Source organism: Peromyscus californicus, unplaced genomic scaffold (assembly GCF_007827085.1).
Source record: "Peromyscus californicus insignis strain IS unplaced genomic scaffold, ASM782708v3 Scaffold_3__1_contigs__length_106647218, whole genome shotgun sequence".
Classification (NCBI taxonomy): Eukaryota; Metazoa; Chordata; class Mammalia; order Rodentia; family Cricetidae; genus Peromyscus; species Peromyscus californicus.
In genome coordinates this window covers 52,301,602-52,370,784 of record NW_026294551.1, presented here as the reverse complement: position 1 = coordinate 52,370,784, position 69,183 = coordinate 52,301,602, and the positions used below count along the sequence as shown (strand labels likewise).

General features: G+C 47.1%; 4 protein-coding genes, 1 long non-coding RNA gene and 1 pseudogene across 8 annotated transcripts; 3 read left to right on the top strand and 3 right to left on the bottom strand.

The window, feature by feature from the left end:
* Positions 1–21,057: 21,057 nt before the first annotated feature.
* Positions 21,058–21,640, bottom strand: LOC128122576 (NADH dehydrogenase [ubiquinone] 1 beta subcomplex subunit 8, mitochondrial-like; annotated as a pseudogene).
* A 4,416-nt stretch (positions 21,641–26,056) lies between these two features.
* Arrb2 (arrestin beta 2) lies at positions 26,057–34,506 on the top strand. Its single transcript, XM_052757816.1, has 15 exons — positions 26,057–26,245; positions 29,465–29,495; positions 30,108–30,168; positions 30,283–30,327; positions 30,538–30,734; positions 30,845–30,904; positions 31,260–31,327; positions 31,466–31,604; positions 31,798–31,882; positions 32,166–32,238; positions 32,508–32,645; positions 33,278–33,361; positions 33,456–33,535; positions 33,657–33,711; positions 34,001–34,506. The coding sequence occupies exons 1-15, from the start codon at positions 26,223–26,225 to the stop codon at positions 34,092–34,094; spliced, it is 1,233 nt and encodes a 410-aa protein (XP_052613776.1). The 5' UTR covers positions 26,057–26,222; the 3' UTR covers positions 34,095–34,506.
* Positions 34,507–42,883: 8,377 nt separating this feature from the next.
* Positions 42,884–51,959, bottom strand: LOC128122026 (uncharacterized). 4 transcript variants are annotated; one of them, XR_008222310.1, is made up of 3 exons: positions 51,517–51,959; positions 48,073–49,434; positions 42,884–43,438 (listed from the first exon to the last, which is right to left on the bottom strand). It is a non-coding gene; the product is annotated as an uncharacterized LOC128122026 (long non-coding RNA). The 4 variants fall into 4 exon arrangements; XR_008222311.1 differs by lacking the exon at positions 42,884–43,438 and having other exon boundaries at positions 47,740–49,434; positions 51,517–51,584; positions 51,684–51,959; XR_008222309.1 differs by lacking the exon at positions 42,884–43,438 and having other exon boundaries at positions 47,740–49,434.
* A 113-nt stretch (positions 51,960–52,072) lies between these two features.
* Med11 (mediator complex subunit 11) lies at positions 52,073–53,884 on the top strand. The gene is made up of 3 exons (XM_052757231.1): positions 52,073–52,253; positions 52,441–52,571; positions 53,443–53,884. Exons 1-3 carry the CDS (start codon positions 52,169–52,171, stop codon positions 53,578–53,580), a joined length of 354 nt encoding a protein of 117 aa, XP_052613191.1. The 5' UTR covers positions 52,073–52,168; the 3' UTR covers positions 53,581–53,884.
* Positions 53,885–54,660: 776 nt separating this feature from the next.
* Positions 54,661–60,496, bottom strand: Cxcl16 (C-X-C motif chemokine ligand 16). Its single transcript, XM_052757230.1, has 5 exons — positions 60,053–60,496; positions 59,677–59,815; positions 59,383–59,465; positions 56,319–56,759; positions 54,661–56,068 (listed from the first exon to the last, which is right to left on the bottom strand). The coding sequence occupies exons 1-5, from the start codon at positions 60,120–60,122 to the stop codon at positions 56,022–56,024; spliced, it is 780 nt and encodes a 259-aa protein (XP_052613190.1). The 5' UTR covers positions 60,123–60,496; the 3' UTR covers positions 54,661–56,021.
* Positions 60,495–66,854, top strand: Zmynd15 (zinc finger MYND-type containing 15). Its single transcript, XM_052757229.1, has 13 exons — positions 60,495–61,852; positions 62,499–62,718; positions 62,814–62,969; positions 63,171–63,331; positions 64,101–64,253; positions 64,705–64,785; positions 64,948–65,064; positions 65,150–65,238; positions 65,327–65,425; positions 65,575–65,728; positions 65,813–65,871; positions 66,075–66,235; positions 66,602–66,854. Exons 1-13 carry the CDS (start codon positions 61,276–61,278, stop codon positions 66,771–66,773), a joined length of 2,199 nt encoding a protein of 732 aa, XP_052613189.1. The 5' UTR covers positions 60,495–61,275; the 3' UTR covers positions 66,774–66,854.
* The last annotated feature ends 2,329 nt before the right edge of the window (positions 66,855–69,183 follow it).

Below are 69,183 nucleotides of genomic sequence, written 5' to 3'. Positions count from 1 at the left end.
TTGCCCTTGGCTTTTTACACTCACATCCGTTAATTTCATTGGCTGTGCCATGATTTAATCATTGCATCCTTGAATACTTAGCTGCTGCCCCAAGTTTCTCTAATACACTAGCCAACACCTTAATAACTGCACTTAAGTAATGGTTAGATTCAGATTCAATATCCATATATGTTCTCAGTTCCCTATCCAATTCTCAAGTCCCGAGATTCTGCTTGCTAAATACATTAGCTTGGGCTGAGGGTGTAACTCAGTGGTAGAGTGTTTACTTAATATGAGGGAGTCCCTCTGTTCAATCCCGAGCACCAGTTAAAACAACAAAAAGCATATATGTACACACACACACACACACACACACACACACACACACACACACCCCTCACACACTCCAGACGGGGTTATTTTTTTTTCCACTTCCGATTTCTAACACCACCCTTGTCTGTGTCATCACCCTCTCTCCTGACCGCTTAGAACCTTTTCAAAGGCCTCTCCATTATCTTCCCTCCCTCTGTAATAAGCACTCCACACAGTAACCGAATTTGGCTTTTCTAACACGAATCAGTTACTTGTTTTGTTGTTGCCTTTTGACAGGCTGGCATCAAGATAGTGGCAATCTTCCTGCCTCAGGCTCACAAGTTCAAGTGCTGGCATTATAGGCATGAGCCATCACAGCTTACTACAAATCGGTTCTTGTCATTCCCTGCTTAGAGCCCTTCAGTGGGTCCTAAATATCGTTAAGAAGAAGAAAATTCTCTTTTCTTACACATACTAGAATCTATATGATCTGACCTCAACATACACAAGTATCATTTCTCCCTTCTTCCTCTGGTCTTTTGTGACTATTTTTGGGGTAGGGAGATGCTTGTTTTTGTTGTCTTCCCTAGTCTTGAGCTAAACTAGCCTTTTTTTTCATCCTCCAGCAATGTCTATTCCCATTTCAGGGCTTTTGCACAGACTTCCAATTCTGCTGACTATAGGGGCCCACAGAGGCTCCCTAGTAAGGCCTTACTCAAGGTGAACTGGCCCTACCTCTCTTTTTTAAAAATAGTATATATTAAATTTATAACACAATAAGTTTCATTACCACTTACAGATTATATTTTAGAGGTGCTTTGAGACAAGGTCTCTTCAAGTAGGCTGGCCTCAAACTTGTAGCAATTGATGAACTAGCTTGACTCCATTTTAAGATTAGAAGCCATCTTATTATAAGGTCAAAAGAAGTTCATTCCTGTTTTCTGTAAAATGTGGGTTTAACCATGTCTTGACCCATATTCTGGAATTTGACTTGTTCCACACCCTAATACTCCACCCTGATAAGATGTTCTGCCAAGTACTTATGTCACCAAAAAACCTTGAAAACCCCTAGCCTTGCAGTTTAGGAGTTAAAATAGGCCCTACCTTCTCCTGTGTCTGATGCTATTTTCTCAAACCCCACTTTAGGGAGGTAGCCTGACAGAAAATAAAGCTTGCTTAATTCAACTAAAAGAATTTGGCGGGTTTCAACCTCCTGAATGCTTAAGGGAAGTTCCTTGTCTGTGTATCCTGCATAATGGGTGTTAACAGCTTAGATGCAAGATTGTAAAACATCTGTAGCGAACTTCTGCCCTCTGGGGTTCTCCCATTGTGCTGTAAGCCTGTGTTTAAGACCTCCTCCCTCCTTCAATAAACAGCATTCAGCATTTAAAAAAAAAAAAAGACTTAAAAAAAAAAAAGAAAATTTGGGTAGGGCTGAAGAGATGGCTCAGAGGTTAAGAGCACTGCTTGCTCTTTCAAAGGTCCTGAGTTCAATTCCCAGCAACCACATGGTGGCCATCTGTAATGAGATCTGGTGCCCTCTTCTGGCCTGCAGGGATATGTGCAGACAGAACACTGTTTACATTATAAATAAATAAATCTTTAAAAAAAAAATTGGGTAATGGTCTTTACTCTCACTTGGTGGGATTACCACAATCTTCCTGCTTCTGCTTCTTGAAGACTGGTATTAAAGGCATATATCGTCATCACCACACCTAGTTCTCCATTGTGCTCCCCCCATCCCCACAAGTCCTCAAGCAGGGTCTCACTATAAATCTTAGTCTAGACTCGAACCAGCATCCTTCATCCTCAGCTTCCAAGTTGTGGGATTACAAGCATTTACCACCACACCCAGGTCTCATGATCACATTTCCATAGACGTAAATAATGTACTGTGGTTATATTACATCTCCTATCCTCTCATCCTGTCCATTGCTTCCCCTTCCCTACGCATTGGTCCCCTTTCTCTTCTCAATTACTACACTGACTTTCATGTTTTTAAAAAGAAAAAAAAATTAGATTCTACATATTCAAGAACATGTGATCCTTATGTTCTGAATCTGGCTTATTTCACATACCATGAGTGATCTCCAGTCTTCATATTCCTACATGTGATATGATTTTGTTCTTCATCCGGGCCGAATATACTTCATTCTGAATATGTGCTTAATTTTCTTTATCAATTCTTACTTGATGAGCACCTAGATGCCACGGCTTAGCTATTGTGAGCAGCGCCATGGTGAACACGGGTTCCAGGCACCCCTTTACTTCTTCTGCTTTTGCTTCATCGGTGTGTGCTCAGGAGTGCTATCGCTGAACCCCTTAATAGTCCTGCTATTACCTTCTGAAAACCCTTTGTATGGATTTCAGTAATGGCTGGACTAATTTACACTCCTTACCAGCAGTGTGTCAGAGTACACTTATATATCCTTCCCCTCCTCCTCATTAGCATGTGTTGTTTTCTTTTTTTTTTTTTTTTGGTTTTTCGAGACAGGGTTTCTCTGTGTAGCTTTGCGCCTTTCCTGGGACTCACTTGGTAGCCCAGGCTGGCCTCGAACTCACAGAGATCCGCCTGGCTCTGCCTCCCGAGTGCTGGGATTAAAGGCGTGCGCCACCACCGCCCGGCTTGTTTTCTTGATAACTATTTTGATTGGGATGAAATACATCTTCACTGTAGTAGGGTTTTGATATTTTGGCTTTGGTGGTGGTGGTAGTGTGTGTGTGTGTGTGTGTGTGTGTGTGAGAGAGAGAGAGAGAGAGAGAGAGAGAGAGAGAGAGAGAGAGAGAGAGAAAGAGAGAGAGAAATTCACATAGCTCAAGCTAGCCTTGAACTTCCTATAGCTGAGGATGACCTTGGTCCTTCTGTCTCTATCTCCTCAGTGATGAAATTACAGGCACTCAGGACACCATTTCTAACTTTCAATCTGTGTTACCTTAGCAGCTCAAGAGGTTGAACATTTATTCGTATGTTTATTTGCCATTGAGAACTGTCTGTTCAGCTTTGTGTTTTTTTTCTTTTTTTTTTTTTTTTGTAAGTTTTTGATTTTTTTATTTTTTTCTATTTATTTATTTATTTTTGGTTTTTTCAAGACAAGGTTTTGCTGTGTAGCTTTGCGCCTTTTCTGGAACTCACTCTGTAGGCCAGGTTGGCCTCAAACTCACAGAGATCCACCTGCCTCTGCTGGGTTCTTTTTTTTAAAACACTCTTCTCTCATACAACACATCTTGACCACACCCTCCCCTCCTTCAACTCCTCCCAGCTCTCCCAACACCTCCCCTCTCCCTCAGAACCACTCCTCCTCCTGTTCCCTACAGAAAAGAACAGTGCTTCCAGAGATATCTACCAAAGACAGCATCACAAGACACAATAAGACTGGACACAAACCCTCATGTCAAGCCTGGGCAAAGCAACCCAGTAGGAGGAAAAGGGTCGCAAGAGCAAGCAAAAGAGTCAGAGACCAGCATGAAATTTGCAGGCAAATGGATGGACCTAGAAAATATCATCCTGAGTGAGGTAACCCAAACGCAGAAGGACAAACATGATATGTACTTACTCACTCGTAAGTGGATACTAGATATAAAGCAAAGAACAATCAGACTGTAACCCACAGAACCAGGGAGGCTACATAACAGGGGGGACCCTAGGATGACGGTGGCTTATAAGAAGTTTTGGTATTACTCAATCACTGGGCAAGCCTCAGTGAAACATTTCACTATTAGGATAATAATTTGTACTGTATCAAGCTGATAATAGAAAAAAATAAATAAAAATTAGAAAAAAGAGTCAGAGACCCCCCCACTCCCACTGCTAGGAGTCCCACAAAAACACCAAGCTAACAACCTTAACATTTTGCAGAGGACCTCGTGTAGACCATGCAGGCTCTGTGAACGCTGTTCCGGTCTCTGTGAGCCCCTGTGAGCCCTGCGTTGTCGATTCTGTGGGAATCAACTAAGTGATTCTGTTCTCCTGGTGTCCTTGACCCCACAGTTCTTCCTCCCCCTCTTCCAAGGGGATCTCTGATTTGGTCTTCCTCTCCGACTAAGGTTTGGCTGTGAAAATACTTGTTTTGCTTCATTTATGTCTGTGTACCACATACATGAAATCAGAAGAGGGAGTTCGATCCATAGAAACTGGAGTTAGCAGGTGTTTGTGACTCATGTGGATGCTGGGAATTGAACTCAGGACCTCTGGAAGAGCAGTCAGTGCTCTTAACCACTGAGCCATCTCTCCAGCCCTCAGCTTGGGGTTCTTTTTTATTTTTAACAATTTACTTATTTATTACATATACAGTGTTCTGTCTGCATGTATGCTTTTATGCCAGAAGAGAGCACCAGATCTCATTATAGATGGTTGTGAACCATCATATGGTTGCTGGGAATTGAACTCAGGACCTCTGGAAGAACAGCCGGTGCTCTTAACCTCTGAGCCATCTCTCCAGCCTCCAGCTTGGGGTTCTTTACGTGTATATTCCTAATAGTAATCTCCTATCGAATGAATATCTGGCAAACATTCATGATCTGTTTTTTCCTTTCTGTGTAGAAGCTCCTCTCTTTCTCCCTCCTTTCCCTCCCTCCCTCTCTCTCTTCCTTCCTTCCTTCCTTTAAGACCTCCTTGCCGGCGGTGGTGGCACACACCTTTAATCCCAGCACTCAGGAGGCAGAGGCAGTCGGATCTCTGTGAGTTCAAGGCCAGCTTGGGCTACAGAGTGAGTTCCAGGAAAAGGTGCAAAGCTACACAGAGAAACCCTGTCTCGAAAAACCAAAAAAAAAAAAAAAAAAAAAAAAAAAAAGGAGACCTCCTCACTGTGTAGTCCTGGCTGGCCTGGAACTTGCTCTGTAGACTAGGCTAGCCTCTAACTCACAGAGATCCACCAGCCCCTGCCTCCCAAATGCTGTATTAAAGGTGTGTGTCACCATACCTGGCTGTGCAGAAGTATTGTAATTTGATAAAATCACTTTGTCGTGTATTTTTTGTCTTGTTGTTATGTGTGGTGCATGTTCATGTGTGTTCAGGTATAGTATCTACCAGCTCACAGAGGCCAGGGCAGGCATTCTCCTCACCTTACTCCATTCCAGCAGGGTTTCTCCTTGACCCTGGAATTAACGTCATTTCTCCCCTCCAACACATACCCAACACACAAGTCTGGTATCCAGTGAGACCCAGTGATTCTCCTGTCCCCACAACCCTAGTATGTGAAAGATGACACCCAGCTTGGATGGTGGAATTGAACTCAGATCCTTATGTTTGTCCAGCAAGTGCTCTTAGCTGTTGAACCATCACTCCAGACGTTTATTTAAAGATTTGTTTATTTTATGTGCATGAGTGTTTTGCCTGCATGTATGTCTATACATTACCTGCGTACCTGGTGCCCACAGAGGTCAGAAGATCAAATCCTGTGGAACTGTAATTACAGATGGGTTTAAGCCATCGTATGTGTACTGGGATCTGAACCTAGGTCCCTTAGAAGAACAACAAGTGCTCTTAACTGTTGGGCCATCTCTCCAGTTCCATTCCCTTTTTGAGACAGGAGTCTCATGTAGCACAGGTTGGCCTTGAACTCACTGTATAGCCAAGGAGCACGTTGAAGTCCTGATCTTCCTTCCTCACCCTCACAAGTGCTGGCTGGGTTTAAAGGCATGAATTCCCCCACCCCCATGCCTGGCACCGTTTGTCAGCTCTCATTTTTACTAACCTGTTGGAGTCATATTTGGAAAGTCCTTGCCTGTATTTAATAGTAACTTGAAGTATTTGCCTATATTTTTCTCTGGTAGTTTTTGTTTTTTGTTTTGTTTTGTTTTGGTTTTGGTTTTTTTGAGACAGAGTTTCTTTGCGTTACAGTCCTGGCTATCCTGGAACTTGCTCTGTAGACCAGGATGGCTTGGAACTCACTGAGATCTGCCTACTTCTGCCTCCCAAGTGCTGGGATTAAAGGCGTGCGCCACCTCTGCCCAGCAGTTTTGGTATATTTTGAATTGATTTTTGTTCAGGGTGAGAGATAGGGATCTAGTTTCGATTTTCTACATATAGTATATGTAGGTATCTACATATAGATATATGTATCTACTGAGAGGTCTAAATTTCTCCCATTTCAGTTTTTTAAAAGCAAACAAGTTTGGTTTTTTTTTTCTGACAAAGGGCCCTTAGTCAACATGGCCCCTGACAGTGGAGACGAGGAGGGAAGCAAGTATGAGGCCTGAGCCAGCCCCCACAGTATCACGAGACAGTCACCAAAAAAAAGGACAGTTCCTGTAACCCCCTGAAACAGGCTCAGACTTGCCCCAGTATGCCCAAAGATGGAAAAAAAAAAAAAACAACTAAAACCTCTGCCAATCAAAAATATATTAATGTGCCGGGCGGTGGTGGCGCACGCCTTTAATCCCAGCACTTGGGAGGCAGAGGCCGGCAGATCTCTGTGAGTTCGAGGCCAGCCTGGGCTACCAAGTGAGTTCCAGGAAAGGCGCAAAGCTACACAGAGAAACCCTGTCTCGAAAAACCAATATATATATATGTATGTATATTAATGCAACTGCTGCTAGTTTAACTGAGCATGTTTTAGATGACCTAACTGTTCCTGAAATTCCCCTAGCTATGCTTAAAGTGACATGCACGTCTTTGTTCCGGGGCGCCATTTGTACAAGTGGTGGACCTCGAATGCCAAAAGTTTCTGCAGAGTAAACGCTCTTTGTCTTCGCACACTATTTGAGTCTGGGGTCTCCCTTCAGCGAGTCTCAGACCCTCACACTAAACATAGATACCCAGTTCTCCCAGTACTGTTTGTGAAAAAGGCTCTGTCTCCAATGTATCAAGTGCACTTTCTTTTTTATTTTAATTACTTATTTTTTTATTTTTAACTCAGTGTGTGTGTGTGTGTGTGTGTGTGTGTGTGTGTGTGTGTGTGTGTGTGTGTGTCCTGGAGAGGGCAAAGAGAAGTGCCCTGGGAGGGCAGAGGCCCCTGAAACTGGAGTTATAGACGTTGTGAGGCATCCAACATGGGTGCTAAGAATTGAACTTGAGTCTTCTACCAAAGCAGTATGCGTTCTTAACCTCTGAGCTGTCTCTCCAGCATCCATGTGCATTTTCTGTAACTCACATCAAACATATTTACATCTGGTGGTGCGTGCCTGTGGTCTCTGCAGCTTGGGAGACTGAGGTGGGAGGGTCACTTTTGCCCACCACTTGAAGGCCAACCAGGGGAACATAGTGTGACTCTGTCTCCAGAAAGGAAGAAAAGAGGAAGTGGGGGAGGGGAGGAAGAGCTAACCAACTTTCTAATTGATTGACACTCTCTAGTGTTTAAAATACAAATTCACAAGGAACAGAACTTAAGAAATGTATTTGCATGTATGTATGTATGTTTGTATGTATGTTTGTATGTATGTATGTTTGTATGTATGTATGTTTGTATGTATGTATGTTTGTATGTATGTATGTTTGTATGTATGTATGTTTGTATGTATGTATGTTTGTATGTATGTATGTTTGTATGTATGTATGTTTGTATGTATGTATGTTTGTATGTATGTATGTTTGTATGTTTGGCTGCAAACGGGATTTATGAGAATGACTTACAGGCTGTGGTCCAGCCAGTCCAACAGTGGCTGTCTACCAATGGAAGGTCCAAGACTCCAGCAGCTGTTCATTCCAGGAGGCTGGATGTCTCAGCTGGTCTTCGGTATGTTGGAATTCCGGATAAGTAGGCTCTAATGCAAGTGAAGGAATGACTTGCTAACAAGAGCGAGAACAAGCAGGCAAAGATCCAAAGCGTCCTTCTTCCATGTCCTTTATATAGGCTGCCAGCAGAGGGTGTGGCCCGGATTAAAGGTGGTTCTTCCCACAACCAAAGATGGGGAGTGAAGGTGTATCTTCCTACCCCAAAAGAGCCAGATTGAAAGTGGGTCTTCCCACTTCAAATGATCAATTTAATTAAGAAAAAAATCCCTCACAGGTGTGCCCAGCCACTTGCGTTTTAATTAAATCCAGATGGAGTCAATTTGACAACCAAGCACAGGCACCACAGTGGTGTACGCCTTTAAAGCCAGCACTCTGGAGGGCTGAGGCAGGCGGATCTCTGAATTCAAAAGCACATAGTGAGACCTTGTCTAAAAAAACCCACAGAGTCGTCTAACTTGAGACCTAAGCCACAAGAGGGAGCCCATGTTCAACACTACCTGGATGGCCAGGAGCCAGAAGCTGGATGACCCAGTAACCTAGGATAGAACCAGACACAACTGACCAAAAAAAAAAAAAAAAAAAAAAAAAGGTCAATGGAATGATTCCTAATGACATTCTGCTGTACTCCGCACAATCATCATCAGAGAGGCTTCCTCTGGCGGCTGATGGGAGCAGATGTACAGACCCAAACATTAGGTAGAGTTTAGAGAACCCTGTGGAAGAGGGAGAAGGATTGTAAGAACCAGAGGGGCCGAGGGCACCACGAGAACACAGCCCACAGAATCAACTCAGCAGGGCCCATAGGGGCTCACAGAGACTGAAGCAGCAATCATAGCGCCTGCATGGGTCTGCCCTAGGTCCTCTGCATACATGCTATGTTGTTTAGCTTGGATTTTTAATGGGATGCCCAACATGGGTAGTGGGGGTGTCTCTGACTCATTTGCCTGCTCTTGGGACCCTTTTCCTCCTCCTGGGTTGCCTCGCCCAGCCTTGACATGAGGGTTTATGCCTAGTCTTATTGCATCTTGTTGTGCTATGTTCAGTGATATCACTGGGAGACCTGCTTTTTCCTGAAGGGAAATGGAGGAGTGGATCTGAGGGAGAGGGGAGGTGGGGAGATGAGGAGGGGAGAGGGAGGAGGCTGGGGGCAAAATGTATTGTATGAAAAATGAATAATTTTTTAAAAAGCCCACAAACACGATGAAAGGATTCTTACCTTCTTCACTGTCTGGGTTCCCATCTCTTAAGACTATGTCTGGTACATGAAAAGTGTTCTAGAGTCTGAAGAGATTGCACAGTGGTTAAGATCACTGGTTGCTGGCAGAGGACCCAGTTTTGTTTCCAAGCAGCAAGATGGCAGCTCACAACTGTCTGTGACTCCAGTTCCAGGGGATGCCCTCTTCTGGCTTCCACAATCACTGAGAGCAGGTGGTACACTTATATTCAGGCAAAACATTCATACGCATAAAATAAAAATAAATAAATCTTTTTTTAATTTTTATTTTATTTATTTATTTATTTTGGTTTTTTGAGACAGGGTTTCTCTGTAGCTTTGGAGCCTGTCCTGGAACTCACTCTGTAGACCAGGCTGACCTCGAACTCACAGAGATCCAACTGGCTCTGCCTCCCGAGTGCTGGGATTAAAGGTGTGCGCCACCACCACCAGGCTAAATCTTTATTTTTTAAAGTGTTCAATTAATATTAAATAGCTGGATGGCAGTGTTGGCACACACTTTTAATCCCAGCACTCGGGAGACAGAGGCAGGTAGATCTCTGTGCGTTTAAGGCCAGCCTGGTGAGTTCCAAGACAGCTAGGGCTATTACACAGGAAAACCCTGTCTCAAAAAAACAAAAACCAAAACCAAAAAAAAAAAAAATTATCAATCAGAATGATAACAATGATCATCTTTCAACCTTTCCCTCAGTAATTATTGACATAGAATAAGTCTCATGTGTTTAGTGGACAGCATTTACATTTCTTTCTCCTCAGAACGGTTTCACCATTAGGAAACCTCACTGTATTAGTTACTTTTCCATTGCTGTGATTAAAAACACCACGACCAATGCGACTTATAGAAGGAAGCATCCATTTGGGTTTGTGGTTCCAGAGGGCTGGAGTCCATCATGGTGGGGAGAAGACCTGAAGCAAGAACAGAGCTCACATGTACGACCCCCACACAGGAGCCAGAGAACACACCTGTCTTTTAAAACCCACAAATCCCACCCATTGACCCACTTCCTCCAAATAGGCCCCACCTCCCAATCCTTCCCAAACAGTTCTGACTGCTAGGGACAAAGTATTCAAACATATGAGCCTACAGGGGGCCATTTTCATTCAGACCACCACACTAGCCTCAGACTCACAACTCTCTGGCCTCTGTCTCCTGAGATCTGGGATTACGGGCATGTATGCCACTACACCTGGCTGCTGCTGCTTCTTCTTCTTCTTCTTCTTCTTCTTCTTCTTCTTCTTCTTCTTCTTCTCCTTCTTCTTTTTTGTTTTTTTGTTTTTTCGAGACAGAGTTTCTCTGTGTAGCTTTGCGACTTTCCTGGAACTCACTCGGTAGACCAGGCTGGCCTCGAACTCACAGAGATCCGCCTGGCTCTGCCTCCCAAGTGCTGGGATTAAAGGCATGCACCGCCACCACCCGGCAACACCTAGCTTATGTGTTATCTTCTCATGTTTAACCTATTTGGTTGTTTGTCTCTATTTGACTATTTCATCAGCACTCGGGAGGCAGAGCCAGGCGGATCTCTGTGAGTTTGAGGCCAGCCTGGTCTACAGAGTGAGTTCTAGGACAGGCTCCAAAGCTACAGAGAAACCCTGTCTCGAAAAACCAAAATAAACAAATAAATAAATAAATAAATAAATAAATAAATAAATAAATAAATAGTACATAATTGTACAGGCCCTGTGGTTTTACCTTGCTGGCCTCAGTCCTATCCAATGAACCCCAGGAACCACCCTATGACCTCATTTTACTGAAAAGAAGAAAAGACAGAGAGACCTTCAGAAACTCTATTAAGGGTCTGGTGAGGTGGCTCAGAGGTTAAGAGCACTGACTGCTCTTCTAGAGGTCTTGAGTTCAATTCCCAGCACCCACATGGTGGCTCACAACCATCTGTAATGAGATCTGGTGCCCCTTCTGGCCTGCAGACGTACATGCAGACAAAACACTGTATACATAATAAGTAAATACATCTTTATAGAAACTCGTTTAAGTTTCTCTTAAGTTACCAAAATTGTCTATTGGCTACTGTTAAGACATATAGGCATTGTCCTACTCAGGGCTGCTATTGCTAGGATTAAACACCATGACCAAAAGACAACTTGGAGAGGAAAGGGTTTCCTTGGCTTACACTTCCATGTAATAGCCCATCCTTGAAGGAAGTCAGTACAGGAACTCAGGCAGGGCTGGAACCTGGAGGCAAGAGGCGATAGAGGAGTGCGGCTTACTGCCTTGCTCTCTATGGCTTGTCAGCCTGCTTTCTTATTGAACCCAAGACCACCAACCCAGGGATGGCCTCACCCACAATGGCCCAGGCCTGCCCCCATTAATCACTAATTAAGAAAATGCGCCGGTTGGTCTGGAGAGATGGCTCAGAGGTTAAGAGCACTGGCTATTCTTCCAGAGGTCCTGAGTTCAATTCCCAGCAACTACATGGTGGCTCACAACCATCTGTAATGAGATCTGGTGCCCTCTTCTGGCATGCAGGTGTACATGCAGGCAGAACATTGTATACATAATAAATAAACAAATCTTAAAAAAAAAAGAAAATGCGCCGGGCAGTGGTGGCGCATGCCTTTAATCCCAACACTCGGGAGGCAGAGCCAGGCGGATTTCTGTGAGTTCAAGGCCAGCCTGGGCTACCAAGTGAGTTTCAGGAAAGGCGCAAAGCTACACAGAGAAACCCTACCTCGAAAAACCAAAAAAAAAAAAAAAAAGAAAAGAAAAGAAAAGAAAATGCCCCACAGCTGGATCTTTTTTTCTTTCTTTTCTTCAGGGCTGAGGACTGAACCCAGGGCCTTGCGCTTGCTAGGAAAGCACTCTACCACTGAGCTAAATCCCTAACCCCCACAGCTGGATCTTATGGAGGCCTTTTTCTCAGCTGAGATTCCCATCTTTCAGATGACTCTAGCTTGTGTCAAGTTGACATAAAAATACCCAAGACACTCTTCATCAGGAAACTCTTCCCAGAGGAAAAACAATGTCTGAAAAAATGAATATTAGGGCAGTGGCTGAAGAACAGAGAAACACGCGCCTTGATCGCAAATCAAATCCTCAACAGGGTATAGTGGCGCATGCCCTTAGTCCCAGCAGTTGGGAAACAGAGGCAGGTGGATCTCTGTGAGTTCGAGGCTAGCCTCGTCTACAGAGCAAGTTTCAGGACAGCCAGAGCTACATAGAGAAACCCTGTCTCAGAAATACAAAAATAAATAAACAAACAAACAAACAAATCCTCAACTCCAGGGAGCTGACAGGTTACAGACTCGGAATACAGATAATGAGGGAGAGAGCCATGCTAATAAAGATGAAGAATATTCATATTTTTTCCAGAAATGGGCAGAGATCTTCCAGGAACTCAGTGCCTCCTCCTTTTGCTGCTTTTAGAGTCTGGTCGAGGTGTCTGGTAGTTACCTTTGACCTTTGACAGTGTGAGAGACAGACGAGGTAAGTCTAGGTCATGTTAACCCTGACTTATAGTTTGGGACAAAACATTTCTCAAATGAACAGCATGATTACAGGAAAAGCTGAGTAGCCTCTCCCCAGCAGTTAAGACAACAAAGGAGACAGACATCCTTGAGGGCAAAGTGGTTCATCCCCCCCAGCTGCCTTTGCTTGCAGGTCCAAGTGAAGAGTTGGTGTATTCAGCACAAACAGCCTTGAGTTGTTGAAAAGTAACCTAGGCAACTATTATCATCTTAATCCACACATCAGAGGTGTTATCAAAAGCAATGTTAGTGGGAGACTAATGGTGTTTTGGCCCAGCTTTGTAACCTACAAAATTCCTGATTTTTAAATCAACTAAGAGTAAACAAAGCATATTTAGATTTTTCCTTGGTAAAAATATGGGACATTATTTTGTTACATGTTGTAAGGGTACACTACTGAATTGTCTTTCCTTTTTTGTTTGTCTGTTTGTTTGTTTTTTGTTTTTTCGAGACAGGGTTTCTCTGTGTAGCTTTGTGCCTTTCCTGAATCTCGCTCTGTAGACCAGGCTGGCCCCGAACTCACAAAGATCTGCCTGCCTCTGCCTCCCGAGTGCTGGGATTAAAGGTGTTCATCCTTTATTTTTATGCAGTCATTTTTTAAATATTTATTTTATTTTTAAAATTGAATATTTAATATTCAAATATTTTAACATTTATTTATTTTAATACTTATTTGTAAGTTTTCATCCTCCAAACTGTTCCCCTCTATGGAAAATTCAGTATGTGTACGTGGGGGTGGGGAGTTATGTGCATATGTGAGTGGTGATGCTGGTGGAGTTTCGAGGGATGTCAGATCTCCTGGAGCTGGGGTTACAAGCAGTTGCAAGCTGCCCGTAGGTGCCGGAACCCAAATTCCAGTCCTCTGCTAGAGGAGTACGTGCTCATCACCTGAGGCTATCCCAGCCTTAAATCAGCCATTTTGAAGTAGGGTGCTGTGAATAAGGAAATGGGCTCTCAGACGAGATTCTGGGGTTAATACCCCAGTTTTAATTCCTACTGATTGTGAAGTGAAGCTGGGGGTCTAGATTTTTTTTTTTCCTACACAAACGGTTTCTTCCTTTGTCTTTGTTCCTTCCTCAATAAGGGTTTGAGGTCTGTTACAATTCAGGTAGCCATCTCAGATCCAACCAGTTTTAGCTGGTTTAGTCACAAGGACCTTCTAGTCCATCTCCATCCTGTCCTTGGAGACAGGAAGAATTAGGGGATTAGACAATAATTCAGGCTATGTTCAGTCGGGCTATATCGCAGTTACAAATTGTCCCTCTCTTTGTTTTTACTCTTTATTCTTGAGAGGAGCTGAAGGGTGAAGGTCAATGTGCTCTATAACTTCCTCAAGCTCACTTTGAGCACCCATTAAGTGCCCGACGGAAGAATGACATTTTTGCCTACTTTAAGTTGGCCTGGTTACCACTTGGAAATATGTATGTCACCTGGTGTCTTTTCTTATATTCCCTGAGTGGCTGAAGTTTTTGTAACTTTATGGTCTCCAACCTTTTACTTACAAAAGAAGACAGTCAAGGCTGCTTGGCCCTAAGAGGGACAAGAGCAGGCTTGCTACAAAGGGACACAAAAAACAGAAACCAGGTGGTGCCTGGGATCTTAGTTACCTTTCTATTGCTGTGATAAGACACCATGACCGAGAGTTTATTGGAGGCTTACAGTTTCAGAGAGTACATAACCATCACGGTGGAGAGCATGGCAGCAGGCAGGCGAGCATGCCTTTGGAGCAGGAGCCGAGAGCTTACATCCTGAGACACAATCACGTGGCCAAGAGAGAGCTAGCAGGAAAGAGCATGAGCTTCTTAAACCTCAAAGTCCACCTCCAGTGACACACCTCCTCCAACAAGTTCCGACTCCTAATCCTTCCCAACCAGTTCCACCAACTGGGTGCCAAGTATTCAAATATCTGAGCCTATGGGGGCCATTCTCATTCAGATCAATACATCTGGCAACACTCTCTCAGCTATGGGCTGTACATGAGTGGCTGGACTTGGGTCTACATTTTTTTTTCTTCTATGATTTTACTGGTGTTTACATTAAAATAACAGGATGTGTTAGCTGTCTGTCATTGTGCCTGGGCAATCAAAATATATCTTAGATGAAAAGGTATCAGAGACTTAAGCCTAAAGTTTTTTTTTTTTTTTTTAAATACCATTATAAGCCAGATGTGACAGTGGATACATGTAACCCCAGCTCTCAGACGGTTGAGGCAGGAGGCTGACAAGTTTGAGGCCAGCCTGAAACACAAGGCAAATTACATTATAAACTGTAAGAATGAAAAAAAAAATGTCAAGCCAGAAAGCATCTAATTAGATAAATCATGGGAGGGGCCCCTCTTTTCTTGTAAATGGCTCCATGGGCATGGGCCACCAGGAAAGACAACATATTTGGAATCAATGAAAATAAACATTGTATTATCTGTGTCTAAAGGAAAGCCTTACCGAGCATCAGTGACATCTGCCGTGCAGTTACTTGGTAGAAGTAACTTCACAGTACCTTTTTCTGCATTATTCCATGTTGTCTTTCATCCCTAAAACTGTTCCCATTTGAATAAAATTCAAGATGTAGACCTTAGTGATTCTGTTATCAGGCTCAAACTGGCTCAGTAAAAACTTCTGATTTGAGCCAGGTGGTGGTGGCTCACGCCTTTGATCCCAGCACTTGGGAGGCAGAGGCAGGAGGATCTCTCTGGAGTTTGAGACCAGCCTGGTCTACAGAGCTAGTTCCAGGACAGCCAGGGCTACACAGGGAAAGCCTGTCTCAGTATGGGGAAAACAACTTCTGATTTGGTCAGCATCTTTCATAATAGTTATTATCAGGCAGTCACTCACAGAAACACTTCCTTTATAACATCTCTCACTTACTCTTTGGTAATTCTGAAAACGTATATTTTTTAGAGCCTCTTTTGTCTCGTGAGAGCATCTGCAAATCACGATCATGTGTCCTGCGACTGAGTTCTGGGTGCCTCCGTGGAGAGGATGGACTTGTTCCCATTGTCAGTCTAATCTGGACCCACGTTGGAGGGGAAGTGACTGATCATTGGGAGTTGGGGTCAAAACCCTTTTAGGCACGTTTGAACAAGGACACGCTGGTTTAGCAAGAGTAGCCCACGGGTTCAGCTTAGCTGGAATCCATTGTTAAGGCTCACCTTCTCTGTTCCGTACTTCATGGGGAGCAACCTTAAGATGTGGGCCAGACTGAGCTCTTAGGGGTCGCACTGCTGCAGAACGTTCAGAGGCAACAGCTACAAGTTTCAAAAGCAAACTACAGAACAAAACAGAAGAGACAAAACAAGTCCAATTTGTATCTGAAAGATAACCAGAAGAAAAACCAATTTGTCGGGAAAATAAGTTTAGCTTTATCCAAAAGTTGTACTCATCTGGGCTGGAGTGGTGGCCCCAGTGGCTAACAGCCACTTCTTGCAGAGGACCTGGGTTCAGTTCCTAGCACCTACATGGCGGCTCATTACTGCCTCTCACTCCAGTTCTAGGGGATCCGACACCTCCTCTGACCTCCGCAGGCACTGTATGCACTTGATGGACTTACGCACATGCAGGTAACACACATACTTACAAAATAAAACAAGTATTTTTTAAAAGAAAGTCAAACAGGAAGCAAGTGAAAAGGCTTTTGTTTTTTAAAAAAAGTTATACTCATTAGACTCCTTTTCTGCAATCTGGTTGCAAATGCTTCAGAAAATATGCAAAACTGTGGACGACAGAAGGCTTTTCAACAGCTGTGAGTTAGGAGGAAGAGGCAAAAGGGTCAGAAGTTCAAAATCATCTTTGACTACACCCTGAGTTTGAGAACATTAACTATGTGATATTGAATCTAAAAACAAGCAAACAAAAAAAAAATCACTTTCCATGAAATTTAGCCCTCACAAACCTTCATGCCAACTTGCACCACTACAAAAGCTGGCCAGCAGAGAGGAAGCGTCCAGTTGCAGAATGATGCCTCTACGTCCTGCATCCAAAGTGTGTGGTGTGTTCAGCAATAGTCTTACCATCTAGTTCTGATAGAAAATCAAGAGCAGGGCTGGAGAGATGGCTCAGAGGTTAAGAGCACTGGCTGATCTTCCAGAGGTCCTGAGTTCAATTCCCCGCAACCACATGGTGGCTCACAACCATCTATAATGAGATCTGGTGCCCTCTTCTGGCATGTAGGCAGAATACTGTATACATAATAAATAAATAAATAAATCTTAAAAAAAAAAAAAAAAAGAAAGAAAAAAGAAAATCAAGAGCAAGGACAATAACCTACATTGTTTAGGGAGTGGGGACTCTGGGGATTTCCTAGCCAGTCATCGGGAGGTATGCCATACTGGTACTAGGAATTTCATTTAATAACTTATGACTTCTGAGATCAGCATTATCCACTATTCAGAGTTCCTCCATTCAAGCTCTTTTTTAGATTTTTGTTTTGTTTTTTAAAGATTTATTTATTTATTATGTATACAGTGTTCTGCCTGCATGGATTCCTGCATGCCAGAAGAGGGCACCAGATCTCATCACAGATGGTTGTGAGCCACCATGTGGTTGCTGGAAAATGAACTCGGGACCTCTGGAAGAGCAGCCAGTGCTCTTAACCTCAGCTCCATCTCTCCAGCCCCTACTAATACATTTTTATTAACCTATGAAGTAGTAGATTTCCATGTGACTTCCTCATACCTGCTTAGCCCTGGTTAACCTTCTGCTCTTCTCTGGTCCTCACTTAAGTCTTTCCATTCCCAATATTCCGTCCCTCTCTCACATCACTTGTTTCACTGTTTCCACCCTTCCTTAAGGCACCTCCATCCATTTTTTGCGGTGGGGTGGGGGGAGGGGTGGTTCGAGACAGGGTTTCTCTGTGTAGTTTTGGTGCCTGTCCTGGATCTCACTCTGTAGACCAGGCTGGCCCCGAACTCACAGAGATCCGCCTGCCTCTGCCTCCCCAGTGCTGGGATTAAAGGCGTGTGCCACCACCTTTAAACCCGGCAAGTTTTTTTTTTTTTTAAGACTGAAAGTAAACAAAACTTAGAAGACTCAGAAAGTGCCTGAAACTTATAAATTTCACATGATCCCTCCCTAAGAATATATGAACAATAAGGATTGCTGGGAAGAGGAGGCTCTCTAACTTGCCTAGCTGCCTGAAAGCCATGTAGAGAGTTCTAGGGAGAATGGCTTTCCTGGGTCAACACCCCATGCTGAGGTGGGCTTTCCCATAATGCAGCTGCCATTGCATCAGTCCTGTTCTTGGAAGTAACCCCAATAAACTCACCAGTTCACTGAGCAAGCCTGGGTGGAATTGTTACTTTGGTCTGTTGGTGGTGACCTCTCTGCAGTGAGTAGATATTTATTCATATCGGCCCAGAAGTAACACAATGATCTCTATGTATCACCCTATCTAAACTCAGTGCAAAATGGGTCAAATATCTGAAATAAGACCAAAAACTTTGAAACTACTAAACTAGCATGATGCAAAATATAGGAATTGGGAAAGAGATTCTGGAAAAGACTTCAACAGCTGAGGGAATAATAACAAGAATTAACGAATGAGATTACGTGGGATTAAAAAGCTTTGCCGCAAAGAAAAGAACCAGTAGAATAAAGAGGCACCAACAGAATGAGAAGAAAACCTTGGCTAACTACACAAACAGCTACGGGATTAATATCTAGAATTCAAGAACTCAAATATTAAATATAAAATAAAAGAAGCCATCCAGTCAATAATGGGCAAATAAAATGAGCATGCAGTTCTCAAGAGAAGAAATACAAACGATAGATAAATAGATGGAAAAAAAACTTCAGCATCCTTAGCTTGCAGGTAAATGCAAATTAAAACCATATCAATTCACTGAAGAGCCAATCAGTAAAATGCTGGTCATGCGAGCACGAGGACTTGAGTTCAAGCCCCACGGAAGAAGCCAGGCATAGTGGCAGATGCTTGAAATCCTAGCCCTCAGGAGGCTGACGGGCAGCTGAGCCCAATCAGGAAGCCCCAGGTTTCAGTTAAAGAAAGGCCTTGTCTCAAAAAACAAGGTAGATGGTTTCTGAGGAATGACATCTGAGGTTGGCCTCTGGCTTAAACACACACGCACATACACACACACACACACACACACACACATGCATGCACATGCATGCACACACACTCACGCACATGCACACACACAACATCTCATGTTGGAAGCATTGAGATTCCATTTCACCCCATTCAAAATGACGGTCGTCATGAAAGCCAGTGACAGCAAAGCTAGCATGACACAGGGGACAAGAAACCTCTATGTGTGCTGCGGGCCGCAGGAATATGTCATATGAACTCAGCTGGTTATGGCAAAGTCACCACCTGGAGGGGTCAGGGAATTCCTCCAGAGGAAGCCAAATTCCAAGGAGTTTTTGGTGTTACTTGGCTTGTTATATATCAGCTGTCTTCTGTTATGAAAATCATGTGTGCCTTCATAGTTTTCCCAATTGCCTTTTCCCTAAGAAGGACTAACAGTGTGGACTGATCACTCTCTGGACACACACATTCCAGGTATTTGGAGAACAGCCTCAGGAAAGGCTTTCTCTGGAATCAGATATCTCCCTTGGCCACTTTCAAGGGCTAGCAATAATAACAGTCCACATGCAAGTCTCCTGATTTAAGGTAAATTTCACAAGGAGACACCGCCTAGGTCAGGTGGATGTTCAGTAATAGCTTTACACAATTTAGCTCAGACCCTCCTTTCTTACAGCCTTACTAACTTTATAGACCTACCTTGTTATTTGGATAACCTTCTGCGCTGACAGCTATGCTCAGCCAGAACCCCAGTTCAAGCCTCCCTGTAATTATCATTGGCAGCATCCGGCCAGGTCCATCCCCAGATGGAGGAGAGTGCTTTATCAGAGATACCTCTGTATTCTCTAAGAACAGACTTAACCATCCAGGCTACCTGTTTGAGAAGGCCTGGCGGATATGCCAATTAAGCTTTACTTCCTCCTTTCCCAAACCTTACCTCCAGTTCCAGATCTCCCTTTAACTATCACCAGAGGCATCTAGCTGTACACAGGTTGCCTAGCGACTGAGCACACTTTCCCCCACTCTGCAGAAAAACGGCAGATAGCTTGGACAGATGGGAGCCACAGGAAAAAAGAAGACAGTTTTATTTTCTCCCATTGACCTAGCAACTTATAGATTCTTAACATTTTCTACTAATCACATTTAAGACTATAGTTGAGCACATAAGAGCCCTCTTCTTAGATATTACCTGAATCAGCCTTTAGTTAATTCATTTCCCCATTGGTCACTTCCCTTTGGGGTTGCAAGTGATAATTAATGTTTATTGCCTCTCAATGTGATTCTTATCACCCCTCCGTTTGACTCTGGAAGCCTGGCTTTATATACCAGGACTTCCAGGGCACGGAGAGACGGAGAAGAGAAAAGAGAATGGAAGAACTAGACGGGTAAGAACTTGAGAGGAACAAACTGAGATGGGGAAGAACTAGATTGAAGGGCTAGAAGAGAGGACTAGAGGAACGAGATGGAAGATAAGGAAGAGCCAGATGAGGAAGTACTAGCTGGGGAAGAACAAGTTGAGGAAGAACGAGATGAGAGAGAAAGAGATGAGAGAAAAGATGATATGGGAAGGAACAAGATGGATGAGAACCTAGAAGGGGTAGAACTAGATGAAGGAATTAAGATAGAACCTAGAGGGGACCGCAGACAAGTGTAGAGAGAAATCAGGCTAGAAATGAGCTAAATACGAGAGCAGAATATAAGCTTGTAACTGACACAGAATAATAAAGTATATGGACTAAGGAGTTTCGTGTACATAGATTCATTTCTTCTCATCAAAGATTAATTATCAGCTGGTTGTAGATTCTTCCCAGACCCTGGGAGGGGACTATCGAGGGGCTGGGCCCCCATAGTCCCCAATATGTATGTATATGTGCATATGTATGTATGTGTGCATGTATATGTGTGAATGTATATATGTGTGTATGTATGTATGTGTGAATGTGTGTATGTATATACGTGTGTATGTATGTATATGGGAGTGTATGTCTGTATGTGTGTGTATGTAATGACATGAAGGTAAAAGAAGACCTGTATGTGGAGAGAAATGTAAAGGGAGAGGAGAGTGGGGAAGAGGGTGACAGGGAAGACAGACAGACAAATATTGCAGACTTTCTCCCATCTGCAGAATCTAGACTTAACAATATAGATATATAAACATGAAAACGGAAGGCACAGTACTGGGGGGAGAAAGGTGACCAGAGGATGAGGGAGGGGAGGACAAGGGAGAGCCGTGGACACTTACGTGTGAAAACGTCGTGATGAGACACATTCTTTTCTTTCTTTCTCTTGATTTATTAGAAATTTCACTAAAGTCAAACCTCTAGGAATGAGGGAGTCCCAGTTAGAGAGCACAAAAGCCCATGCAGCCCTCAGTTCTCACATGAACCACCGGCTCAGGCTCGGGGGTAGGATCATCCCTTTGTTCCAGGCACAGATATAAGGGTACTACTTCAGCCCCACAGGCTGGTAGGTGGGGAAAGTTTCCCCGACCCAGAACGTGAAAATCACGAAGGCCACAAAGAAAAGATCTGTTTACTCATGACATTGCAAGAAGCAGATGAAAGGGACATGTACACGCCATGCCTGATAGACAAGTCTAGGTCCCATAGGTTCGCCACAGTTAACTTCAGGTCTCGGTGGTCCCACTCATACCATAGATCCCGCTCATGCTGAGTGGTCAGGGGGCTTCGGCTAGTCACCATACCCCATGCCATCATCCGGATACGGCCTGTCATCGTAGTTTTCCACACACATATTACACTTCTTGGGACCTTGACCCATTCTTCTGGGGTCCTAGGATGTGGCCCTGGCAGCGTGTCCCTGGTCACGTGGGAGGCTGTCTGTGCTCCCCGTAGTGACACCGTGCTGCAGGTGGCCCTTTGCAACCACTGGACTCCCAGGGCTGCCTCTGAGGCCACCACCATCTTCACCTTCTCCCAAAACCACATTATTTTCTATCTTAACTTAAAAAATAAATATAGCTGAGTGGTGGTGGCACACACCTTTAATCCCAGCACTTGGGAGGCAGAGGCAGGTAGATCTCTGTGAGTTCGAGGCCATCCTGGTCTACAGAGCAAGTTCCAGGACAGGCTCCAAAGCTACAAAGAGAAACAAACCGTGTTTCGAAAAACCAAAAATAAATAAAGTAAAATAGCCCAGCAGTGGTGGTGCATGCCTTTAATCCGAGCACTCAGGAGGCAGAGGCAGGTGGATCTCTGTGAGTTTGAAGCCAGCATGGTTTACAGAGTGAGTTCCAAGACAGCCAGAGGTACACAGAGAAACCTTGACTTGAAAAAAAATTAAATAATATAGAAGCCTAAATTTTTTTTTTTCCGAGACAACGTTTCTCTGTGTAGCTCTGGCTGTCCTGGAACTCTCTGTAGACCAGGCTTGGCCTTGAACTAACAGAGATCCACCTGCCTCTGCTTCTCGAGTGCTGGGATTAAGGGCGTGTACCACCACAGCCCAGCCTTAGAAGCCTAAACTTTTAAAAGTACAGTTTATCCAGGAAAAGCAGGGGAACATATTTAAAGTTGTGGACAAAGCATGTGTAGTTATTAAAGAGAATGATACCATTAAAGGGAAGCCAGAATCTACGTATTTTACAATGGACAATAAGAAAAGTGCCTTAAGGGGACTGGGGAGGTGGTTCAGTGGTTAAAAACACTTGTTATTCTTGTAGAGGACCTGGGTTCGAAACCCAGCACCCACATGGCAGCTCACAACTGTCTGTAACTCTAGTTCAGGGGATCCAATGTCCTCTTCTGACCTCCATGACATTAGTTATGAATGTGGTGCACATATATACATACATGCAGGCAAAACACCCATACACATTAAATAAAAATTTAACTTCAGTTTCAGGCAAAATGCCTACACACCTAATATAAAATAAATAAATCTAAAAGAAATAATTTTCATTTTGTGTGTATCGGTGTTTTGCATGTATGTATGTCTCTGTACCATGTGTGTGTTGTGCCCTCAGAATGCAGACTAGGATGTTGAATCTCCTGGAACTGGAGTTACAGATGGTTAGAAGCCACCATATGGATGCTGGGAATGAACCTGGGTCCTCCGGAAGAGCAGCCAGTGCTCTTAAACACTGAGTCATCTCTCCAGCCTTAGTCTAAGTGTTTTTAATTTTTTTATTACATTTTTATTTATTTGGGGGGGTATAGCAGTGGATTATGTGTGTGGAAATCAGAGGACAATTTGCCAGAGTTGGTTCTCTCCCTTTACCCTGTAGGTCCTGGGAATCAAATTCAGATTATCAGCTTGGCCGGAAGTACCTTAACCTTCTGAGCCACCTCACTGTCATTAATGGCATTATTTTTTATTTTATTTTTAATTTTCCAAGACAGGGTTTCTCTGTGTAACAGTCCTAGCTGTCCTGGAACTCACTTGGTAGTCCAGGCTGGCCTCAAATTCACAGAGATCCGCCTGCCTCTGCATCCCGAGTGCTGGGATTAAAGGCGTGCACCACCACTGCTCAGCTAATGGCCGTATTTTTAAAGTAAGATTTTGTAATTAGGCCACAGACTCTGAAGCTAGCCTGTTGGGTTCAAACACCAGCTCTGCCTCCAAACGCTTATATTAACCACACTCCCATTTTTTTTTTCACTTGAAAAAATGCTTATACAACATGGTTGTTAATCTCAATTGTCAACTTGATGAGCTCAGCTATCACCTGAGAGGTGGGCCTATAGACATGCCTATAGGGGAATATTTTTATTAGGTTGATTGAGGTGGGAAGACTCTTCCACGATGGGTGGTACCACTCCCTGGACTAAGATCCTGAGCTGTATTTTTTAAATAACATTTTTATTCATTGCATATTTGTGTAAGAGGGGCATATGTGCCATGGCATTTGTGTGGCCACCAGAGGCCAACTTGGGGTGGAGGGGTTGGTTCTCTCCTTCCACCATGTAGGTCCTGGGGATTGAACACAGGTCATCAGCGTTGGCATTAAGTGCCTTTACCCACTGAGCCATACAGATTTCATGCTATACAGACCACTACCTTTCTCTTTACTCTTACTAATAGCTCTTTGTAATTTTGTTGCTGTTGTTGTTGGTTATTGTTATATTTTGTTGGTGTGTGTGTGTGTGTGTATGTGTGTGTTGGAGACAATGTCTCAAGTAGGCCAAGCTAATCTCAAACTTGGAATGTGGCTGAGTATGACCTAGAATTTTTTATCCTCCATACATCACCACACCCAGTTTTGCAAACGCCCGGGATACAATACAGGGTTTTTCCATATGCTAGGCAAGCACTCTACCAACTAAACTATATCCCTTTCCCCAAATACCACTTTAGATACAGATTGTGTTACTTTTGACCATGACTCATTTGGCCAGGGTCAAACCTGAATAAAAAGCCATTCGTGAGTCAAGAAAATATTATTAAAACCTTAAGAGGAAACTTAGGCTGAGTTTGGTGCTTCACATCTTTATTCTGGGCACTCAAGAGGCAGAGGAACAGGGACCTCTGTGAGTTCAAGACCACCCAGGTCTACACAGCAAGTTCCAGGCTAGCCAGGCCTATGTAGCGAGACCTGTCTCAAAGAGTCAAATTGGGGCTAGAAAGACAGCTTCGTGGTTAAGAACACTTGTTCATACAGAGGACCTGAGTTCAGTTCCTAGCACCCATGTGGAGGCTTATAACTGTCTGTGACTCCAGTTCCAGGGAGTCTGATGCCTTCATCTGACCTCCACAGGTTCTGTGCACACAAACGGTGGTGCACATACATACATACATGCAGGCCAATATGCATACACACAAAATAAAATAATAAAAGACATGAAAGAGTAAAGAGGTGATGATGGGGGGGTGTGAGCAGGTGATGAGCAAGGCCTCTGTATGAAAACTAAAGTTGATCTGAGACTTCCATCTCCTGGATGTTGTTTTTCGTGTGGAAATGTGGAAGGAGAAGCCCAAAGGTATTCCATTTGGGGGAAATGGGGAAGAGCACCAAGAAGAGACAAAGAGAAGAAAAACCTTTCTGGAAATATCAGTCATCCTTCATCCTCCCCCAAACCCAGCCAATGTCACCCCAGAAATGAACCTCTACTATGGCATTATGTGGCCTCTTCCCTCCAGCAGTGACCATTTCCCCTTGGCCAGTGTATTTCTAGCAGTCTTGACCCCTCCCCGCCATGCTCCATGTTACCCAAAAAGAGAAATTTCATCACGACATTCTTCTGGTGATAAACAAAATAAAAAAAATCAAATCGATTTCTGGACTGAGGGTAGGGATATAGCTTAGTGGTGACACCAGCTAAGCATGTTTGAGGCCCTAGGAGAAAATTTAAATTAACACCACCGGTTTCTCGGGCTGTCTTTCACCTGCTCACAAAGTCCTCCACAACCCGTTCTAGTCCTCCGCAGCTCTGTCTCCTTCCATCTAACCCACAAGCACTTCAGAACAGGATGTGCTTTGCCTTACTCAGTCTTTAGGATGTCCTTCCCCACTTCTGCCCATCCTTCAGAACGGCTGTCCTCAAATTTCCTATCCTCCGGAGTGACTGACTGCACTCCATTTCTCCCCCTCTGCTGGCCAAGCGCTTTTCGTTGCTTGATGTTCTGAGTCATACCTCTATTATAGCATTCCTGGGCGCATACTATCTGTCAGTGTCTCAAGGATCCCAGGAAAGTTAGGCCATGGTAATTCATGTGTTGTCCCGATGGCTTGGCACAGTGACTAACACGAACTAGAGAGGGAGGGAAGGATGGGCAAAGAGAGAGGTGGATGGATTGGGTGGATGATAGCTGGGGCAGATGGTAGAGGAGATGGCAAAGTCTGAGAAAAATTTAAAAGTGACCCTGCAAAAATCAAAGACAATACACCAGGGGGAGCTGAAAGACCACAAGAACGCAGGAAGGCGGGCCACACAAGGCTGCAAGGCGGGGATGAGCAGCGCACTCCGAAGCAGGCACCATCGTGCATCTGCTACGGTTCACCCACGTGTGCAGAGCCTGGTCCTCAGACCCAGACGACAGCGTTGGAGCTCATTCCCACCGCCCCCACTATCCCGTCCCTCCACTGCCGCTGTGAAAGCAAACAAAGGGGAGGGATTCCTGCAGGGCTATGGATACCGAAGGCCAATCAGATGGCTCTAATCGCCTGGAAGGCAGCCGCCTCCATTTAAAGGGGCCCAATCTGGTTCCAAGGGGTTGAGGAGGGGCGGCGAGATGGGCGGGGAGAGTGGGAGAAGGGACCGCGCGGAGAGGCTTCCCCCAGGGAGAGCGAGGACGGAGGCGTGGGGCGGAGCCAGTCCGGGGAGGGCGGGCAGGAGGGCGGGCAGCGCAGCGGCGCGCGGGATCCGGCTGACGCAGCTGGCCCCGGCTCCCCGAGACCCAGACCCGAGGGGAGGGGAAGGAGGAGAAAGAGCGAGGGCGCGCGTGCGCAGTGGCGCGGGGAGGAGCGGGGGGGACCTGGCAGCGGGCAAGAAGGCTGCGAGCGAGCCGCGAACCCGGCTGGTGGAGGGTGGCGAGCGCGCGCGCACCATGGGGGAAAAACCCGGGACCAGGTAAGGGAGGTGGGGCCGGGCTGCGGGACACGGGCGGTGGCTCGCGGAGGGTGCGGGGATGATCTCCAGACAAGGACACCGGGCAAGAAACCCGGGGGCCGGACGCCTGGGTCCCTAGAGGGTAGCGGTCCGGGGCCGCAAGCCTAGGTCCTTAAAGATATTGGGCGGGGTGCGTGCTTGGACTCTTGCAGATTGCAAGAGCTGTAGGGATCGGGAAACCCACGCCTGGGTTCTCGAAGAGATGTAGGAGTCGGACTACTGGGTTCTCTGTGCAGGCTGAGATGCAGGGGCGGAGGAAGGAGGAGCAGGTGGCCGGCCCCGAGGGGTTGTGTGCTGGGAGACTGGATGCTGGGAAGGGATTCCCCTAGATTGATGCCCGACCAATGGAAAGCCTCCTGTCCAATACTCCACAGTCTGGTTGCTCCCACCTGTCCCGAGGGCCAGATAGCTCTGCTACCAAACTTCGGTCTTCTCCTAGGTTACTAGGAGCAACAGCTTCTTGAGGGAGTAGAGTGCATAGGGACCCTCGCTGAAATTGGGCGGTATTCTTGTCCCGGGGAGGGGGAGAGGTAATATCTGCCCTGGACACACACATCCTCTCCCCGGATGTTTTCTGTGCAATCGGGGCTCCTTCCTTCCAGATACCAGAGTTCTCTTTTTTTGGTCTATAGCAAAATCCACTTCCTGTTGTGACCCAACGCCCCCAAGAGGACAGGGGGTGAATGCTTGAGTTCCAAGAGAGCGAGAGCAAGAGAATGGGTTGGGGTTCTGTGCCTCGAGCCAGAGAGAACCAAGAATAAGGGCCTGATCCTGAACAGTCACTTCTGCAAAACATGGGATCAGCCCTACCACTCCCACTGCCCTTGGGGTATGAGAACTTAGGCTTGTAAGCATCAAGAGGACCAATATCGGAGAGAGATGGTCAGAGGGAATATTGGCCTCCTGGATTTGGCGTTAAACACCCCAGAGAAAGGGGAAGTCGCTTACTTGGGGGAGGCCCCCAAATTTCCGTGGGGTGGTTCAGGAGAAGGAATAGATGGACCAACGAGAGACTGCTGACTTGGCATAATTCTCTACAAGTCTCATCAAATTCTGGGCCATAGGAAATGGAGAGAAAAGCAGGAAGTACAAAAGGGCATCTGCTCTAGCTACCTCCCACAGCTGGGCACCTCCCTGCCAATTCCCTTACTCTGCCTCTTCGGCCAGCCTCAGTATGTGCATGCTCCCCCTCCCCAACCTGGCAAGAGATGGCTGGGGAAGATGTGGAGGGCAGGTGCCCTGTAGCAACTAACCAAGAGACACACCGATTGTGGCTGTCACAGCCTTCTGCCAGGGCTGCTAGTGGGGGAAAACACAGGGCAGAGGGAGACCAGAAGTGGAAGAGAGACAGCCTAGCTGATGTACTAGCTGTCGGCCCTAATTGGGACAGAAATTAGAATGATGATTCTAACCGCTGCCATGTCCATATGTGTCTTTATTGCTTGGGGATACTCAGGGGCACCCTATGAGTTTGTCATGTGACCCTATGTGCTTGCCCTGTGGTGTATGGACTGCTTGGCCTTTGAGAAGGAAGGGACAAAATGGTTTTCCTAGTAGAAACTATGGGAGTGAGTTGAAGGAAGGATGGAACACTGAGCAGTATTTCAGTTTGTTATCTGGGGACCCTTTCCAGGAATTGCTGCTGAGGCAAAGTGCATTAGAAGAGGTAGCATGGTGCTTCAAAATAGCCAGAGCCCTGGGGTCACTAGACAGTTCCCTACGCTCCCAGCAATGGGTGGAGTCTAGGCTTAGATCGTTTCAGTGCCTGTATAGAAAACCCCCTCCGACTTGACACACTGTCAGGGACAGGCCAGTTTAACAATTTAATGGTTGAGCCGGTGGTGGTGGTGGTGGTGGTGGTGGTGGTGGTGGTGGTGGTGGTGGTGGTGGTGGTGTTGCACGCCTTTAATCCCAGCACTCCAGGAGGTAGAGCCAGGTGGATCTCTGTGAGTTTAAGGCCAGCCTGGTCTACAGATCGAGATCCAGGATAGGCACCAAAACTACACAGAGAACCCCTTTCTCGAAAAACAAAAAAGAAAAAAGAAAAAAACAACAACAACAATTTAATGCTTGAGAGCAGGGACTTAAAGCCAGATTGTCTGCCGTAAGTTTATGTCAGAGTCCCACCATGTACATTCTCCGTGACCGTTGACAAAATTCTTGACCTCTCTATACTTTGGTTTCTTCACTGTAGAACAGAAACATCTCGACTTTGGTCCTTGGGCTATAAGTGCAGAACACTATAACACTGCTAGGAACAGAGCAGCCACCCAATAAACGTTGGCCGGCACCGTCTTTGTTACATGGCTGCTACTGTGTTGGGACGCCTCAATGTACAAGGTCCTGAGGGTCACAGCCTAAAAGCTGCCGCCCTTTATGAAATCACAAGTAAAATATAAACAAGATGTGAAAGGAACCAAAATGAAGGGGGAGCGGGGGCTGGTGATTAAAGTCGAGGCTGAGTCTTCAATCTGAAGGAGAGGATGTCTGAGTTAAGCCTTGAACGACAAATGGATTTTTTTTTTTTTAAGCTGCTGAGGTCAGAGATGGGGATGTTGGAGGTTCATGAAATAGTCAGATGTGAGCAATGCCTTCAGTAGAAACTGTCTGAGGGGCAAAGTCAAGGCCTTGCTCCAGGAGTCACCCCAGGGGTCCTTGAATCGAGAGGTCAGTTGAAAAGTGGCTAGTTTGACTGGGTGTGGTGGTTCATGGCCTTTCATCCCAGCATCGAGAAGGCAGAGGCAGATGGAGCTCAGAGCTGAGGGCATCCTGGTCTACATATCAAGTTCCAGGCCAGCCAGGGTTACATAGTAAGACCCCTGTCTCAAAAAAAAAAGAAAAGTGTGTTTGTTCTGACCCAGACATTGTGTAGCCATTCAGTTCACATCTCCTTCTGGTGGGGGAGGGACCCCCTCAGGAGACTCTAGATGGTTCCTGGGGCAACCAGTGGCCATTACTGTAGAGGCGATCACACACCAAAGGAGCAAGTGTTTGTCCTGACAATTGGCTTCAAGGGGCTGCCGTGTGGAAAATACTAGGACTTTGTAAAAAGAAGTGGGAAGGGTTGAGCAGGGATCTGGGGTGAATTCCAGTTCTGGGGCTGGGGAGGGATAAGTCCTGGCGTGCTGGTCCCTGCTGAGTCTAAGGGAGGCAGTGGGATCTCCCTTTCTGTTTTGTTAGGGTCTTCAAGAAGTCGAGTCCTAACTGCAAGGTGAGTCACCCACGGTACTTACTTACCCTTTGATCCTCCCTGGGCCCTATCAAAGCCCAGCCTACCCCCAGTTGATCCCCAACCCTTAGCTCCCCACTTCCTGTGACAGCTAAAAGCAGACTTCCTTCCCTCCTTAAGCCCCTTGCCACAGGCTGAAGAAGCCACAGGGCTGGGTGGGGACCAGGCTAGGTTCCTAAGCAAGCTTGTAGCTCCCTTAGGAACCACCCCAGGGTACTTGGGGCTAGGAAAAGTTAATAGTTCCCCAGGCTGTGGCCTGTTTATCGCACAGCCCTTTGTGGGGAGGGCTGCTAACTGCCTGGTCTGGCTGAGGGCTCCCTGGAGACATGGGAACACGCACATACACACATACACATCTACCTGTGGTTGGTGGGCAGAGGTATGAAAAGGGACCGAATGAGCAGGTAAAAGCCTAAACAAAGACTTTACTGAGTGATCTGGAAAACTCCCACTCCCACCTTCCAGTAACACTGGGAGCATCCCCTTCCTGATAACACAGCCAAGGGGAGCCCAGGACAGGACCGCCATCTTTGAGGGCTCTGGTGGCTTGCCACCATCCTCCCCAATGTTCCCTGTGACCCTTGACATCCTCAGCTCACCGTGTACTTGGGCAAGCGCGACTTTGTAGATCACCTGGACAAAGTGGATCCTGTGGGTAAGTTGGCCGAGAAGGGAACAGCTCATCTCCTGGGGGTGGGGGGGTGGTTCCTGCATCTGGGAATGGGGAAAGGCCCCCTTCAGAAAATGAATCCATGTTTCCCTTTCCTAGATGGCGTGGTGCTTGTGGATCCTGACTACCTGAAGGATCGCAAAGGTACTAGACCCAAGTCCAGGAGCTGGAGGGGAGGCAGGAAAAAGAAGGACATTTGATGGGTTGGCATTCGGTAGGATGTCCCAGAGAGATGGAAGGCTGAAGCAGGAGCAGACAGTAGGATTCAGGGGAGTCTGTCATGCTGAGGAAGGATGTGGGTGACATGAAGGAAGGGGTTACTCCTGATCACCCTACCTTACCCTCACTTTCCAGTGTTTGTGACCCTCACCTGCGCCTTCCGCTATGGCCGAGAAGATCTGGATGTACTGGGCCTGTCTTTCCGCAAAGACCTGTTCATCGCCACCTACCAAGCCTTCCCCCCCATGCCCAACCCACCCCGGCCCCCCACCCGGCTACAGGACCGACTGCTGAAGAAGTTGGGCCACCATGCCCATCCCTTTTTTTTCACAGTGAGGATGCTCCCCATTCTCCGAAGGGTGTGGGGAGTGGGCCTGTGGGATTGACATGGGATGAGGCACCTGTTACCAGGGACCGAACCCCCTCCTCTTCTCTGCCACAGATACCCCAGAATTTGCCCTGCTCTGTCACGCTGCAGCCAGGACCAGAGGACACGGGGAAGGTACGGGAGGGACAGCTCTCACAGTATGTGAGCAGAACTGGGCTTCGCAGAAGCCCAGACACAGCCGAGCTGGAGGGTGAAGTTCAGGGGCTCCTGAGGACAGGGAAGTGTCCCCATGGACATGGACTGCACCTGGAACTTGTACCTGGGTATGGGGGCTCCCCCGTGCACTGCCCTGAGCCAGCCTCTGCCGGGTGCCAGACTAGAGGGAAACAGTGGGGCCAGAGAGTCCCTGTTTCCGTGATGGGGCAAAAGTCCACACCTGAGGGGAATGAAGCAAAGAGGAAGGAAGGGGTGTGTTGGAAGAGGTGACGGGAGCCTTGGGTAAGAGGTGGCCTTTCCTCCCCTTCCCAAGGCCTGCGGAGTCGACTTTGAGATTCGTGCCTTCTGTGCCAAATCACTAGAAGAAAAAAGCCACAAAAGGTGAGAGAAAGGACTCTCTGCTTTAACCACTCCCCCTCCCAGCCTCGCGGAGCCCCAGGCCCCTGGGGGAGGCAGGAATCTGAGTTGGGCTGTAGTATCTTGGAACCAACCCTTCCCCTCCTCCAACCCCTGACTCAGGAACTCTGTGAGACTTATCATCAGAAAGGTACAGTTTGCTCCAGAGACACCCGGCCCCCAGCCCTCAGCTGAAACCACACGCCACTTCCTCATGTCTGACCGGAGGTCCCTGCACCTAGAGGCTTCCCTGGACAAAGAGGTGAGGTGTGAGGGTGACAGAGATGCCCCAAAGCAGGCCAGAGTCTAGGGGAGGGGTGAAGCCACAGGCAGGATGGTGGCGGTTGTCTCACTTGGGGCGGGGGGTGCTGTATGGGCTGGGGGTGGGGCAGAGCAGCCTCTGGCGGGGATACCCAGGACGGAGCCAGTGAGAAACAATCGCCTCCCTCCAAAAGCTGTACTACCACGGGGAGCCGCTCAACGTCAACGTCCATGTCACCAACAACTCCGCCAAGACCGTCAAGAAGATCAGAGTCTCTGGTAGGAGGTGGGGGTGGACATGGGCTTCGGGGAGGCGGTCTGTGCTGACAAGGGGCTTCGGCTGCCATGTCCGCCCGGGCCCTATCCCGGTGTGGGAGACTTGCCAGGGCATAAAGAATTGAGTCTGTTCCGGGGTGATGTGCGGCCTCAGTGTTTATTATAGGAGGGCTGTTGACCAGGGGTGGGGGTGTGCGGCCCCCCCCAAGCGGGGATCACACCGTGTGGTCTGGAGGTGTGGTGCAGGAGTAGTCCCCGCCTCACCACTTGGTCCCCTGCCCCACAGTGAGACAGTATGCTGACATTTGCCTCTTCAGCACCGCGCAGTACAAGTGTCCTGTGGCTCAGCTTGAGCAAGAGTGAGTATGGGGCAGAGTGTGGGACCCAAGCTTAGGGGAGATCATGAGAAGGCAGAATTCGCCACATAGCCCACCTCACTTCTCAGGGTGTCGTCCCTCTATAGCCAGGGGGCGCCAGGCTGTCAACTAACAGGTTGAGTCCGAACCTACCCCGTCATAATCTGTGCCCAAATGGACAGTGAAGGAGGAGGTCCTGCCTGAGGGTGGTGAGGGGAACCTCCCCCGGCCCAGTCTCTCCAAGAATCTTGTTCCCTTGTTCCCACCCCCAGTGACCAGGTATCCCCCAGTTCCACGTTCTGCAAGGTGTACACCATAACCCCCCTGCTCAGTGACAACCGGGAGAAGCGTGGCCTTGCCCTGGACGGGCAGCTCAAGCATGAAGACACCAACTTGGCTTCCAGCACTATGTGAGGGCGGGGCCGGCGGACGTGGGGGACGTGGGGGACAGGGGGACAGGCTTCCGTTCAATGCAGGCCGTGTGCCAGGCTCTGTCCTGGGTGCCAGGGAGGTATCGGTGAACACGAGTGACAAAACCCTCTCACATTCTAAGGGAGGGAAGACGGACAATCAGATAAGTGGTAAACCAGATAGCGCGTTGGGAACAAGTGTTAAGTGGGGAGAGCAAGGGAAGCGGCAGGAATAAAGAGGAAGGGCCATGGTGGGTGTGCAAGCGAAGAGGCCTCCGGGCAGAGAGAACTGCAAGCTTCAGGACTCAGGTGGGAAGGTTCCCAGTGTGCGTGAGGGATTGCGGTGTGACACAGTTCTGACCTGGGGCGCCCGGAGCCCCAGAAGGCCGGAGCTTCACCCAGCGGTGCCTTCTCATTGGGTACACGCTGCACCACCACACGGGCCCCCACGGTGAGAAGGGACCACAAAAAGAGAAGTAGGGGAGAGGAGCCGCACGTGGGGTGCTGCCGATCAAAGGCGGCCCCGGGAGGGTTCTGCACAGAGGAGTGCCCTGGGCCTGCTTTGCCGTGCCTGTGCAGCCGCTGCAGGAGCCCTGGATCCCTGACCCCAGCTCCCCTCCTCCCGTTTGCAGAGTGAAGGAGGGAGCCAACAAGGAGGTGCTGGGAATCCTGGTGTCCTACAGGGTCAAGGTGAAGCTGGTGGTGTCGCGAGGCGGGTGAGTATTGTGGGAACGCCTGGTCACGTGGTTCTCTGTGGCTCCGTGGCTTTGTGGTAGTGGTCCTCTTCATGCCGCCCCTCTCCCTCCCCAGGGATGTCTCCGTGGAGCTGCCTTTTGTTCTCATGCACCCCAAGCCCCATGACCACATCACCCTTCCCAGACCCCAGTCAGGTGAGCACTTCCCACACACCCTGAGCCCTGCAGAGAGGGACTGAATCGAATCAGGCCAGTGGAGAAAAGATGTACTAGATCCTTCTAGTGCCCCTCCACCCACTCCCCCTCTGCCTTTCAGCCCCCCGGGAAACAGATGTCCCCGTGGATACCAACCTCATCGAATTCGATACCAAGTAAGGCACACTCCCTGCCTTCTTACTTTGATCCTCTAGGACAGAGGTTCCCGTATCGTCCAGAGCCACCCTCTTACCTTGTGGGTGTTTCCTTCTGGTGGGGGAGATGGGTAGAAGCATCAAATCAGATGAGTCGGCCTGTTCAGGCTGCCACTGCCCCGGGTCTCTTGTGAACCTCTCTGTACTGTTCAAGCGCCAGACTCTAGGATGGGGTGGGAGGGAAGCGGAGTGGGAGGCCCCAGGAAACGGTCAGAAGCCCTTACCTAGTCTCCTCCTCATTGTCACCAAGCTACGCCACAGACGACGACATTGTGTTTGAGGACTTTGCCCGGCTCCGGCTGAAGGGGATGAAGGATGATGACTGTGACGACCAGTTCTGCTAGGAAGAGGGGCTGGGAGAGGTAGGGGCAGGACCGAGATCCCACTGTCATTTCGGGTGGGAGGGTCCCAGCCTCTCCTCCTTCCCCATCCACCCAAGATACGCACTGGACCCATCATTTGTTGAAAGTGGGCATTAATCTTTTGCCGTCAGCTCTGCGGGGCCCTAGCCCTGCTCCCTAGGGTGGCAAGCTGTATGCCCACCTAAGGTTTTGGGAAGGGAACACTGAAAATGAGGAGTGATTTAGAGAAAGGAGTAGAAAGAACTCCCCACATTTGGCCTCAGACCAACCCGCTCCCCGCCCCCTAAGTCATCACTTCTGCCTCCCATTCCTTGAAGATGAGACTGTGTGTGTGGAGGGCAAGGCCATTTCTTTGTTTCAGAGCATAGGGAAGAAATAAACCTTTGAATAGGCATGAGTGTGTACATGTTTTCTCAGCAGAGTGTGAGGGGTGTACAGTGTGCCCATCCATGATGCTTTTTCCTACATCTTCAGGGTACCTTACACAGGTTATCAATAAATGTTTACTGCTATGCCTGTGTCCCAAGGGAAATATTGAAACTTGGTTTGGTTGGTGCACACTCCAGGGTAGAGCTTGGTAAAGCCACAAAGTAAACCGTCTTCTACAAGGAAAACACTAACTTCCCTGAAGGTGAGATGGTCCAGGGAGCTGGGCAGGGGGGGCGCCTCTCTGTTGAGGCTGGCAACACATGACCACATTGTGATCTTGTTAGGTTTATCTCCACTGTTCCTTCTGGTTTGTGAAGCAGTCTGCTTCTGGGACTTTATAACCACATCTGCATACCTCACCAGACAGATGCCATACAAGCAACCTCAGTAAGAGTCATACTGTGTGGGCCAAAGCCAGGCAGGGTAGGAAGGTGTCAGCCACACTCTACAGACATTTCTCACCTCCTACATCACCCACTGTAACTCCTGCAGGTGACCTTTCTGTCCTAGTTAGGGTTACTATTGCTGTGATGAAACACCATGACCAAAGCAAGTTGGAGAGGAAAGGGTTTATTTGGCTTGCACTTTCTACACCATACATAGCCCATGTTGAAGGAAGTTGGGACAGGAACTCAAACAGTAGGAACCTAGAGGCAGGAGCTGATGCAGAGGCCATGGAGGAGTGCTGTTTACTGGCTCACTCTCCATGGCCTGCTCTGTCTGCTTTTTCGTAGAACCCAGGACCACCAGCCCAGGGGTGACACCACCCACAATGTGCTGGGCCCTCCCCCATTGATCACTAAGAAAAAGCCCTGCATGCCTGCCTATGGCCTGATCTTATGGAGGCATTTTCTCAAGGTTCCCTCCTCACCAGTGACCCTAGCTTGTGTGAAGTTGATATAAAGTGAGCTAGGACACCTTTCTAAAGGCTCCATCCCATGAACATCCCTACTGTGTGCCAAGCATGGTATAAGGACATACACATTTTAAATCATTCCCTGGTGGCACTACCTGTGTCCCAGGAGTGGGAACTGAGAATGCATCGGTGTGATGTAGGCTGAGGTTGGGGGATGATTTCCCTAGAGGAAGTGAACTTTAAGCAGAGAACTGAAAATGAGTTAGGGGGTGTACATGGACAAACATTTGGGACCATGGCAAAGCCTCACGGGAAGGCTGGAAGGGGTAGCGTATAAACTCAGACCAGGGACCGGAGCAGCTAACAAGAAGTGAGGTAGGTTTTGTTGAGACAAATGGGAGCAGCTTGCGTGGGCATTGGTCTGTGCTGGAGCTCATGAAGTTGTAATTAAATCATTTATCCACAGGCCATCTCCCCTACCCGTGCCGGCTTGGTAAAGAAAGGAACTAGCCCCTTTCAAGTCTTTGCCTCTAGTGTCCCTGACCCCTGTGACCCTGCTCCTTGACCTCTAAGGCCATGGACCTAGCTTCACCAGGGAGGCAAGATAAAGATCCAGACTTAGGCTCTTCAGTCTCAGGTTCTGAGTCAGAAGATCCAGAGGAAAAACCCATGACTATGGGTTGGAGAATGATGCCTTTAAGAACAACAATAACAACAACAAAAACTGATGTTTTCAGTGCTGTTTAGAAGGCAATCCATGCACATGGCTTAAAAAAGAAATCTGAACAGTATAAAACAGTAAATAGTGAAAAGGCAAGCTCCCTCCTGCCCGTCCCTGACCCTGATTTCTTTCTCCTACCAACCTCCTTGTTTATTCAAAGACCGTTCTTTGTGTTGAGTCACACACATGAAATCCTCACTGCCTCATCTCAATACAGGGGCAGCAAGCCATGAGCTCATCCACATCTCGCTTCCTTCACTTGATAGTGTTACCCGGAAGAGGCTTCCTGAAGCCCTGCTCACACCCACCCCATCCCTTTAAGGAGCAGCTCTGTTAGTCACTAGATGTTTACTGGTTTCCTAATGGACATTCTGAATGTCCACTATTTTTTTTTTAGTTCTGTTTTGTAAGTTATCCTTAAAGATCTGTCTTTTGGGCTGTGTGACATGCACTGTAGGACAGAGCCCTGAAAGGAGGGCTGCAGGCTGGAGGGATGGCTCAGCAGTTAGAGGGCATGGGACTGCTTTTGCAGAGGATCCGAGTTTGGTTCCCCGCACTTACGTCAGGCAGCCCACAATAGACTAGAACTCCAACTCCAGGGATCTGAGTCTCTCTTCTGGCCTCCATGGTGCTTGTGTTCATGTGCACATAACCTTCACACACACACACACACACACACACACACACACACACACACACTTAAACATTTTTTTTTAAGAGTTGCTGGTTCAGAGAGGGTGAACATATTTCTAATCATATCAGTGCAGGTAAAATACAGTGTTACTGTTTCATATTCATTTTATTTATTTACAGACAGGGTTTTATTACATAGCCCTAGCTGTCCTGGAACTCGCTATGTAGACCAGACCAAGCTGACCTCCAACTCACAAATCTGCCTGCCTCTGCCTCCTAAGTGTTGGGATTAAAGGTGTGTGCCACCATGCCCCAGCTTTTTTTTTTTTTTAAACATATATGAGTGTCTTGCTGGCATGTATATTTTTGTATCACGTATGTGCAGTACTCATGGTGAGGGTGTCAGATCCCCTGGGACTGGAGTTACAGGTAGCTGTGAGCTGCCAGGTAGAATCAAATCTGAGAATCAAATCTTGGTCTTCTAAAGAAAAATCACTACAGAGGCAGGCGGATCTTTGTGAGTTCAAGGCCAGCCTGGTCTACAAAGTGAGATCCAGGAAAGGCGCAAAGCTACACAGAGAAACCCTGTCTCGAAAAACCAAAAAAAAAAAAAAAAAAAAATCACTGCTCTTCACCTCTGAACCATCTCACCTGCCCCAGGTATTTCCTATCTCGATTATATTGATCTGATTATAGGGGAAGATAAACCCAACTTCCCAAGCTGATGCCTTTTTATTTCTTTTAGGGGATTAGGCAGGTGGGGCAGTGCTGGCTGTTAAACACAGGACCTCAGCATGCTAGGCAAGTGCTCCGTCATTGAGCTACATCCATCCACACACACCTTGAATAGATGAAAAGCTCTTAAGAGCGCAGCAAAATAGGGCTGGAGAAATGGTGCAGTGGTCAAAGGTGCTTATTATCAATCTTGAAGACCCAAGTTCAATACCCGAACACACAAGACAAATTGTCCTCTGACGTCCACACATGAACCATGGGACGCATACACAAACACTCATATATAATACAGATTTTTAAAGAATACAGCAAAATCTTGCCATGTAAACCAATCAAGTCTCAGATGAGCATTGCATGTTTTCTCACAGGTGTGCAAAGGTAGCATAGAAAAAGAACTGATAGGCAAGAAGAAGGGGTCCATGGGGTAAAGGGGTTAAGAGAGGGTAATAAGGCAGTGAATATGGTCAAAACATCATATATGTGCATGAATGGCATAATGAAACCCACTAATTTGTACAGTAACATACACTGATAATCTAGACATAACGACACACTATAATCCCTGTACTTAGGAGTCAAAGGCAGGATAATTGCCTCAAGTCTGGGGCTAGGCTGATCTATGCTGAGTTCCAGGATAGCCAGAAATACAGAGTGAGACACTGTCTACAAAACAAATAAATGCTGGGTGTGGTGGTGCACACCTTTGATCTCTGCAGAGGCAGGCAAACCTGTGAGTTCAAGGCCAGCTAGGGCTACACAGGGAGATCCTGTCTCAAATAAATAAATAACAAATGAAGCACACACGGACAAATGGAAAATAAAATGAGCACACTAATAAAGGCTGGAGTACAGCCCGGTGAGAAAGCAATCACCCGGGCTGTGTGCATCCTGGGTTCAATCCCCAGCCCCGAGGGAAAGAACAGGCAGAAGGCAGGGTTTGTTAGCTCATTGGTGGAGTGCTTGCCTAGCTGCCCAAAGCACAAGAAAGGAAGGAGGGGTGCAGGGAGGAAGAGGAAATTAACCCTTTGTAGTATACAGTATTTTCCCAGGTTGTTTCATCTTCTGCTCCTTTGGTTGTTGTTGTTGTTTGCTTGTTTGTTTTTCTGAGACAGGGTTACTCTGTGTAACAGTCCTGGCTGTCCTGGAACCAGGCTGGCCCTGAACTCACAGAGATCCTGCCTCTGCCTCCCAAGTGCCAGGATTAAAGGTGTGCGCCACCACCACCTGGCTGCATCTTCTGCATTTGTATCTTGTTCCCTTTTTATTTTAGAGCACATGGTGTGACATTGTTTGATATCTCCACACCACAGTGTTGTATAGCTTTCACCTTTATCTAGTTCCAAAACATTTCTGTTGTCTGTTTTGAGGCATGGTCTCCACTCTGTAGCCCAGACTGGCTTGAACTCTTAAGCTTTAGGCTTCAGAGTGCTGAGATTATAGCAAAACACTTACTTCTGATATTATTAATGCCCACACTTTTAGTCTGAGGTAGACTTTTATAGCCATTTTCTTTTTTTATATAACAGTTTTATTTTTTTTTTATGATTTATTTAGTTATTACATATACAGTGCTCTGCCTGCATGTATGCCTGCAGGCCAGAAGAGGGCACCAGATCTCATTATAGACAGTTGTGAGCCACCATGTGGTTGCTGGAAATTGAACTCAAGACCTCTGGTAGAACAGCCAGTGCTCTTAACCTCTGAGCCATCTCTCCAGCCCTAGCCATTTTCTAACTGGCTTCTTCGTTTATTTGGTCACAAAGCCTTTTACCCTTCCGTTAGCTCATGATTTGACATTTTGTGTTCTTTCCAGTTCACACACCAAGATCTTATCCAAGACCTTATCAACCACTCTCTCGTCAGCACACTTGGTTTCTCTTCCCTTTCACAATTAAAACCTCACCGCTAGATCCATCACCCACCCCCAACTCTTTACGCTAACATTAGGGCCAGTGGCTGGTTGGTGTACACTGCCAATGACAGGAATCACATGACCACACTTATTTGTTCATTGACAAATACCTTTGAACCCGTAGGTTCTGGCACTGTGCTGAGGCCTGAGTAGAGATCCAGGACCACTGATCGTCTCTAACCTAGGCTAGGCTTTCAATACCTAATAACTCCGTGACCTCCTCCTCTGCCCCATACTACTAATTTTACACCTGCCTCATGTCAGTGGCTTCTCCCCCTTTTTCCAGATAAAAAACAAACAAACCAACCAACAAAGCATGGGTGATTTTGGCATCCCACCTCCTGCTCCCCTACATCGATGTAGAAGACAGTTCAACACAGGAAGGTTATGGTGCATCCCTAGGACAAGGCCAGTCCCTCTATCTCTGCTCACACCTCCCCTCTCATCTCCTCCTAGATCTCAGTTCATCAAACCACCTCCTCCTCTTCAACCTCTCTCTCTCTACTGGCTCTTCCTCCAAGGTAAATAAACCCACTCCAGTCCCTTCCATTGAAGGGAAGGAAGAAAGGAAGGAGAGAGAGGACGTAGGGAAGAAAGCAAGGGGCGGGGGGAGAAACCTCTCCTCTCCTCTAAAGTCTCTTTTACAGGAATGTCTATCTCGATTTTCTCTCCCATTTTTCTCTGTTTTTAGTTTGGATTTTTTTGTTGTTTTATTTTTAATCTTTATTTTTACTTTATGTATGTGGGTAGTTTGCTTGCATGTATGTCTGCATACTACATGCATGCGGTACCTATGGATATGAGAGGAAGGTGTTGGATCTCCTAGGACTGGAGTTACATTTGATTGTGAGCCACTATGTGGTGCCGGGAATTGAACCTGGGTCCTCTGGAAGAGCAGTCAGTGTTAACTGCTGAGCCATCTCTACAGCCCCTTGGTTTGGTTTTTTGAGACAAGTAGATAAGGCTGACATTGACCTCTTCTTCCTTCTACCTCTGCCTTCCAAATGCTTGGACTTACTATCAAGCTTCGTTCTTTTTTTTAATTTACTTTTTATTTTCAAGGTAATAAATACAGACCTTTTAAGGCGGCAGATAAGCACTGGAGCAGTGTTTGCCTAGCACATTCAAGACCCTGAGTTTATCTACAGCACCATATACATACAAAAAAAGAGTCATGTGGTGCTACAATATTCTTTTGTGTGGTGGTTGTATTTGTTTGGGTTTGTTTTTGTTTGCTTGTTTGGTTGTTTGTTTTTGTTTTTTCAAGACATGGTTTTTCTGTGTAGCCCTAGCTGTCCTGGAACTTGCTCTGGAGGCCAGGCTGTTTGAACTCTCAGAGATCCACCTGCCTCTGGCTCCCAAGTGCTGGGATTAGAGGTGTGCACCATGTTTGGGTTTTTGTTGTTGTTGTTTGGTTGGTTTTTTTCATTTAGTGTCTCATTACATAGCCCTAGCTGTCCTATAATTCACTACATAGACTAGGCTATCGTCAAACTCACATAGATCTGCCTACTTCTGCCTCCTGAGTTCTGGGATTAAAGGTGTGTACCACCACCACCCAGCAGCTTTAAGAGTTTTAACAAGGCCAGATCCCACGCAGGAGACAGAGCCAGGCGGATCTCTGTGAGTTTGAGGCCAGCCTGGTCTACAGAGCGAGCTCCAGGAAAGACACCAAAACTACACAGAGAAACCCTGTCTCGAAAAACCAAAAAACAAACAAACAAAAAGTTTTAACAAGAAAAAAAGTAAAGGCCTGATTTCTTTCTCCCTGGAGGGATCCACTCTCTCCACCTCCTTCAAATGTCTCTGAGGACATTTCCCCCGCGTCTCTGAACATACTCATTTGGCCCCTTCTTGACTTGCCCTTTCAGCATCATCTAGCAGACGCCCAGCTATGACCTATGACACAATGCTGTCATCTACAAAGCTCAGACTGCAGACTATGCTGTAACTGCAAAATAAAAACTGCAGGGGCTGGAGAGATGGCTCAGAGGTTAGGAGCACTGACTGCTCTTCTGGAGGTCCTGAGTTCAATTCCCAGCAACCACATGATGGCTCATAACCATGTATAATGAGATCTGATGCCCTTTTATGACATGCAGACAGAACACTGTATACATAATAAATGAATAAATAAAATATAAATCTTCTTTTAGGTGGGGGGGGGGTTTGAGACGGGGTTTCTCTGTGTAGCTTTGCGCCTTTCCTGGAACTTGCTTTGTAGACCAGGCTGGCCTCGAACTCACAGAGATCCTCCTGCCTCTGCCTCCTGAGTGCCTCCCAAGTGTGCCACCACTGCCCGGCCTAAATAAAATAAATCTTAAAAAAATAAAAAAATAAATAAAAATAAAAATAAAAAATATTCATCCCAGGGATGCAAGGATGGTTCAACATACGAAAATCTGTCAATGTAATACACCATATAGGGCTGGAGAGATGGCTCAGAGGTTAAGAGCACTGACTGCTCTTCCAGAGGTCCTGAGTTCAATTCCCAGTAACCACATGGTGGCTGACACCCATCTGTAATGAGATCTGGCGCCCTCTTCTGTATACATAATAAATAAATAAATCTTTAAAAAAATACACCATATAAACAAACTGAAAGAAAAAAAACCCACAAAAGTAAAAAATAAAAATAAAAACTGCAAAAAAAAATTTAATGCTGAGAGGAGGAAAGGGAGTGGCAAGATTTTTTTTTAATTTTCATTATGGTTTAAGTTTATGATCTTGTAGGCCGCATTTAAAGATGAATTTATAGATGCAGGCCACAGCTTGGACAAACCTGGCAGAAGGTGAAGGTGAGCCCATCTTTGTCTCTCCTGATCCTCATACAATGCTTCCCATCCTGCCCCCATTCCCCTGAGTATTGTACCAGTTGGGGTCCGATCAATATCCAGTACTGAATTATGCCTCTGCGAAGATTTCTGGCGGACTCTGTGGCCCTCTCTCTTTTTATACAATGTTTCCCCTGAGGAATAGTCATTTGAAATTTGCTTATAATACATCATGAATTCAGCCCTATACTCTCTTCCAAGAGTCTACATTTTCGTTCTTTCAAAATTAAAGATGTTCATCCCTTTCATCTCCTTGAAGACATATTTCACAATCTTTCTATTGATCTGGGGTTCATGGTCACCTCTCAGAAATGACCTCTTTCTCAGCTCGTGGAAATCTGACAGTCTGTACAGACCAAAATGTTTTTATTCTGTCTTCCTAATTGGAAGTTTAGCTTTGTGAATCTCTACATACCCCCTTAAAATCTATTCTCCTGAGGTGCTGCAGTAGCCAGCCACTTAGGAAAGACCTGCATTTTCCAGAGGTGGTGAAAACATATGGCTGAGTTTCCTTTGATGAAATGTGAGCCACTTCCAAGCCAGGCCCCTAACACAGGTCTTGTCCTCCCCCTCTTCCTTTTTTCCACCTGCCCCAGCTCAGGGCAGGGACAACTCAGGTCTCACCATGCATGTACAGTGAGTGCCCTTGGGCAGTGTTTCACACATTTTATTGTGCATACAAGTCACCTGGGGACCTTTCAACACAGACTGTGATTCAGTTGGCCTGGGGTCAGCGCTAAGACTGTCTCTTGTTGTGGAATATTAGTTTAAGATGTGTACATTTATTTGTTTACGCTGTGGACATTTGTTTAATGATGCAGAGATGTGCTGCATTCTTTTATGCTGCATTTGTCTAACTCTGTGAAGCTGTGATACTGTGCCTGTCTAAAACACCTGATGGTCTAATAAATTGCTGAATGGCCAATAGCTTGGCAGGAAAGGATAGGTGGAGCTGGCAGGCATAATAAATAGGAGGAGAACTCTGAGAGGAAAGAGGAGCAAGAAAAGGAGGAGAGGATGCTAGGGGTTCCAAAAACCACAGGAGTTAGGAACGTTTACACACGTCTCCCGTGCAGATGGCTGGATCTTTCGCTTCTTTCCTCTTCCGGTGAGTTTTGGCTTTCTCTGGGCCCCCTCCTCAGGCTGTTGCCACACCGTCATCTGAATCGTCATTGTCAGCAGATTCAGTGAGTCAATTGGGATTTCCTAAAGGGATGAATTAGTTAAAAGAAAGTTTTTTCCCACATTAAAAAGTGGGAAACATTTTTACAAGGAAGGCATTTGGTCTCTGTTTGACTATACATTAAACAGTCTGAAAATGGAACAATTAAATGAGAGGATAATTAATGTTGATGGGATAGCTATAATGTCAATTATAAATATTATTTGTTTGAACATTTTTGTTTTATCATTAAAAAAGTTGGTTAATATGAGTGCCAAGATAAAAGTTTCAGAAAAACTTGTTAAAACAGATCATAGAGAAACTCCGACCCAGACAGAAGAATTTAAAGGAGAACCAATCTCAACATTGCATTATAAGGTTACAGAGAAACAGCCTAAGGCTTTCAAACAGCCAACCTTAATCTATTCAGTAACCTTACAGGAACTACCCAGTGATAGATGTCCTCGAGGCTGTGTAAGAGCTGACTGGATTCCTGTGCAAATGTTAGATTTGAGGAGATTCAAAGAAGCAATAGTCTCATATGGCATCCACTCGTCTTTCATGAAGTAGATGTTAAACTCGTGGTCAACTTGTAATAGAATTATCCCTCAAGACTGGAGAGATTTGGTTATGACAGTCTTAGAGGGTGGTCCTGATTTACAATGGAGGACCTGGTGGAAAAATGAGGCTAAGACCATTGAACAACAAAGTAGAGCTAGAGGTATTGAAATTTGCCAAGATCAAATTCTTGGAGAAGGCGATTATGCTAATGTACAAAGACAATCTTTATATGATGACCACACCCTGGCTTTATGCCACAAGGCAGCCTTGAATGCTTGGGACAGAACTGAAGAAGTAGGAAAGAAAATTGAGTCATTTACAAAAGTTATACAGGGCCCAAAAGAAACCTTCACTGATTTTTTACAAAGATTGACTTCAGCAGTAAAAAGAATGATATCAAATTCAGAAGCTAGACAGAATCTAGCTTTCAAAATCTCTGGCTTTTGAAAATACTAATGCACAATGCAAAAGAATAATTAGACCGGGCTGGAGAGATGCTCAGTGGTTAAGAACACTGTTTGCTCTTACAAAGGACCCAGGTTCAATTCCCAGCACCCACAAGGCAACTCACAACTGTCCATAACTCCAATTCCAGGTGATCTGGCATCTTCACACAGACATACATGCAGGCAAATCATCAATGTACACAACAAATAAATAAATCTTGAAAAAAAAAAAGGTTAGGCCATTAAAAGCAAGATCAGTACCCTTGGAGGAATGGATCTGAGATACAATTAATATTGAATCTCATGATCATGACGGTGCTTGGATAGGAGAGGTGATTGCCAGAGGTTTGAAGAAAAATAGTAATGTCAAATGTTGCAGTAAACAAGGTCATCTAAAAAGGACTGTAAACAGGGTATTCTTGAAATAATGTTTTTTTCAAGGAAAAATCCCAACAGAATGCCCCTCCCTTCTGTATTATGCAAAAGGTGTGGCAAAGGCAGACACTGGACTAACAAATGTAGATCAACAAGGAACAGACAAGGTAATCCCTTGCCTTTGCCATTGGAAAACTCCCTGAGGGGACTCTTGCAGGCCCCCATGGCAAATTTGGTTCAGTCCTTTCCTATCATTGTAGAAGAAACTTCTTTTCAGAGCAATTAAAGAACCTAATGCCTATTTGTAAAAAACCATACTGCTTGGGGTGATAGCTATAGGAGAGAAAACAAAAAAACATAAATCAAAATTGATAAAGATTAGATTTAGAAACTCCAAAGTTAGGGTTGGGGAAGGGTTTTGTTTTTGTCTTGCAGGAGAATGAAGGCATCCAGCCAAGGAATCTGAAGAACACTGGACAAATGAGACATCTGAAGAAAAAGGACGAATCATCAGGAAAAAATGTTGCATGAAAAAGATTTTCTGCAGTGAGCCATGACCATGACTAACAGTGACTTTGAAGTCTACAAAAAGATGATAGGATCCCACAATGAGGATTCTATCAGGACAATGATAACACCATTAAGCTGACAAACACTACCCAAAGATGGGCTTTGGACTACAAACTGCTCAGGACAATATCGAGATGCCTAGCTAAGATGATACAGCCTCACAATCAGGACTTGACCATAATCCTACATTTTCTTTGTGTCCCCATAAGACTACCAGTATCCCCAATCAGCAGAAAGTAGCCTAGAAAACTATAGCCACATTCCCAAAAAATGGATTATGGATATTTGTAGTTGTTTAGGGAGGGGTTGGTTAAAAAGTGTAATTGGTCATACTCAGTCTCCTTCTAAAAGAAGAAAGGGGGATATGATATAGAAATATACAGAAACGATAGGATAAAAGGGTAGATTATTGAATCTACTCTGAAAAGAAAAAAAACGGCAATATAGATTAACATAAAAGGTAGAATATTGAATCTACTCTGGAAAAAAAAGGTATAGAAATGATAGGATAAAAGGACAGATTATTGAATCTACTCTGAAAAGAAAAAAGGGAGGATATGGATATGATAAGACAAAAAAGGCAGATTATTGAATCTACTTTTAAAAAGCAACTACTAGTTTTAATTATTTTACATTGGATTTTTGTATATTATATACAAATTTTGTATATTGATACAAATTTGAGATTGATTTTATTGGAATATACTGTATATACACTTCTTATCTTGTTCAAGGTAGTGTACCTATACAGTTCATTTAACAATGTAGTGCAACTTGCTAGCCCTTGAAAGTTACTATTACCAACTAATTAGGATATAAAGAAATGCAAGTTAGTAGTTAGTCATTACAATCAAACTTGTAAGTATATTAGGTATGTTTTCAAGGTCAAACAGATATATTTTAGATAGACAGGTCATCTTCAAACACTTCAGAGATCTACAGAACATGGCATTTAAGATTTTATAATAACATAGATTCTTTTTTTTTTAAGACAATGAGACATGTCTGCTCCTGGCAGCACCAATCTCCTTCAGAGAAGATGATGGGCATCAAAGAAACTCCACATGGAGTTTACTTTCTTTGTGGTGAAAGTTAGCCACTGGGCAAGAAAGTGCCCTTGCCTCAACTGCTGACAGTAAGCTATCCAAAATGGACAAGCAGGACACAAAAGAAAGGACTGCCAAACCTTGCCAAGACAATATAGGAAGGCCCTTTAGGAAATCCTGCTTCACAGATGAGTCTGTCAGATATGCTAGGCCTGTAGGCTGAAGATGGATGCCCTAACATTGCAGAGGAACTTTGGGTGACTGTCTAGGCAGACAACTGTTTCTGTCATTTCTCACATTTTTGGAAATTGCTTGTTTGCACTTCCTGCTTACTTAAGTAATATTATTTCCTTCTCAGGTCTCTGAGGGAGTTGAAGACTAGATAGTTAAAATTATAGTTTTCCTTGTTAACAGAAAAGAAACTCACTAAAGAGGTATAAAGTATATAAATTTGTTATTTTGTCTTTTTTTTTTTTTTTTTTCCAGAGCTGAGGACTGAACCCAGGGCCTTGCGTTTGCTAGGTAAGTACTCTACCACTGAGCTAAATCCCAACCCCAAGTGTATAAGTTTGAAAGACATCAAAAGACAGTTTTAGGTAGCAATACAAGTTAGAATAGAAAGTGAATTAAGTTGGGTGGTGGTGGCCCACGCCTTTAATCTCAGCACTCGGAAGGCAGAGCCAGGCGGATCTCTGTGAGTTCGAGGCCAGCCTGGTCTACAGAGTGAGTTCCAGAATAGGCACCAAAACTACACAGAGAAATCCTGTCTTGAAAAAACAAAAAACAAGCCGGGTGGCGGCGGCGGCGGCGGGCACACCTTTAATCCTAGCACTTGGGAGGCAAAGGCAGGTAGATCTTTGTGAGTTGGAGACCAGCCTGGTCTACAGAGAGAGATCCAGGAAAGGCGCAAAGCTACACAGAGAAACCCTGTCTCAAAAAATAAAAAAAAAAAAAAAAGAAAAAACAAAAAACAAACAAACAAAAGTGAATTAAGTACAATACTTTGGACTCATCAAAATAGACTGGACATTGTTAATGTAATATATAATATATATTATATATACTTATTATATATAGTTTTTCTTATATCGGTTATAACCTTCTATTATTTTAGACAAAAAAGGGGAAATGTGCTAATATATATTTTGTACCCTAATAAAACCTACCTGAAGATCAGAGAACAGAACAAATCACTAGATTAAACATAGAGGCCAGACAGTGGTGACACACACCTTTAATCCTAGCACTCGGAAGTCAGAGATCCAAAATATGGATCTCTGTGAGTTCAAAGCCACCCTGGACTACATGAGATGTACTCAGTCTAGGAGAGAAAACAGAGCCAGGCAGTGATGGCACACACCTTTAATCCAAGTATTGGGAAGCATACATGCCTTTAATCCCAGGAAGTGATGACTGGGCGGAGAAAGGTATATAAGGGTGAGGAGACAGAAACTAAAGGCTTTTTCGGCTGGAGCTTTTCAGGCTGAGGATTCCTAGATGTAAGAGGTGGCAGTAGCTTGTTCTTTTATCTCTCTGATCTTTCAGCATTTACCCCAATATCTAGTACCGGGTTGTTTTTTTTAATTAAAAAAAAAACGTTTAGCAATTCATGTTACAGGCCTGGAACTGGCTGGTGCTCAAATTCCCACCTGCTACATACCAGCTTTTCATTTTCTTTACCTGAAGGCAGAGTTCCTCAGTTTCTCTTTCTTCCCATGATGGACTTTTTTCTTTTCCTTTTGAGACAGGGTTTTTCTGTGTAGCCCTGGATGTCCTGAAACTTGATATACAGTCCAGGCTGGCCTCGAATTCACAGAGATCCACCTGCCTCTGCCTCTGGAGTACTGGGATTAAAGGCGTGTGCTACCAATGCCCAGCCCATGATGATCTTTTCATATCTTCATGATTTAGTTTTCCATGCCATTCTTCTGTAATCAACCCTGTTTGTTTGTTTGGAAGAAGAGGCAAGGAACATAGGCAACATACCAAGACACTCTCAGAAAATAAATAAAACAGAATAAATGGGAGCATTCTTGCTATGTTGCCCAGGCAGTCCACAGATTCCTGGGCTCCAGTGATCCTCCTACCCCAGTCTTTCAAGTTAGCTCTGAGCACAGGAATATGCCACAGTCTCAAAAAAATCAATCGAACACACAAAATCTCTTATCTGAGCCCACGAGGATTTGTTTTCCCTCTGTATTTATTGCTTTCAAGCTAGAAAGTTCTTCAAATACCTAGAAATCCTTTTCTGTCTGGTCATATTCAAAAGTGGAATGGTAGTGTGAATTTGTAATCCCTGCGCTCAAGAGGCTGAGGCAGGAGGATGTCCAATTCCAGGAGAGCCTGAGGTGAAAAGAAGTTGACTAACTATTCCATGTATACACCAGGACTTACCAGCAATGAATTTCAACATGGTCTTGTCTGGCTAAGGACTTTGTTAGAACCCTGGTGTTAATTAGATCGTTTCTCGGAGTAATCAAATTTCCCAAGGAGCATCCTGGAATCTTGAACCTGGAAACTATAAATTTGGCTGTCAAGTGTAGAAACCATAACCAAGTACATAAACATTCACTTCATTTGTTTTCAGTGCCATGCTTTTTTTCTCAACTGTACCCAGGTACCCACCAAGCAAAAAGACCTGATTTCCATCTCCAAAAAGAACTCTCTGAGGCAAGGTGTGGTGGCACACATGTACCTCCAGTACTTGGAGGCAGAAACAGTACAGAAGAATCTCTGAGGCCGGCTTGATCTGTAGTATTTCTCAGGCCAGCCAGGTACACAGCAAGATCCTAATTTTTTGTTTTGTTTCATTATTTATTTATTTATTTATTTATTTATTTATTTATTTATTTGTGTGTGTGTGCTTGAGTGAATGTGTGTCCACAGAGGCCAGAAGAGGGCATCGGGCAGATCCCCTGGAACTGGAGTTACAGGTAGTTGTTAGCCGCCATGTGGGTGCTGGGAATTGAACCCGGGTCCTGTGGAAGAGCAGTCAGTGCTTTTAACTGCTGAGCCATCTCTCTGGCCCCTAGAGGTTCTAATCTAAAAAAAAGAAAAAACACTTGAGTATTCTCCTGGCATAGGGGGTAGTTGCCAAGATGTGTGAAGTCAAGATCTGGTGGTTTAATTACTTCAAATAAGCCCCTGAATTTTAGTACCAGCTTTACCCAAAGTCACATCACGACCACTAACTTAAGGGCAGTCTGCTCCCTAGAACTTACTGTTGGTTTAGTTACCACTTCACTGCGAAGCCAACTACCACTAGCCTCTGGCCCCCAACCATCATCTAATGTTTCCATACTCATTCCCGTCCCTTTCTCTTTGGTCATTTTTCTTTTCCGGGCTGAGGATAAAACCCAGAGTTCCACACAAAGCTTCTAAGCCACAGTGCCAGCATTTGGGGTCTTTAGGTTAGCCTTGACTTTGCTGTCTGGGGCCCCTGGCGTTAAGGTTAGCACCATCACTACTTATTTCTTCACTTTTTAGTGTAGTTTTTAGTTTGTTTGGTTTCCTTGCAGAGAGAATTCCATTGAGCACAAGCTGGCCATGAGCTCACTGTTTAGCTGAGGATGACCTTGAAATTCTGATCCTCCTGCCTCTACCTGCCCAGGGCTAGGGTCATAGGCATGTGACAATATGCCCCGTTTTCCCATTCCTCTTTGTCATTTTGTTTGTTTCTTGAGACAGGGCCTCACTATGTAGTCCTGGCTGGCCTTGGAACTGGCTATGTAAACCAGGCTGCCTTTGAACTCCTAAATGCTGGGATTAAAGGCGTGGACCACCACACCCAGCTGCTCTTTTCATTTATTTTACTTGCATGAAGAGTTCCCCAATTTTTCTTCCAAGGTCTTAGAGACTTCTTTGTTAGAAATGGAAAACAGGGTTTTCACCTTGGTGGGCACCTGGGTATACAGTTGAAGGGGCAAAAATGACAGAGGGCCAGGCGTGGTGGCGCACACTTTTAATCCCAGCACTCAGGAGGCAGAGCCAGGAGGATCTCTGAGTTTGAAGTCAACCAGGTCTACAGAGTGAGATCCAGGACAGGCACCAAAACAACACAGAGAAACCTTATCTCGAAAAACAAACAAAACAAAACAAAAACCAGTTCAAACACCACTTCCTCCAAGAATCCTTTTCCTGGGACTGAAGGGAAAGCTCAGTGGTTAAGAGCACTGACTGCTCTTTCAGAGGACCCTGGTTCGATTCCCAGCACCCACATGGTGGCTCAGAACTGCCTATTACTCTGGTTCTAGAGAATCCTATGCTCTCTCTGATCTCCATGGACAGTGCATGCACATTGTGCACAGACATACATGCATGCCAAACACCCATACTCGTAAAGCAAATAAATCTTAAAAATAAAAAAAGCTTTGCGGGCTGGAGAGATGGCTCAGAGGTTAAGAGCACTGGCTGTTCTTCCAGAGGTCCTGAGTTCAATTCCCAGCAACCACATGGTGGCTCACAACCATCCGTAATGAGATTTGGTGCCCTCTTCTGGCCTGCAGGTGTATATGTAGATAGAACACTGTATACATAATAAATAAATAAATCTTTAAAAAAAAAAAAAAAAAAAGCTTTGCATCTGCACTAACAAAACACTGGAGTGGGAGACCATATCGTTTGTCTTTATATCCCTGGAGCTAGCACCTAATTGATAATCAGAAATAGAAAGGTGGATGGAAGGAGCCAGGACCTGAGAACCACCTGGACTCCGGATCAGGAAGGAGCCTTAGGGAGAATAGCTTAACACTCCATCAGGCTCCCCTTGGGAGAGACTGGTCAGCAAAGAGCCCATGACTACCCAGTACGGAGGAACACACTCGAATTTCCACCGCCCTCACCTGCACAGGGCCAATGCTTAATAAATTCTTATAAATTCAATAATGCCATCAGACAGTGTCAATTAAATCTGACAGGTCTAAACAGCTTTTGGGCCACAAGAACTGTTTCAGTGGTGGCTGACACCCTTAATCCCAGCATTAGGGAGGCAGAGACTTTGTTATTCAACTTGCGGGGTTGGGGTGAGGGGCAAAACTTGTGCGAAAGTCATGTCGGGCCACTCTTCCTCAATAAATCAATTAAAACAGCCAAATTAAAAGTGGAATGCCGAAAAAGGAGACTTACTCAATGTGGCCACATCGGGAAGAGGGACAAAGAGATCCAGCAAGCCCCTTTAGTCAGCCTTCACGGTCCTGAAGTAACATCAAGGTTATTTATAGAGGACTAAGAAGGTGTACATCTAAGTAGCCCCAGTCAAGGGGTGGTCACACCCACCACTGACGCATCATTACCTGGGTTCAGTCTCATTCTGTAATGTGGTGTGCAGGTTATTAGAACTGTGTAAAACCTCTGGAAGACAAGTTCCCCCTCTGGCTGGTTCCCTTTCCTTCTCCCAGCATGAGAGTCCTAGGAAAATACCCATTTCTTTGGGATCCATTATTTCAGTTGTCTGACAGTCAGAATGAAGAGACCCAAGTGTCTCTTTAGAGTATCTTCATCTCTGTGAGTTCCTGCCCAGCCTGGTCTACAGCGAGACCCTGTCAGAAAACAAAAAAGTCAATACCGCCTCTTTCCACCCCCCACGATCTGACCTAGCACTAGAGCCCTGGAAGTCTTACTAGACCAGGTGGACCCGGAAGGGCGAGGCCGCGCTGAGCACCCTGGGAATTGTAGTGTTCGCTACAGTGGCCTCTGCGCCGGCGCACACTAACAGGCATTTCCGGGCCTTGGCGCCCCATCTCGAAAAAGACGGCCTGCGGAACTTTCCACGGGAACCATGGCTACCTACAGCCTGGCGAACGAGCGGCTGCGCGCCCTGGAGGACATCGAGCGCGAAATCGGCGCCATCCTCCAGAACGCAGGTTCGGGAGGCGAGGAGCGGAGCTCAGGGAGAGAAGGCCGGGCGGGACTCCGCGCGCGGTGTGGGCGGGACCTGAGTGCTGGCCTGCGGGCGGGGCTACGTGGCCAGCCTCCGTCTAACGCCGCCCTCTCCCTGCCCTCTCCCCGCCCTCTCCCCGCCCTCTCCCCGCCCTCTCCCCGCCCTGGCAGGAACGGCGATCCTGGAACTGTCCAAGGAAAAAACCAACGAGCGGCTTCTGGACCGGCAGGCGGCAGCCTTCACCGCTTCTGTGCAGCACGTGGAGGCGGAGCTGTCGGCTCAGATCCGCTACCTAACCCAGGTGGGTGTGTTTAGAAGGTGCTGGGCGGGGACCCCAGCTCTCCACCACAGCCCTAGCCTTAGGGGTTCCCTGAGCTTTAGCTGGGTAAGACTGTTTCTTAGGCAGGCGTAGGCATTTTCTTTTTCATTCATTCTTTTTTTTTTTTTCCCTTTTTCAAGACAGGGTTTCTCTGTGTAGCTTTGGAGCCTGTTCTGGAACTAGCTCTGTAGACCAGGCTGGCTTCGAACTCAGAGATTTGCCTGCCTCAGCCTCTGCCTCCCAAGAGCTGGGACTAAAGGCGTGAGCCACCACCGCCCGGCTTGAAGTAGCCTCATTTCGGGGCTGGTTTAGTCCTCTTAAAGCTAGGGATTAAAAGTGTATAGGGTGTGTAAACAATACCTAGCCAAACCAGGTGGTATAGGCCTGTAATCTCAGCCACTCAAGAGGCCGGAGAATCACAAGTTCAAAACCTTTCTGGGCAATTTAGACCCAGTAGGTAAAAAAGAAGGCGGGGCCCCATGATAGAGCACCTGCCTACTATAAAGGAGGCCCCAGTGCTGAACAAAACATAAAACTGAAGCCACTGAACTTTGCTCCCAGAAACTTGACCTGATGACACCCCATACGCTTGGGGACCAAGTAAAGGGACAGCACTAGGCCAAAGTCCTTACTCTGCAGTCTTATCCTCCAACTCTAGGAAGTACTCACTGCCGGCCACATTTCACAGATGAGGTTCACATGGGTTAAGTGGTTTGTTTGCCTTAGATCACTGAGCTACCACACAGCTAAGGTAGATCAAACTCAGGACAGAAATGAGATCAGAGACCTGATGTCTGGTTGTGGGGTGGTCAAGAAAGGCAGTGCTCCACTGATCGATCTAACTGTCCTGTAGGTGGCCACAGGGCAGCCCCACGAGGGCTCCAGCTACTCTTCCAGGAAGGATTGTCAAATGGCGCTAAAGCGAGTGGACTACGCCCGCCTCAAGATCAGTGATGTGGCACGCACCTGTGAACAGATGCTGGAGAACTAAGTCAAGATGATGCAGAGTGTGACCGGCACCCTGGGACAGAAGCCAGAGACTGGTAGGCTGGGGAGCAGAGTGATGCGTGCTCTACTGGTCAGGGCAGATGAGGACCATGGAACAGAAAGTAGAACTGGAGACTCTAGCCCACGCCTGCCCACAGATCTGTTCTGGCTCTTCCAGCAAGATGGCCCTGCTTTCCACTACACAAGCTCAGAGGGGAGTCAGAGAGACAACTGCCCAACCCACTTCCTCATGCACACCCTGCCCTAGGGTTCCAGAAGATCCAATAAAAATATCCTTTTTGTGTTAAGGTCTAGTTTTACTTTACAAGTATGGCTATTTTCCCACATGTATGTCTGTACACCACATATATGCAGTGCCTGTGGAAGCCAGAAGAAGGTGTTGGATCCCCTTGGAAATGGAGTTACAGAAGGTAGTGAGCCACCATATGGGTGCTAGGAATTGAACCTGGACCCTCTGGAAGAGCAGTCACCACTCTCCAGCCCCCTGATAAAAACATTCTCATAAGCAGGCATGATGGCTTGAACCTGTAATCCCAGCACTTGGGAAGGGGAGGGGGAGGTTACTGAAGTTTGAGACCACCCGGGGCTAAGTACATAGCAAGACCTTTCCTCAAAAAGAAGTTATGGAGCCCGAGTGGTGGCACACACCTTTGTCCCAGCACTCAAGAGGCAGAGGCAGGCAGATCTCTGTGAGTTTGAGGCCAGCCTGGTCTACAGAGTGAGTTCCAGGACAGCCAGGGCTACACAGAGAAACCCTGTCTCAAAAAAAAAAAACGAGAGAGAGAGAGAGAGAGAGAGAGAGAGAGAGAGAGAGAGAGAGAGAGAGAGAGAGAGAGGTTATGTTCCTCATTGGAAGAAACAAAACAGGAACTGTTTTAATAATAAAAGCTGTAACTTTAGCCGGGCGGTGGTGGCGCACGCCTTTAATCCCAGCACTCGGGAGGCAGAGCCAGGCGGATCTCTGTGAGTTCGAGGCCAGCCTGGTCTCCAAAGCGAGTTCCAGGAAAGGCGCAAAGCTACACAGAGAAACCCTGTCTCAAAAAACCCAAAAAAAAAAAAAAAAAAAAAAAAAAGCTGTAACTTTTTTTATAAAGATCAGGCTCACTCTCTGGGATCCAAAAGATTGAGGAAGTGAGTCCAGCCTGCACAGAATCAGCACAGCGTCAGCACAGGAGGGAGAAAGCCTCGACTTTCGGTGTGGGATTGGAGAAGAGCTGATGTAGTGTGAAGGGGAACTTGTGGCCTGGGGGCACCATCAGCACTTCTAAGGGGACAAAAACTGAAGCCAGTGTCTGCAGAAGTTAGTAATTCTAAAAAATAAATAAAGTTCTTAAGGTTTATGTGTATGAATAATAGTTTGCCTCTGTACGTATATGTGCATACGTGGTGCCTGTGGAGGTCAAAGGAGGGTTGTCGGGCCCCCGGGAACTGGGGTTACATACGGTTGTAAGCCACTGCATGAGTCGTCTGCAAGAACAATTGCAGACCTCAGCCACTAATTCGAAAAGCAATTTTACTATTACAATTAAAGACATAGAAATTGGCCAGTTTATTGTTACACAATGTAAAAAACAGACATTTTTAAAAATTAATTTATTGGTAGTGGGAGGGTTAAACCTAGAACTTTACTCATGCTCGACAGACTCTCTACCCAGGGGCTGTACTTCTAGATTTATTTATTTATTATGTATACAGTGTTCTGTCTGCATGTTTGTCTGCAGGCCAGAAGAGGGCACCAGATCTCATTACAGATGGTTGTGAGCCATCATGTGGTTGCTGGGAATTGAACTCAGGTCCTCTAGAAGAGCAGCCAGTGCTCTTAACCACTGAGCCATCTCTCCAGCCTGGGGCTGTACTTCTAGACCACATAATTTAGAATAGTACATTTTATTATCAGCAGGGGAGAGGTCTAAGGGGAGGGGGGCTGCTCATATATTATTAATCATGAAGAGCAGAGGCAGGTGGATCTCTGTGAATTTGAAGCCAGCCTGATCTACAAAGCGAGTTCCAGGATAGCCAAGGCTGTTACATAGAGAACTCTGTCTCAAAAAAAAAAAAAAAAAAGGTGTTTAGCAAGTATGTAATCCACTATGGATGTGGAGGTAGGAGAATCAATAGTCATCCTCAGATACATAGGGAATTTGAGGCAGGCTTAGACTAAATAAGATCCTGGCTAAACAAAACAGAACTCTAAAAACTTATACATTTTTTACAGAAGTAAATTAGGGGAGATGTGACCTTTGTCCAATCCCAGAACCTAGTAGGTAGAGGCAGAGAATGAACAACTTAGAGCTGCCCCAGATTATGATCTGAGTACTTTGTCTCAGAGCAGCATAGGAAAGAACAAACAAAGGTCCAGTTCAGTGATAGAGCCCAGCCTGCCACCTATCTCCCGAGTCCTCTCTCACAAGCTTCCGTTCTTCTTCAGGCTCTGGAGTCTTGGTTCACAAGTGTATAATGGAGCTGCAGATCTGGAAAGAATAAAGAAATTGGGAGGTGAACTCTGAGATGAAGCAGAACTGAGGCAGGACGTGAACTGAATGGGAAGTCAGACCCCTCGACATTAAATAACCTAAAGACCTAGTCCATGCTGGCTGACTTCCCTCCCGGCCCATGGTGCCGACAGCCTTACTATCTGGTACCTCTGTTAGCCGCTACCAGGGCAGGACCCTTGCCAGGAAGGCTCTAGTCCCTGAGGTGAGGTTTAGGAGTCTCACGTACCTGCAGAGCTTTGCCGTCTCACTCTCCTCCTGTTGCACAGAATGTACACTATGGCTGCTGTGAGAAGGAAAACAATGGCCAGGAGAGACAGCACTGGTGCTGCGGCTGGTAGGCCAGCCGAAGCTCCTGGCGTTCCTTCTTGCAGGTTGCCCTCCGACCGGTTTTTATTGGCCTCAGCCTCAGGTCCAGCTTCGGGATCATAGCCTGACGTGAGGGCGGTGGTTTCATAGCCTGACGTGAGGGCAGTGGATTCGCTGTGGTGGGTGAGCTCTTTGTTCAAGGACAGTGTTCCAGGTGGAAAAGTGGACTGCTGGGTACTCTGAATCGGTGCAGGGGTGCTTGTGTCTGGAGGTGTCCCCTCTGTGGCCACTGGGATCCGGGTGCTAGCATGAGGCAAATGCTCCTGGTGGTGGGAACTCTTCCCGTGACCATTTCCACACTCTGGAGAGAAAACAAATCAGGGCTACTGGATCAGGGCTACTGGAACAGCTGAAGTATCTTCCTCACCTATCTTCAGGGCAAGGCCATACACACACACACACACACACACACACACACACACACACCCTTGCCACCAATAAGAAAAAAAAAAAGCAGATTAACCAGAAAAGCAGAACAAGTTGAGTCAAAGTCTGATGGGACACAGGAACCTATTCCATTGTGCTTAGACTGGATGAGGAATGGACAGTTGTATGATTGGACAGGAAGGGTTCTGATTAGTGGTCATGAACAAGGGGGGTTAGGGTGTAGCATGTACAAGACCCTGGATTAAATCTCCAGTCCCCATCCTCACCCCAGGGTAACAGGGAGGGGACCAGTATGGCCTTGCCAGATTCTTTTTGGCCTCCGAGTCCTGGCCAGGGCTCCTATAGCATGAAAGTATCTATTATGCCTCAGTTCCAGGTGACGTAAGTCATGGAAATCCTCTGTGGCCTGCTGGCACCCAGAAAGGTGGAGAAAAGTCAGAGTGATTTGCTTTGCTGAGTCTCTCAACTGCTAAAATCACCTATGTGGGTGTCATGTCCTGAGCCCAGCAGAGGGAGGGGCATGGGGAGCATCCAGGGGACAGTTGAAGAGCTGTGTCTGCAGCTCAGTGGTAGAGTTCTTGCCTAGCATGTATGAGGTGAGGTCCTGGACTCATTCCCCAGTTCTGTGCAAAAAGAGATTTGGGGCAGGGCAGCTGAAGGCCAGGGGAGGAAGACAGTGGCCGAGGGACAGACGGACAAGGATCACAAACCACAAAGTCACGGGGTAAGCAGGGGTGCTGCACTGCACTGGACCCTGGAGGGACTTTACTCTTCATCTATAGCTGTTCTGGGACTCACTTCCTGGTAACAAGGCCCAGGGTGTCTGGGAGGGTTGAAGGAAATAATATAGGTCTCCATAGCCTGAAAGGCAGTGTGGGTACCGTTGACACCAGGTAGACTATTGAAGAACATTTCCTATTTTCTATCTTTCTTTTTTGTTCGTTTGTTTTTTGGAGACAGGGTTTCTCTGTGTATCCCTGACTGCTCTGTAGACTAGGCTGGCCTCAAACTCACAGAGATCCACCCACCTTTATCTCCCAAGTGCTGGGCTTAAAGGTGTATGCTACCACGCCTGGCTTGTATGTTTCTTGTATGTTTGAAAACTGACTTATGAATACTTAAGATCTTTTGATTTAGTTGATTGAGGCTTTTTTGTTTTTTTTTTTTACCTAAAAAAAAAAAAAGAACTATAAAATATTGAACTCAGAGTTGGGCCTTTAATCCTAGTGCTCAGGAGGCAGAAGCAGGCAGATGTCTATGAATTCAAGGCCAGCCTGGTCTACAGAGTAAATTCCAGAACAGCCAAGGCTACACAGAGAAGCACTGTCTTGAAAAAACAAAAACAAAACAAACAAATAAAAAAATTGAACTCAGTAAAATACATGCTGTTTGGGGATTAAATACAATAATATCTGCAATTTATGATGAAAAACATTTAAAATAAGATGAGTTGAAAGGGAGAGTGATGGTACATGCCTGTAATCCTAGCACTTGTGAGGATCACTTTAAGGGTGGAAAAGAGCAGGAAGATTGATGATGGATAGAGAGATGGATAGATAACAGAACAGGTTTGCAATAATGCAAGAATAGTAAAATGCTGTAGAACCAATAAGTAACTATTACTGACTGTGTATTTGCTTTATTATGTAAATAAATATAAAATTGTAAATCAAATACTGAAGAATGTAGTTGATGTTCATAGAGGTTGTTCGCTGTATAATTCTTTCAACTTTTTGTTTTGTTTTGTTTTGAGCCCTGGCTGTCCTAAAACTCACCCTGTAGCCCAGGCTGGCCTCAGATTCACCGAGATCCGCCTGCCTCTGCCTCCCAGAATGTTAGGGTTATCCACACCTGGATAAACCCTTTCAACTTTAACGTTTATTTTCATCATTAAGTATTAGAAAATGAAAAGAGTACCTTCAAGTGATTTCAATTAAAATACAATAGTGAAAGCCAAGCCCGTTGTAGAGACCTGTAATCCCAGCTACTAGAGAGGTTGAGGCAGGAGGATAACAAGTTCAAGACCATCCTGGTCAACTTAGCCAGACCCTGTCTGAAAATGTTTAAAAAGCAGGGCAATAGCTCAGTGGTAGAGCAGTTTTTTCGCATGACCAATCTCGAGTACACTTTATATTATAGTAGTGACTTCAAGAAAATATAAAGTAGGGCTGGAGAGATTAGGGCTCAGTGGTTAAGAGTGCCGGCTGCTTTTCCAGAGAACCTGGGTTCAAGTCCCAGCACCCACATGGCAGCTCATAACTGCCTGTAACTCCAGTTTCAGGGGATTTAACACCTTCATAAGACATACATTTACACAAAACATGAATGCATACGAAATAAAAATAAATTATATAGAAGAAGAAAATGGCGTGTGTGGTAGAGCAAATTGGCTGAAACCAGAAGATGACAGAAAAGATATTGATTGAGAAGGCTCAGAATTAAGAAAGCACTTCAGCCAGAGTTAGGAAAGTGCTGTGTGGCAGAGGCAAAGGAAATGGTAAGATGGAGGCCCACTGGAGAATAGAAACGGCTCTCACCTTTGCTGTCAAAGCAGCTTACCAATTCATGAACCCACGAGTCTCGGCTTCCTCCGCACACACTCGTGGACGGTAACTGAAACCTGCAAGATGAACAATCTAGCCTCCTATGACCACTCCTTCCCCTTCCTACTTTTCCTCATTCCAAAGATGTGAAGTCACCCAAGGTGAGTCCCACTAGAGCTGGAAATCCCCAGATAAGTGAAACTGGTAAGGAGCTAGGCTCCCCCATCCCGACTAGGTGTTTGGGTCCTATAACTCCCCCCGGGGGGGGGGCAGGGGGAGTGACTGTACCTGATGAAGAATGAACAGCGATCGTATGTTTTCAGGTGTTTTCGGATATGATCCACGGTAGCAGGCGGTACCCGGGTGCCAGAACGAATTCTCTTATCACAGGCACAGCTTCCAGTGATACTGCCCTGGTTACCATCACCTGAAGAGAAAACAGGGATCGGCCTTGGTGCTCAGACCGTTCGGTTTCCAGCTCAGCTGTCTCACTCGGCCTCCCCTACCCGCCAGACCAGTGTAATGCCAGTCCCAGTCTAAGCCGAGACAGCCTTCCCCTCGTCCTGGCTGCTGCCTTTGGCAGCTCTGGGCTGAGTTCTTAATCCCTCAGTTCTTGTGCCCCTCCACAGCTTCCATTCTGCCCCAGCCCCACCCCTTGACTGACCTGGCCGGGCCAGCAGATTCAGCAAGAAGAAAAAGAGCGCTAAGGGCAGGGGTCCGAGGCCCTGCCTCATCTCCGGGCTCTGCGGAGCTTGCTGCCGCCAGGGCACCTAGCCGACATCCAGCTGATTCTCTTGCTTTTGATTCTTCACCCCGCCTGCCTCAAGTTCTGCGGAGCTCAGGTGGGGAGAGGGCGCGAGGTGGTGGTGCCCTCCGTCCCCGCGCGGTATCCCGAACCGACCGTCTGGTCAGTACCGGGGAGCCTGCGCTGCGCCCAGCTCCCACGTCCCCACGTCGGGGAACCCCCGAAGGCGGAGCTCCTTCACCCGACTCTAGACTCACCAGCAGTCGTGGGGTCAGCCAAGACTGCCTAACAAAATTGAAAGAAAGCTCGGACCGTGGCGCCAGAGGAATCTGAGAGGGCGAGCCGTGCCCCCCCCCCCCCCCCCCCCCCCCCCGAAGAGTGACTCGCTTGGGTTCGGGGATGTCAGACTTTCGCCTGTCTGTCTGCTTCCCGGCTCCAAGATGCTTTCACTTCCCTGGTCCGCTGGGTCACAGTGGGATCCAGTCACATGGCCAAGGTGAAGCAGTCGAGCAGGTCACCAGGCCTGTGGGAGTGTGCACGCACTGGCCAGACGCCCTAAGCATGCCACCCAAGTTATGAGCAGTGGGCTCGGGCAGCCCTGACGTCACCGCGGTCCTCCAGCACGAGGTATTTACCTTCGAAAAGTGGCGGCGGCTGCAGGTACCGGAGGAGAGGAGCGGCCGGCAAGGGGTGGGTTTACTGGGGCTCACACCAAACTGATCCTCGCCCAAGAGAAGCCTCAGTACTTAACTCTCGCTTGTACTTCCCACACATCAACAGACCCCAAGTTTTTCCCTTCTCAGCAAGCCTTTCCCCGTAGGATTAGCCTTACCTCGTGTCTTCCCTTCAGTCCAGTCTCGCTTTAGGATTTGAGTCACTGAGTTTTGTGCCCCAACTATGATTTCATCCCCGAGTACTCATCTTTAACCCTTAATATCCACTTTCCAATCTAGCTTTCCTCCATCCTTATCCCTGCAAATCCTATTCTCATTTCCTAATACTCTACAGATTTTATCTCAAACCCATACATACCCTTCTCCTTTTTGTGACCCAGCCCATACCCTCACCACTACCCTGTTCCTGACGGTTGTCATACATCCCTTTCTGCTCAGTCTGGGTCCAGGCCCTGTGTGTCTGAAAGCATGGAGTTTGTGTCAGGATACCGGGATGAGTTCCTTGATTTCGCTGCTCTTCTCTTTGGCTGGTTCCGCAAGTTCGTGGCAGAGAAGGGGACCATGGGGACCAACCTTGAGGGCCGATGGCGTCAACTGGAGGCTCAGATAAGGAGGCTGCCCCAGGACCCTGCCCTCTGGGTGCTCCACGTCTTACCAAACCGTAGTGTGGGCATCAGCCTGGGGCAAGGTGCAGAGCCAGGTCCTGGGCCAGGCCTGGGGGCTTCGCGGCTCCTGGGAGATGAGCCTCCACTCCACCTGAGGGACCTGAGTCCTTACGTCAGTTTTGTCAGCCTAGAGGATGGGGAAGAAGGGGGAGAGGAAGACGATGAGGAGGAGAATGGAAAGGCCAGTTCAGGCACGGAGAAGGTGGAACCACAGGGAAGTGGGGAGCCAGCCCCTCCGAGCAGGGAATTCCCCCAAGAAGCAAAGCCTCCGGCCGAGTCACAGGTGACCCAGCAAGAGACAAGCTGGGATGACGGACGCCGCCTAGAGGACAGAGGAGAGGATGAGAGGGCTCCTGAAAAGAGGAAAGGGCGGAGGAGTGGTGAGAACCCAGGGTGGCCCTGCCCTCTCCCCTGTCCAGACACCTTTCTGAACTCCTCCATGTCACTCAAACCCAAGTAGGAGTCACAAGCTGGTAACCTTCATGCAAGTCTGATGCCCGAAGTTCTGCCACGGTGTGGTTTTGTCTTTTAATTTGAACCAGCATCTAGGCACTGGAAAGAATGAAAGTCCAAAGACCTTGAATCTTAAGAAAAATCCAGGTGCTCGGGCCGGAGAGATGGCTCAGAGGTTAAGAGCACTGGCTGCTCTTCCAGAGGACCCAGGTTCAAACACCAGCCCCCCCATGGTGGCTCACTACCTTCTGTGACTCCCATTTCCAAGGGGATCCCACACCCTCTTCTGCCTCCCGAAGACACTGCATGCATGTGAGGTACAGACATACATGTGGAGAAAACACCCAGAGGCGTGAAATAACAGAGAAACAAAAACCCCGATTTTGATTAGGTACCTATGTTACTTACATGCTGGCCCTGTATAGCAGCTGCCCCCTTTAGATGGGGACCGCCTCTTTGATCTAGTCCCTTCTACTCATTGAAGTTGTCTGCCCCTCAAGGCATCTAAATTTGGTATATCTGACTGTGACTATCTGCCCCCTTTTCTCACCCAAATTGTCCCTCTTTCCCCAGAGGCTGCCCCCCTGCACCTCTCCTGCCTTTTGCTGGTGACAGATGAGCATGGCACCATCTTGGGCATTGATCTGCTAATGGATGGAAGCCAGAGCCCAGCCACTGAGAATCTGGCTCCTCGGGCCTATGCTCTCCTTTGCCATAGCATGGCCTGCCCTATGGGCTCTGGGGACCCCCGAAAGCCCCGCCAGCTTACTGTGGGAGATGCCCACCTGCATCGGTACACATATCTGCTATCAGAGAGTGGGGAGGAGTGGGATCGGAACACCCCCCCACAAGCCCTTTCAGCCTGATACCACCTTCATCCCCATGCAGAGATCTGGAGAGCCTTGTCCCGAGGCTGGGCGTGAAGTTAGCGAAGACCCCCATGCGGACATGGGGCCCTCGGCCAGGCTTCACTTTCGCTTCCCTCCGGGCTAGGACATGCCATGTCTGTCACAAGCACAGCTTCGAAGTGAAGTTGACACCCTGGTGAGCACCCCCAAGGCTGGACACTCCAGCACTCCAGCAGTCAGACAACCAAGTCTGGGGTGTCCCCGCAGACAGACAGAGGGAGGGCCAGGAAGACAGGAAAGGGTAGGAGAAACAAGTTAGCCGCAGGATGCAATACAAGCACGCGGATTACAGCCAACAGGACCCGCAACGACGAATGCTTTACCCCTGTGTCCCCAGCCCCCAGTGCGGTGCTGTCTTATACTGTGGGGAGGCTTGTTTCCAGGCCGACTGGCACCGATGCCCAGATGATGTGAGCCACAGATTTTGGTGCCCGAGACTTGCCGCTTTTATGGAGCGAGCAGGAGAACTGGCCAGTCTGCCTTTCACCTACACCGCAGGTACCGTAAGAAGGCCAACGGGGCAGGGAGGGGAGCCCGGGACCAGGTCTTTGGGATTGGCTCCAGGGCTCGGAGAATGAGTATTTGGTTGAAGTCTGCGTCCTTGGAATACGAGCTGGTGCTGTGCACTGGGTATAAGGGATCAGAGACAGAGCAGCTGAGGCCGAAGGACCTGACCCCAGAGAGAGACCCGGGCATCTGAGGGCATGGTTCAAACGCTTGCTGCCCACTTCTACCACTGTCCAGGTGCACGACCTCAAATAGTCCACTTAGCCAGGCATGGGGGCACGTTCCCAGCACTTGGGAGGCTGAGGCAGGAGGATCTAATGTTCCAGGGCACCCTGTGCTACGTGACACCTTGTCTCAAAAACAAGACAAAACAAGAGCTGGTCCTGATAGGCATACCTGTAATCCCAGTACTTGGAAGGTGGAGACAGGAGGAGCAAAGGTTCAAAGCCATCCTCTGCTACATAGTGACTTTAAAGCCAGCCTGTGCTATAATGAGACCCTGTCTCAGAACAAAAACTTCCCACTCCAAACCCAAGTTTCCTCATCTGTAAAAGAGGAATACTAGCGAATATAAAATCACATTGAATTATTTCAAGGGTTATGTAAGCTCTTGGTGCCTGGAACATGGTCGACACTCAGAAAAGAAAATTCCTTCCCTAGATAGAACCAGGCTCAAAGTCAGGGTCCTTAGGGATAGCAGAGGGAAGCTAAAGTCCTGGGGCCTCGCCACCAAGCCCTCAGTCTTCACCCCCTTCTGCAGAAGTGACCAGTGAAACCTTTAACAAGGAAGCTTTCCTGGCCTCTCGGGGCCTCACTCGTGGCTATTGGACCCAGCTCAGCATGCTGATTCCAGGGCCTGGCGCCCCCAGGACCCCCTGGGGCGGCACACCTTCCCTCAGCCACCTTCTCAATGGTATGTGGGTCCTCTTGCCAGAAATGGACTCTTAAGCCTAGAGGGAAGGTTGTGGGGCTGGAGGAGTGGACCAGGTCCCATATAACCACCACCACCCCTGTACTAACACCATCCGTGGGTTGGGGGAGTGGACCAGGTCCCATATAACCACTACTATACACACCACCCCTGTACTAACACCATGGGGGCTTGGGGGAGTGGACCAGGTCCCATATAACCACTACTAGACACACCACCCCTGTACTAACACCATTAGGACTATTTTAAGTCTTTCCACAGACCTCAAAGGAGTCATTCTGCCTGACCCATCCAATAACCCTGTCCCCAGGCTAACGCCAATTCTGCTACAGCTTCAGTCCTTCTCCCAGGGTGCATAGCTCTTCCAGGAAGAGCAGGGAGACGAGGCAGGTGGGGGTGTACAGCCCCTAGGCACTGTTTCTCATCCACTCAGGTGATCCTTACCAGCTTCTGCAGGGAGATGGACCTGCCTTGATGCCTCCGGTGCCTCTAGACCCTCCCAGGAGCCTCTTTGGTGAGCTGGAGGGGTCCTGAAAGAGCTAGGAGTTGGGACAGAGGTCCTGGAGGGGGTGGCAGACAGAAACCTGGTGCCTGAGAAAGGGGGGGGGGGCGGTGCTTATTAGAGATCAAGGCCCAAGCCTGGGATCAGGCCCCCCGTTAAGACAACTCTCCCCAGGTTCATGGCAGGATTACTACACGTGGCGGGGCCTTAGCCTGGACTCCCCCATGGCTGTACTTCTCACCTACCCGCTGACTGTGTACTACGTCATCACCCACCTGGTACCCCAGTCCTGTAAGGAGTGCAGACAGGACGGGAGGGTGGGGGGTGGGGGGGCAGTAGGGGAGCCCGGATCTTTCATGAGTGGACTTCTCACCAGTCCCTGAGCTCAACATCCAGAACAAGCAGTCACTGAAGATCCATGTGGTAGAGGCTGGGAAGGAATTTGATCTCATCATGGTGTTTTGGGTAAGTCCCTACTCAGAGAGTATGCGTTGAAAAGATAGATGTGGTCGTGGCGTGGGACCCCGAGCTGACCTTCTCTCTGTCTCTTAAGGAGCTCTTGGTCCTTCTCCCCCATGTGGCCCTGGAGCTGCAGTTTGTGGGCGACAGTCTACCACCTGAGAGTGACCAGCAGCATTTTACTATGCAGAGGGTAAGAACTAGAGAGGGACCCGCTTCTCCAGCCCCGCCTCTGATAGCCTGGTGGGACCCTCTCCTTCCCCTCCACCTTCCTCTGCTCTTCCTGGTGCTCCCATTACCTGGACTTCCAGTGGCTTCCCCACCCCACTCCTGGACCCACAGGATGGCCCTGAGGTATCTGTGCGTCCTGGTTCTGGGGTATCAGCACGGCTCAGCTCTGGGACCAAGGAGAAGGGAGGGCGAAGGGATCTGCAAATCAGGGTGTCCACCCGGCCCTACCACCTGCTCCAGGGACCCAAGCCTGATCTGGTTATTGGTAAGAGCCTAGGGCTCAAGGACGGGGATGTGGGGAATGTAAAAGAAGCACACCGTGGACACCAGTGTCTTCCTCTCTTGGCAGGATTTAACTCTGGCTTTGGTCTCAAGGACACATGGCTGAGCTCTCTGCCCCGACTGCAGGTGGATAATCTCACCTACCCAGTTCCTTTCTTTCTCTAAAGGACTGGGCTCACCCACCCCTCAACTGCTCCACAGACTTGGGGAGTACCTCTCCAGCATCCTGATCTCTTCTGAGGCTTTATCTATCTGGGAGGGTGGGGCTTGGGATGTATCTGGGCGAAGGAGCCTCCCAGGGAGTGTCTGAGGGCCCACCCAAACCTCAGTCTCTCCGAGTGCCAGCTTTCTTCACTGAGAGCAGTGAGTACGGCTGTGTGATGGATGATCAGACCATGGCGGTGGCCACAGGAGGGGGCACCAGCTCGCCCCAGCCCAACCCCTTCCGCTCCCCATTCCGCCTCAGAGCTGCTGACAACTGCATGCCGTGGTAAGGGCTCATGGCTGCCTATTGCTCTCCTGACCCCTGATTTATATACTCTGTAGCCTAAAAGGTCTCTGTACTCCTGGGATTCTCTTCGCCCCAGCCTTTCAACACTGCATCTCTGTCGTCCTGACTCCTTGCTGGTCTGGACAACCTCCAACACAGACAACCTTTTAGATCTCATTCACAACATCTCTCAACCCCTCACCCTACTCCTAAAAAGACTCTTTTGCTCCTTTATTTTTTCTGGGGATCGAACCCAGGCGTCAGGTTTAGAGTCCCTCACACCACCACCACCACCTTAACTGCACCTAGCCCTGAGCCTGTGCCCTAGCCTCACCTGCCCTGCCCCCGACCACGCCCTCGCTGCAGGTACTGCAACGCCTTCATCTTCCATTTGGTCTACAAGCCTGCCCAAGGCGCCTCTGTCCGCTCGGCACCCGGCCCTGCACCTCGACCCCCAACTCCTGCTGCTCCTCCTGTCCCGGCTCGAAGGCGCCGAGGAGAAAAGAAGGCTGCGCGCAGGCCCCGCCGGCGAAGATGAGGGCCGAGTTGGCAGTGGTCCACTCCCTTCCCGAGCACGCTTCCAAAAGGAAAACACTCCAAGGCGCGGGGGAGGACTGAATGTCAGCACACACGAAAGGTTAAATAAAATCCCTTGTTTGAAGTCTCTGAGTTCCTGTGACTTCACCCTCATGATCGGCTCATTATCCTGGGAATGGAGATAAGGATTCGGGATAACTTTCTCCCCGTCCTTTTTACTCTGCTCTCTAACTCGGGTGGGGAGTGGGGTATACAACCTCCCCTGATAATCCCCAAATCCTCTCCCAGTGTTGGTAAGATGGTTTCCAGTCTGGTAACATCCGGGTCTCCCACCAAAACAGCTAGAGACCAAAAAAGCAGAAAGTGGCTTCCCCTAGCCGGGCTGGGAAGCAGAGAGCCTCCGTGGGACACAATCCACACTTGGTTTGGAGTTTTGAAGAGCCTCAGGAGGCAAACTCCACCTTCTCTCATCCTTCACAATCCCACACATCCAGAACCTAGACCTCCCTGCCAACGTCCGCTTCAGGGACCTCTCTTTCTCGCCCCACCCCCACCCCCAGTGTAGGTTGGAAGTGATGTTTGGTAGACAGGAATAGGAAAGCAGTTATACTGCATGGGATGAGCCGTATTACAACAGGATCGTGCAAACAGAGCCTGGCTTTCCAAGATTTCTCCACGGGCAATCAAGAGCACTGGTAACTGCCCTTTATGTCAATATAATGGCATCTCCATAGGCCAGCACGATGGCTCAGCAGGGAAAGGCACCTGCTGCCAAGCATAGTAAAACCTGAGTTCAGTCCCCAGGACCCACCTGGAAGGAGAGAAGCAGTTCCTGCTAGCTGTCCTCTCACCTCCACAGGCACAGGCATGTGTAAACACACTGTATACATAAGTATATGATAAATAGGTCTTAAAGTTTTTAATGTAAAAAAAAATTTCCATATCATTAGCCTTGCAGAGCTACTGAACCTCCCAAGCCAGGTGTAACGACTTATTCTGCAATCCCATCACTAAGAATCTAAGACAGGAGGATTGCCTTCAGTTCAAGGACAACCTACGCTACGGTCTAAAAAAATGATGCTTGGAGGCGGCTTTCTCTTTCCACCATGTGGGTCCTAGGAAAGGAACTCAGGTGTCAGGCTCGTGAAGAGCCATCTCACCGGCCCCAGGAGTTTCTTAATACAGTGTCCTCACATTAAAATTCCTCCAGTTAGCTCGAATATGCCTTTAGTGTTGCTCTGTTCTGATCAAGAAATAATGAGAGCTGAGTATAATGGCAGATGGCTGTAATCCCAACATCTGGGAAGCTGAGGCAGGAGGAGCTCCCCAAATTCTAGGCCAGCCTGAACTACAAAGTGAGACCTCACCGAAAGAACGATAAAGGGGGCTGGAGAGATACATGGCTCAGAGGTGAAGAGAATTTTTTGCTCATGCAGAGGACCCAGGTTCCATTGCCAGCACCTACATGGTGGCTCACAACTGTCTGTAACTCCAGTTCGAGGGGATTGGATGCCATCTTCCGACCTCCTTGGGCACCAGGCACACAAGTATGCACAGGCAGGCAAAATATGTACACACACAAGAAAAAATGAATCTAATTTTTAAACATTTTTTTTTTAAAAAGAATGAGAGGGCTGAGATTTGCACACGGCCTTTGGTTATGTCTTAAAGTCTCTATTATTCTGTAACAGACCTCTGCCTCTTCTCTTGCATTTTCCCAGAGCTTATTCATTGAGAACCTAAAGGAAGCAGCTTGTCCCTAGAATGTTTCTCCTTCTGAAACTGGCTGACTGCTTCCTTGGGATTGCATTTGTCCTTTTATTTGTGTCTTTAATTTCCACAAACACGCCATTAGGTCTAGATGATTGGCAGTGTTCTCATGCCGTCCTCGCCAACCTCAACCAGCTAAGCTCATGACTTCTAGTTCCTCTGTCCCCTTGAGCCAGACACCTCTGAATAATAATATGCATTCTGTCATTATGGAATTACCCATTTTCTTGCGCAATTATTATTTCACTTCCTTAGGGAGGGAGGCATTTCCTGCTTCATACTTGAAAGCTAGACAGACACATCCCACAAGCCCTGAAAACACCTTTTATTTCCCCTTTCTCGCAATCATAATTCCTAGTCTACCCTTGTAGTTACACACCGACAAAGGGTAGGCACCACATCTGTCTCTAAAGGTGTGGTGGGGCACAGGCCTAGGAACTTAGTATGCTGTGTATCTAATTACTCCCACACACTCAGGCTTTCTGCTCCCCCTCCTTATCATTTCTCCTTAGCTTCAGTCTCTGTAGTCAGAGAGGAGAAGCTGGGTTTCCGGGTGAGCTGAAGAGAAACGAAATGTTTCACTGCTCCTTCTCCAGCCAAAAATAAACTCCAAATTCCTGGCAACAACAACAACAAAAAAA

Coding starts and splice junctions, on each gene's coding strand:
- Arrb2 (XM_052757816.1), top strand. CDS start 26,223: ATGGGGGAAAAACCCGGGACCAG. Junction 29,496..30,107: donor AGTCGAGTCCTAACTGCAAG/GTGAGTCACCCA, acceptor TGACATCCTCAG/CTCACCGTGTACTTGGGCAA. Junction 31,328..31,465: donor GAAGAAAAAAGCCACAAAAG/GTGAGAGAAAGG, acceptor CCCCTGACTCAG/GAACTCTGTGAGACTTATCA.
- Med11 (XM_052757231.1), top strand. CDS start 52,169: ATGGCTACCTACAGCCTGGCGAACGAGCGGCTGCGCGCCCTGGAGGAC. Junction 52,254..52,440: donor CGCCATCCTCCAGAACGCAG/GTTCGGGAGGCG, acceptor CCGCCCTGGCAG/GAACGGCGATCCTGGAACTG. Junction 52,572..53,442: donor AGATCCGCTACCTAACCCAG/GTGGGTGTGTTT, acceptor ACTGTCCTGTAG/GTGGCCACAGGGCAGCCCCA.
- Cxcl16 (XM_052757230.1), bottom strand. CDS start 60,122: ATGAGGCAGGGCCTCGGACCCCTGCCCTTAGCGCTCTTTTTCTTCTTG. Junction 59,466..59,676: donor CGCTGTTCATTCTTCATCAG/GTACAGTCACTC, acceptor TTCATCTTGCAG/GTTTCAGTTACCGTCCACGA. Junction 56,760..59,382: donor AAGCTGCTTTGACAGCAAAG/GTGAGAGCCGTT, acceptor TTTTCTCTCCAG/AGTGTGGAAATGGTCACGGG.
- Zmynd15 (XM_052757229.1), top strand. CDS start 61,276: ATGGAGTTTGTGTCAGGATACCGGGATGAGTTCCTTGATTTCGCTGCT. Junction 64,786..64,947: donor CCCTCCCAGGAGCCTCTTTG/GTGAGCTGGAGG, acceptor AACTCTCCCCAG/GTTCATGGCAGGATTACTAC. Junction 66,236..66,601: donor GCTGACAACTGCATGCCGTG/GTAAGGGCTCAT, acceptor CCCTCGCTGCAG/GTACTGCAACGCCTTCATCT.